The sequence below is a fragment of the Salvelinus namaycush genome, unplaced genomic scaffold (assembly GCF_016432855.1).
Source record: "Salvelinus namaycush isolate Seneca unplaced genomic scaffold, SaNama_1.0 Scaffold713, whole genome shotgun sequence".
Classification (NCBI taxonomy): Eukaryota; Metazoa; Chordata; class Actinopteri; order Salmoniformes; family Salmonidae; genus Salvelinus; species Salvelinus namaycush.
In genome coordinates this window covers 59478-129869 of record NW_024061435.1, presented here as the reverse complement: position 1 = coordinate 129869, position 70392 = coordinate 59478, and the positions used below count along the sequence as shown (strand labels likewise).

Below are 70392 nucleotides of genomic sequence, written 5' to 3'. Positions count from 1 at the left end.
TCTGCAGCCCAAGGATCTGGTCCGTAGTTGTCTGCATATGGAAGCCAGAAGAGGCAACGAGGAGGCTGAGAGGTTGTTAAAGGAACACTTTGTCAATGAAATCAAAGTCACCACTGCTTACATCAAACCGGATGATGGAAAGGGACTGGTGGCTATGCACTCTATCTTAGAGGTTGCTGTAACGCTATGCAAGACCTACAGAACAAGGAAGAGCTATATCTTCCCTCACATGCCAAAATATTGCAGGATCTGTTGTATGGAGATATTCAACATCCCCTGTCCAACAAAAGGTTTTTTAAATAAATAAAAAAACAGCAGCAGACTCTAAACAGCTGTTCAAGTCCAAGAGTAGGGGAAGCAGCTTTGACACTGCAGTAGATGTAGTGTCAGATTGCGACTCTGAAAAACCTCTAAAAGAACAAACATTCAAAGTAAAGAGACCAGACGCCTGCCCTTCTGATGCTCCTAGTAGTAAAGAGACCAGACACCTGCCCTTCTGATGCTCCCAGTAGTAAAGAGACCAGACACCTGCCCTTCTGATGCTTCCAGTAGTAAAGAGACCAGACACCTGCCCTTCTGATGCTCCCAGTAGTAAAGAGACCAGACACCTGCCCTTCTGATGCTCCCAGTAGTAAAGAGACCAGACACCTGCCCTTCTGATGCTCCCAGTAGTAAAGAGACCAGACACCTGCCATCCTGATGCTCCCAGTAGTAAAGAGACCAAACACCTGCCCTTCTGATGCTCCCAGTAGTAAAGAGACCAGACACCTTCCCTTCTGATGCTCCCGCCCTTCTGATGCTCCCAGTATCATGTGTATTTTGTGTTGTTGAACATTTATTGGTCGACTGCCAACAGGTGAAGGTACAGCCACACAAATCCAATGTTGAGTTTCTAAGATCAAGAGGTCTTTGTTTTGGCTGTTTGATGAGAGAACACTTAACCAAAGAATCTAAAATAAGGATGTCCTGTCAGAGCTGTCAAAGAAAGCACCCCACTATCCTGCACATTGAAGGAAGAAAGAGAAGTAGATCTCTGAAGGAGGATATGAGTGTAGCAGTAAAGTGGGAGGAGACTGTCAGCAGTGCTCTTGTTTCACTGGAAGCTGGTGAAGATACCGAGGCCGGTACAGATGGTGCACTTGTGCCAGTTCAAGTAAAGCTGGTAAATAGAAGCCAGTCTGTGTTAATCTATGTGTTTCTTCATTCTTGAGAAGGTACCATAAGAACAGCTACTCAGAGAGAAAGGCAAGGTGTGGTACATACCACACCAAGGCGTTCACCATAAGAACAGCTCCTCAGAGAGAAAGGCAAGGTACGGTACATACCACATTAGGGCGTTCACCATAAGAACAGCTCCTCAGAGAGAAAGGCAAGGTATGGTACATACCACACCATGGCGTTCACCATAAGCGCAAAGGAACAAAACGAGTGGTGTTCGACTGCTCATCATATAAAGGCACATCTCTCAACAGTGAACTCCTTCAAGGCCCTGACCTGGCAAACACGCTCTTAGGAGTCTTGCTAAGATTTCTGCAAGAGCATATTGCCATGATGTCTGACATCGAAGGAATGTTCCATCAAGTACATGTCCATGAAGATGACTTAGACTTCCTGTGATTCCTGTGGAGGCCAGAATGACGGTATCTTTTCGGTGCTATATCTTCTCCAAGTTGCGCAAACTTAGCACTGCGAAAGACGGCAGAAGACAACTGTGAGAAGTACGAGGAAGAGGTGAATCAAACAGTCAAGTCAAACTTCTATGTTGATGACTGCCTCAAATCAGTGGCCACAGAAGAACAAGCCACAGCTCACAAAAAACCCTCAGATGTGTGCTCTCCAGGTGGGTTCAAGTTGATCAAGTGGGTCAGCAACAGCCGCGCTGAGCTGGTTTCTATCCCTGATGAACACACAGCCAAGCAGATAAAATAACTGGACCAGGACAGAGAAAAGCTGCCTGTTGAAAAAGCACTTGGAATCCGATTTGAACATTTGAAAGTGATGCGTTTACCTTCCGAGTCACTATCAAGAACAGACCCCTTACAAGAAGAGGTATTCTCTCAACTGTCAGCTCTGTTTATGATCCATTAGGTTTCCTCTCCCCATTCATATTAAAGGCAAAGCAAATTCTTCAAGAACTCTGCAGGCTAAAGTGTGGAAGGGCCGAAGTCATCCCCAAAGAACACTCTGTTTCATGGAAGAAATGGCACTGAGCTGGACCAGCTGTCCAGATTCCAGAGTGACAGGTGTATGATGCCTGAGAACTTTGGTCAAGTCAAGAGCTGCATCACTTCGGTGATGCAAGTGAACAAGGTTATGGCACGGCAAGTTACCTTAGGTTCACTAATGGTATGGAAAAGGTCCACATCCCATTCGTACTGGGGAAATCAAGAGTGACTCCACATCAAGCAGATGACGATCCCCAGACTGGAACTTGATGCAGCAACATTGGAGGTGCGAGTGGACAGGATGTTAAGGTTGGAGCTCCAGATAGAACATGAGGAGTCAACTTTCTGGACGGACAGCCAGTCTGTGCTAAAATAAACCCGCAACGATACCAAGAGATTCCATACCTTTGTGGCTAAAAGGGTTGCATCATTCAAACAGTTTTAGAAACTTCAGAGTGTTTTCTATCCAAATCTACTAATAATATGCATATATTAGCAACTGGGACTGAGTAGCAGGCAGTTTACTCTGGGCACGCTTTTCATCCAAACGTGAAAATGCTGTCCCCTATCCATAACAAGTTAATCAGAACAACAGTTTTCAGATGTGCTAACATAATTGCAAAAGGATTTTCTTATGATTAATTTGCCTTTTTAAAATTATAAACTTGGATTAGCTAACACAATGTGCGATTGGAACACAGGAATGATGGTTGCTGATAATGGGCCTCTGTACACCTATGTAGATATTCCATTAAAAAATCTGCCGTTTCCAGCTACAATAGTCATTTACAACATAAACAATGTCTACACTGTATTTCTGATCCATTTTATGTTATTTGAATGGCCCCAAAAAATAGCTTTTCTTTCAAAAACAAGGACATTTCTATGTGACCCCAAACTTTTGAACGGTGGTGTAGCTATGAACCGTAATAGTGCTCTGGTATAGAATGTTTTGGGATTTGGCTCTATTTTTGGAATATTAAGTAACTGTTATGTATTCAGTGCAGTTAACAATTAGGGGGCGGTATGTTAGATGTGGACATATTTATGCCATAGTTTGTACATCTCAATTGTCAGTAGAAACCACATTTGTTTAAGCAAGTCAGCCATATCAGCTATGTTTTTTTTAAAGGCAGTAAATGAGGCTGAATGAACTGTTTCACTGAATGGGGCTCAATGAGAAATAGTTCATGACAAATCACCAGTAACCTTCTCAGACGACATGGTAATATTGTCTAGATAGAGAACGGCAGATCAGCTGTTAACAAACATGGCTAATGGTAATTCAGGCAATTAACTTAAAAACAAACAGTTGAAATCAAATGCAACTTGTCGTGGTAATTTCCTGTATTACTCAATAAAGAGAGAGAGAGAGCCAACCACACACAAGTCAGAGTTAAATTATATATTCCATTTTTAATATATATACAAGCTTCACCAAAGCCCTTTTTTGACTCTCAGATCAATTCAGTGTCTATCAATGAATTCTCTGAGAGTGCTTACGAAACAATTCTTAGTTTCATTTATAGCCAAGATACACCCCTCTCAACTTACAAAGAATCCTTTACCCGAAAGAAGAGTATCCTATCGCTAGACAGCATCAGCTATAAATCATCGTTCAGTTTGATCTCCCAAGACCAGGTTTAAATCTCATGCTTGATACTTCACTGTCTACCAAAACATTACCTCATCCAATGGCATATATCAATTGTCATTTCTAGATACTCCCAAACCTGGACAAACTCAAAATCAGACAGTGAGCCCCTTAGGTCAAATACTAGGTCAAGATAAGGGCAACCTCAGAGGGGACATACAATGGTTCCAAACACTGCCAAACTCCTTCCCCCAATGAGAAAAGTAGGGAGTGACTGGCGTACAGACATTGTATGAGATAATTAACTGGTTTCCCAATTAATAACTCCCTCCCATGGTTTAGGAATAGTTACAAACAACGTTCCCATAAGAAACCAACGTTCCACTCTGTCCTCCTCCCCTTCTAATATTCTACTTAGCACCACATGGTTTAACAGATACATTGACATATGAAGACAAGCCTGACCTCTCCCCTCTCTGGCCCCAAGTTACCAATCCCTAGCTCAGAAGATTCTAATGACAAGTATCTCACAAGCATATGATGAAAATAACATCTTATCTATCTATGTTACTTAGCTAAATCTGATTCAGCCACGACAAACTTTAATTATCTACTTGTAAAACATAAGATCTAGCATCACTTGTATATTTTGGACTCAAAATAATAAACATGACAAAATAATCTCTATTTACATTGAATTCAGTGTCAGAAAAAGCCTCCTATTGTAGTGAATGGCTGCTATACTGCACATCTACAGCTGGGTCAGAACATACTGGTTTGGGTTTGAGGATGAACAGGGTAAAACATTGTTGCCAGGGGCTACCACATGACACAGCATTGTACAGAATGTCACAGTAGAAACTTGTTGAAAATTGTCATACTGAGACTAAATTTAAAGCTAATTGAACAAAAAAAGTATATGGTTTCCAGTGCCTTTTTTGAAAAGTAAAGTCTTGATTAGTGCTGACATGGATACTGTCTGTAAGTGCCCAGATTGTAATGGTTTTAAATAAGATACTGTGGATTTGATATACAGAGGGGTTGTCTTCCCTCTGGAAAGGAGACTGTGACTATTAAAGAAGCTAACATACTGACCAGACCGGACATGTCACGTGCGCGAGCGTCGCAAAATAAATGTAGAAATCCATGTTATTCAATTATGGCACCCACACTGCTCGCGCGCGCCAACGAGCGTCTGCGACACCAAGGGCTAAAATAGATGTCATTCCTATTTCTGACGCAGATCGCGCTGCAAGTCCTGCCTCTCCCATCTCCTCATTGGTTTATAGAAGCAGGTGCCCACGTGCCATCTCCTCATTGGTTATACCCACGTGGGTGATTGAAAGACAAACTTTGCTGCCGGTAGTCGTGGTAATACAATGAAAGTTTAGATGCCGATCACCATATAATTTAAACGATGAAAAAGCCTGGAAGGAGGAGAGATGACTAGAAACGATTCGGTTGTCCGTTTTATGTGTGGATTAATTGTCGGAGTAGAAGACCTTGTGCATTTCAGGTAAAAGAACAACTCAATGTTTATATCCCAGGACAAATTAGCTAGCAACAGCAAGCTAGATAAATAGGACAAATTAGCTAGCAAGTGCAAGCTAACTACCTAAATTGCCATACATGTTTAATGCTTTTCGACCTGTCCCCAAATTAATGTAATTGGTTCAGAGTTTGTTTTGATATTTTAACCTGCGTGTCGTGATCGCGTTTGGGGGGGCAAAATAAATGTATGCACGATGGCGCACGATGGCGCACGCGCGCAGCTGGTTTGGGTTCCGTGTAAGCAATACTGCCATCCAGAGGACTAGGGAGGAATTTGACAGTGAACCAGAAATAGCAAAGCCAAATCATAGACATTGGGTATAAAATACAATCTTTCATAGTGCATTTCAAAACAACCTAAACATTTTTACAATCAGTTAACTTCTCTGCGCTACGGATCCCTTTCATTTTCCTAAACAACCGCTGAATTGCAGGGCGCAAAATATGACAAAAAATATTTATAATCATGCAATCACAAGTGAAATATACCAAAACACAGCTTAGCTTGTTGTTAATCCACCTATCGTGTCAGATGTTGAAAATATGCTTTGCAGCAAAAGCAATCCAAGCTTTTGTGAGTGTATCAATCAATGCTACAACAGCTAGACCCAAATTAGCATGGTCACGAAAGTCAGAAAAGCAATGAAATGAATCGCTTACCTTTGATAATCTTCGGATGTTTGCACTCACGAGACTCCCAGTTACACAATAAATGTTATTTTTGTTCGATAAATATTACTTTTATAACAAAAAAAACGCCATTTGGGTTGCGCGTTATGTTCAGAAAACCAAAGCCTCGTTCCGTTCGACGAAAATTCCAAAAAGTATCCGTAATGTTCGTAGAAACATGTCAAATGTTTTTTATAATCAATCCTCAGGTTGTTTTTAACAAACATAATCAATAATATTTCAACCGGACCGTAACCTATTCAATAAAAGAGAGAAAGAAAATGGAGAGCTACCCCTCTCGCGTGCAGGAACTAATCAGAGGACACCTGACTAGTTTTGAAAAATCTCGCTCATTTTTCAAAAAAGCCTGAAACTATGGCTTAAGCCTGGTCACAGCCCGAGGAAGCCATTGGAAAAGGAATCTGGTTGATACCCCTTTAAATGGAAGAAAGACGGGCCAAGAAACACAGATAAAAAATAATAATAATCACTTCCGGGTTATATTTCCTCAGGTTTTCGCCTGCAGAATCAGTTTTGTTATACTCACAGACAATATCTTGACAGTTTTGGAAACTTTGGAGTGTTTTCTATCCTAATCTGTAAATTATATGCATATTCTACGATCTGGACCTGAGAAATAGTCCGTTTACCTTGGGAACGTTATTTTGAAAAACAAAAAAAAATCTGACCCCTAGCGTCAAGAGGTTTTTAACACTAGACTACATCTCTTACCAAAAATATACAACAACAAATTAAACCCCAAAAATATGTCTAAATGCTATTTTTTGAATGTCATGGGTTTGAGGGAGATCTTTAATCCCATTTTTAAAACAGTCCAAAACATTTTTTTTTTAAATCATCACAAAACATCGTTGTTAGAGCCGATGTGGACATATTTGTATAAAAGACAGAACATACAGAGCTCCATGTACGTGTGTGTAAATATATGAAATATGAATGTACAGTGGGGAGAACAAGTATTTGATACACTGCCAATTTTGCAGGTTTTCCTACTTACAAAGCATGTAGAGGTCTGTAATTCTTATCATAGGTACACTTCAACTGTGGAAGACGGAATCTAAAACAAAAATCCAGAAAATCACATTGTATGATTTTTAAGTAATTCATTTGCATTTTATTGCACGACATAAGTATTTGATCACCTACCAACCAGTAAGAATTCCGGCTCTCACAGACCTGTTAGTTTTTCTTTAAGAAGCCCTCCTGTTCTCCACTCATTACCTGTATTAACTGCACCTGTTTGAACTCGTTACCTGTATAAAAGACACCTGTCCACACACTCAATCAAACAGACTCCAACCTCTCCACAATGGCCAAGACCAGAGAGCTGTATAAGGACATCAGAGATAAAATTGTAGACCTGCACAAGGCTGGGATGGGCTACAGGACAATAGGCAAGCAGCTTGGTGAAAAGGCAACAACTGTTGGCGCAATTATTAGAAAATGGAAGAAGTTCAAGATGACGGTCAATCACCCTCGGTCTGGGGCTCCATGCAAGATCTCACCTCGTGGGGCATCAATGTTCATGAGGAAGGTGAGGGATCAGCCCAGAACTACACGGCAGGACCTGGTCAATGACCTGAAGAGAACTGGGACCACAGTCTCAAAGAAAACCATTAGTAACACACTACGCCGTCATGGATTAAAATCCTGCAGCGCACGCAAGGTACCCCTGCTCAAGCCAGCGCATGTCCAGGCCCGTCTGAAGTTTGCCAATGACCATCTGGATGATCCAGAGGAGGAATGGGAGAAGGTCATGTGGTCTGATGAGACAAAAATAGAGCTTTTTGGTCTAAACTCCACTTGCCGTGTTTGGAGGAAGAAGAAGGATGAGTACAACCCCAAGAACACCATCCCAACCGTGAAGCATGGAGGTGGAAACATCATTCTTTGGGGATGCTTTTCTGCAAAGGGGACAGGACGACTGCACCGTATTGAGGGGAGGATGGATGGGGCCATGTATCGCGAGATCTTGGCCAACAACCTCCTTCCCTCAGTAAGAGCATTGAAGATGGGTCGTGGATGGGTCTTCCAGCATGACAACGACCCGAAACACACAGCCAGGGCAACTAAGGAGTGGCTCCGTAAGAAGCATCTCAAGGTCCTGGAGTGGCCTAGCCAGTCTCCAGACCTGAACCCAATAGAAAATCTTTGGAGGGAGCTGAAAGTCCGTATTGCCCAGCGACAGCCCCGAAACCTGAAGGATCCGGAGAAGGTCTGTATGGAGGAGTGGGCCAAAATCCCTGTTGCAGTGTGTGCAAACCTGGTCAAGAACTACAGGAAACGTATGATCTCTGTAATTGCAAACAAAGGTTTCTGTGCCAAATTTTAAGTTCTGCTTTTCTGATGTATCAAATACTTATGTCATGCAATAAAATGCAAATTAATTACTTAAAAATCATACAATGAGATTTTCAGGATTTTTGTTTTAGATTCCGTCTCTCACAGTTGAAGTGTACCTATGATAAAAATGACAGACCTCTACATGCTTTGTAAGTAGGAAAACCTGCAAAATCGTCAGTGTATCAAATACTTGTTCTCCCCACTGTATATGATGAAATATCAGGTACATTTACATTTACATTTAAGTCATTTGGTACCTTGATGATTTATATTGACCTGATTGAGATGTATTCCTTTGTTATAAGTGTACCTTAGTTTTTAGCTCCTCCTCTTGACCATTCATTGTACTGTGGTCAGTGTGTTAGTGACAGGATAAAGGCAGGAAGTTGGGCCTTCGGGGGAGGGGGAGTCCAAGCTAGACTCGGGAGTGGGAACTTCAAATGTGGACTGTATGCGTCCGAAACAACCCCGCTTCAGGCTTGGACAGTGGTTCTGGTCAAGAGGAAAGGAAGCCACTACAATCATCATAAATATGGAAGAACTATTCAGATTGTTTTGGCTGGGAAGCATGCAGACGCCTTAACTCAGCCTCCCATAAACTCAGCCTTTACCCCCAGCCCTGTTTGTTATGCTGGTGAATGAGGACCCAAACGCGACTTAATAGAAACAGAGTCTTTATTCCAGTCTTTAACAAACAATGATACTCCTGGATATTATCCTAGGTAAATCCAAAACAGGAAACTGAAATCCTCTCGTCAGTAGAGAGGAACGACTGGAGACGCGACCACAGACTGTAGGTCGCTTCAGGAAGGCACGGGCCGTAGCTGACATAGACACCTGCTCACACGCAGCATCTGAAGAAGGCAAAAAACACGACAGGGCGGAACAAGGACACAGAACAGCAAACATCAAACAAGAATCCGACAAGGACAGAAGCGGAAAACAGAGGGAGAAATAGGGACTCTAATCAGAGGGCAAAATAGGGGACAGGTGTGAAAGAGTAAATGAGGTAGTTTAGGAGAATGAGAAACAGCTGGGAGCAGGAACGGAACGATAGAGAGAGAGAGCGAGAGAGGGAAAGAAAGAGGGAAAGAACCTAATAAGACCAGCAGAGGGAAGCACAGGGACAAGACATGATGATCAAAGACAAAACATGACACTGTTCCCTGTCCCCTGCACACCTTAACCCAAACTCAGCCTTTACCCCCAGCCCTGTCCCCTACACACCCTAACCCAAACTCGGCCGTTACCCCCAGCCCTGTCCCCTGCACACCCTAACCCAAACTCAGCCTTTACCCCCAGCCCTGTCCCCTGCACACCCTAACCCAAACTCAGCCTTTACCCCCAGCCCTGTCCCCTGCACACCCTAACCCAAACTCAGCCTTTACCCCCAGCCCTGTCCCCTGCACACCCTAACCCAAACTCAGCCTTTACCCCCAGCCCTGTCCCCTAAACACCCTAACCCAAACTCAGTCTTTACTCCCAGTCCCATATATGGTATGTCTGACTTTCTGATTTGTAAATTCACTGCAGTTTCCAACATTGCCCAGCAGGTGGCAATGATACTCTCTTCTCAGACAGTAAATGACCACCAGTCAGCTACATTTATTTTGTTAGGAGGGGATGGAAAAGCATTGAGACTTTTTGTCATGGAAGCAATTTCACTCATTTACTCATGTGAATGGGTCCAAAGAGATAAGAGAAGCTAATATTGATAGACACTGTTAAATCTTTACAGCTCAGGATAATATGACTATAATTAACGAACATCACTACCATCTGCTGGCTGGATCGGTCTTCTGATTTGAATTGAAACAGTTTTAAGAACTTTAGAGATGATTAACTAAAATATGATGATAGAAGACGGCACCATGCTGTATGATAGCATAAACCCTCTAATGTTGGGCACTAGTTAACAAAGTCACAAACCCTGCCCATTTTTACATTTTACCAGATTCTCTGTACTGAGTCCATTTTCTTACTTTTTTAGTAATTGAAACCACAGCTCAGGCATTGCAAGCGCTATGTTCTACCAACTGAGCTACAGTATTACAATCTGATTTTAACCCTAAACCACACTTCTAACGTTATGCCTAACCTTAAACTAAGATCAGAAATGTACATTTCTGTTTTAATGACATGTTACGATAGGCCTATAGACAATTTGGACTTTGTGACTGGGTTTTCTAATAACCAGAGAGGCTGGGGGGAGGAGTTTACTCCAAGAACCTGTGCACAGGTGAAGGTGAAAGTTGTGTCTCAGTATAGGCCTGAGGTGTAGATTGTTCTGTAAAAACGTGTAGATATGTACATATAGTGACTATTAGAGAGGTTGTGGATTTAAATCAACTATTTTGAATGTGAAGTGGAGGACGTGAAGACCAGTAAAGGTAAGAGGAGATGTCAGTATATTTAACTTTCCAAACTAGACACAACAGTCCTGTTTTAAAACAATGAGGACTGGAGAAAGAGGAAGTGATGTTTGTATCTGTGTGATTGAGCAAAAGAGAGAATTTGATGAATGGTAATGATGTAAATATGAACGTTTTCTCTTTTTATTGAGAAATGAAACAAACACCCGCCCTTCTTCCCGGCTGTATGTAATAACACACTAAAATGTCTGGGCTAACAATGTAAGAAATAACACTGCAAAGTTTCCTCGGGGCTAGAAGCACGGCTCTCTATCGGCGCCATTTTATATATTGGTGAATAAAACTGATTCTGACATGTTAACCTTGGTTTAGCTGGTTTATCATATGTCAGTTTACATTCTATTATTAGGGACTGGTTTAGAGCGACAGGTAGCCTAGTGGTTAGTGTTGGGCCCGTAGTTGAAAGGTTGACAGATTGAATCCCCAAGCTGACAAGGTGAAAATGTGTTGTTCTGCCCCTGAACAAGGCAGTTAGCCCACTGTTCCGAGACTCATTGTAAATAAGAATTTGTTCTTAAGCAAGTCAGCCATATCAGCTATGTTTTTTTAAAGGCAGTAAATGAGGCTGAATGAACTGTTTCACTGAATGGGGCTCAATGAGAAATAGTTAATGACAAATCACCAGTAACCTTCTAAGACGACGTGGTAATATTGTCTAGATAGAGAATGGCAGATCAGCTGTTAACAAACATGGCTAGTGGTAATTCAGGCAATTAACTTAAAAACAAACAGTTGAAATCAAATGCAACTTTAAATATCTACTTGTAAAACATAAGATCTAGCATCACTTGTATATTTTGTACTTAAATTAAAAAACATGACAAAATAAATCTATAATATTTACATTGAATTCAGTGGCAGAAAAGCCTCCTATTCTAGTGAATAGCTGCTATACTGCACATCTACAGCTGGGTCAGAACATACTGGTTTGGGTTTGAGGATGAACAGGGTAAAACACTGTTGCCAGGGACTACCACATGACACAGCATTGTGTAGAATGTCACAGTAGAAACTTGTTGAAAATTGTCATACTGAGACTAAATTTAAAGATAATTGACCCAAAAAAGTATATGGTTTCTGGTGCCTTTTTTGAAAAGTAAAGTCTTGATTAACTTAAGATGCTGCCATGGATACTGTCTGTAAGTGCCCAGATTGTAATGGTTTTAACCAAAACTCAGTCTTTACCCCCAGCCCTGTCCCCTGTCCCCTGCACACCCTAACCCAAACTCAGTCTTTACCCCCAGCCCTGTCCCCTGCACACCCTAACCCAAACTCAGCCTTTACCCCCAGCCCTGTCCCCTTCACACCCTAACCCAAACTCAGCCTTTACTCCCAGCCCTGTCCCCTTCACACCCTAACCCAAACTCAGCCTTTACCCCCAGCCCTGTCCCCTGTACACCCTAACCCAAACTCAGTCTTTACCCCCAGCCCTGTCCCCTACACACCCTAACCCAAACTCAGCCTTTACCCCCAGCCCTGTCCCCTGTAAACCCTAACCCAAACTCAGTCTTTATCCCCAGCCCTGTCCCCTACACACCCTAACCCAAACTCAGCCTTTACTCCCAGCCCTGTCCCCTACACACCCTAACCCAAACTCAGTCTTTACCCCCAGCCCTGTCCCCTGCACACCCTAACCCAAACTCAGCCTTTACTCCCAGTCCCATATATGGTATGTCTGACTTTCTGATTTGTAATTTCACCGCAGTTCCCAACATTGACCAGCAGGTGGCAATGATACTCTCTTCTCAGACAGTAAATGACCACCAGTCAGCTACATTTATTTTGTTAGGAGGGGATTGAAAAGCATTGAGACTATTTGTCATGGAAGCAATTTCACTCATTTACTCATGTGAATGAGTCAAAAGAGATAAGAGAAGCTTATATTGATAGGCACTGTTAAATCTTTACAGCTCAGGATAATATGACTATAATTAAAGAACATCACTACCATCTGCTGGCTGGATCGGTCTTCTGATTTGAACCCCATTCTACACACTGCTAACCTTATGCCTAACCTTAAACCTAAATTAAGATCAGAAATGTACATTTTTGTTTTCATGACATTTTACGATAGGCCTGTAGACAATTTAGACTTTGTGACTGGGTTTTCTAATAACCAGAGAGGCTAGGGGACTTTGTGACTGGGTTTTCTAATAACCAGAGAGGCTGGGGAGAGGAGTTTACTCCAAGTACCTGTGCACAGGTGAAAGTGAAAGTTGTGTCTCAGTATAGGCCCGAGGTGTAGATTGTTCTGTAAAACATGTAGAAATGCACATATAGTGACTATTAGAGTGGTTATGGATTTAAATCAACTATTTTGAATGTGAAGTGGAGGACGTGAAGACCAGTAAAGGTAAGAGGAGATGTCAGTATATTTCACTTTCCAAACTAGACACAACAGTCCTGTTTTAAAACAATGAGGACTGGAGAAAGAGGAAGTGATGTTTGTATCTGTGTGATTGAGCAAAAGAGAGAATTTGATGAATGGTAATGATGTAAATATGAATGTTTTCTCTTTTTATTGCAGTTAAAATGGCAGAGTCCAGACTTCATAGTAAGTCACCATTCTATAATTAATGAACTTTTCTTTCGTGTATCTGGGAGATCAGAACTAAACCAACTATTGAAAATGAAATGTGTTTGTGGTTCTATTTCTCTTCATGTGTAAATGTGTGTCTGGATGAAATGTGTTTGTAACATGAGGGGCGGCAGGTAGTCTAGTGGTTAGAGCGTTGGGCCAGTAACCGAGAGGTTGCTAGATTGAATCCCCATTTGACAAGGTAAAAGTATGTTGTTCTGCCCCTGAACAAGGCAGCAGGGTTGGGCTCCTGAGTGGAGCAGCGGTCTAAGGTACTGCATCTCAGTGCGAGAGGTGTCTCTACAGAATCTGGTTCAAATCCAGGCTGTATCACAACCGGCCATGAATTGGAGTCCCATAGGGCGGAGCACCATTGGTCCAGCGTCGTCTGGGGTTGGCTGTCATTGTAAATAACAATTTGTTCTGAACTGACTTGCCTCGTAAAATATGTATCCAGAGCAATTAGGATTAAGTGCCTTGCTCAAGGGCATATCAACAAATGTTTTCCTAGTTTCCTCAGGGATTCAAACCAGCGACGTTTCGGTTACTGGTCCAATGCTCTTAAGTGCCAGGCTACCTGCCAAACATGTCTGACTAATGGGAAAATACAGAGCCTCTAATTTATTCTATATATTTAGTCATAGCAGATCCTTTTCTTTCTTCAGTAGATTTAAGTTGAGTTCGGTTCAGGATTTACTTGTTCTAAATGATGTTACAGATGATTTTACCATTATCCATTACCTTTACTGATGTTTAAATCAGAGATTTTTACTGTAAAACATCATATGTTGTTATTTCAGGGGGAATTGGCCGTGTATAGACCCATAAAGTGAATTAGTATAATAATTGAAGTGATATTTAATGTTATTAGGTTTGTTTAGGTTCTCTTGCACAATGGTAGACCTGGTTAGTATGAATGTTGAGGCTCGGACACTGGGGTAGACCTGTTTTATATGAGTATGCCCATGGATTTCCCTGGTTTATAATGGGGTGTAGGGATACACAAGGTTCATACAGGTAATGGGGCTGGATGGACGTCTATTGCCCATTCAAATCCTTTCTGGCAACAACGTTTGTGGTAGAAACAAGAGATTGGGGCTGGGTCACATGTGTTATACCACTGTAATATTAGTTTATCTATGAAATGATTAGTGTATACAGGTCAGATGTTACAGGACTAAAAAATGCCGACCATCATTATGTTTGGAGAAAAAAGGGGAGGCTTGCAAGCCGAAGAAGACCATCCCAAATGTGAAGCATGGGGGTGGCAGCATCATGTTGTGGGGGTGCTTTGCTGCAGGAGAAACTGGTGCACTTCGCAAACTAGATGGCATCACGAGGAAGGAAAATGATGTGGATATATTAAAGCAACATCTCAAGACATCAGTCAGGAAGTTAAAGCTTGGTCGCAAATGGGTCTTCCAAATGGACAATGACCCCAAGCATACTTCCAAAGTTGTTTCAAAATGGCTTAAGGACAACAAAGTCAATCCTATAGAAAATGTGTGTGCAGAACTGAAAAAGCGTGTGCAAGCAAGGAGGCCTACAAACCTGAATCAGTTACACCAGCTCTGTCAGGAGGAATGGGCCAAAATTCACCCAACTTATTGTGGGAAGCTTGTGGAAGGCTACCCGAAATGTTTTACCCAAGTTAAACAAATTAAAGGCAATGCTACCAAATACTAATTGAGTGTATGTAAACTTCTGACCCACTGGGAATATGATGAAATAAATCAAAGCTGAAATAAATCATTCTCTTTCTCTATTATTCTGACCTTTCACATTCTTAAAATAAAGTGGTGATCATAACTGTCCTGAAACAGGGAATTTTTACTAGGATTAAATGTCAGGAATTGTGAAAAACGAAGTTAAAATTTATTTGGCCAAGGTGTACGTAAACGTCCGACTTCAACGGTATATACCATAAGGATCAACATTTCACACACCAAAATGAAAATAGAATCAGCTTGAATTTATCTTGATGTCTTATTATGAAGCATTCAGTCATTCTCAGACTGCTCACATAGTAGTGCTGCTTACATCCCTTTCCCTAGATGTACATTAGTAATGAATGTGATGAACAGTCATTCCAATATGATGTATGTTATTTCATTAAAATATGTAATGAGACAGAAATTCAATGAACAATAATAACTAATGCATTCTGTTTTACATGATCATTATTCATGACTCTCCATCTTGGATAATGGATGATCAGGATGGGGTGAGTAATTACTTATTTGTCTGTTTTGTTTATTGACAACCAATAACACAAGACAAAGAACAGACCAGAGTGTTAATCGGATACTATAAAAACGACAGGCCTTGTGAACAGCAGTGTGTCTTCTTCAAGGCTACAAATTAAATCAGTTTCTTTACATTTATCAATACTCTCCCCAAATGTTCTCAAGGTAGGTTGGATTAAGATGTATAGATGTTCTTCAAATTATCCAGAATTTTCATATCATAGTTCTCCCACAATATATCTTCCATAGAGGTCAACATTTTAGTGTGTTTGAGTTAAATGCGGAAGACACATTTCAGTTGAATTCGTTCGGTTGGACAACTGACTACGTTTCTCCCTTCCATTTCCTTTCCCTTTCACATAGTTCTCCCACAATATATCTGCCATAGAGGTCAACATTTCACATAGTCCTCCCACAATATATCTGCCATAGAGGTCAATATTTCAAATAGTCCTCCCACAATATATCTGCCATAGAGGTCAACATCTCACACTCCAAAATGAACATGGAATCATCTTGAATTCAGTTTGATGTCCTAGTATGAATCATTCTGTGATGTTTAGACTGTTCCAATAGTAGCACTGCTTACATCCCTTTCTCTAGATGTACATTAGTAATGAATGTGATGAACAGTCATTCCAATATGATGTATGGTATTTAATTGAATAATGTAATGTGATTGAAATTGGATTGAATGTAACTGTAATGACTCATACATTTTGTTATACATTATCAATATTCATTACTCTCCATCTTGGATAATGGATGATCAGGAGCATTACCATTAACCTCCCACAATATATCTGCCATTTAGCTCAACATTTCACACACCAAAATTAAAATAGAATCAGCTTGAATTTCGCTTGATGTCTTATTATGAAGCATTCAGTCATTCTCAGACTGCTCAAATAGTAGTGCTGCTTACATCCCTTTCCCTAGATGTACATTAGTAATGAATGTGATGAACAGTCATTCCAATATGATGTATGGTATTTCATTAAATGATGTAATGAGACAGAAATTCAATGAACAATAATAACTAATGCATTCTGTTTTACATGATCATTATTTATGACTCTCCATCTTGGATAATGGATGATCAGATTTCCGTGAGTAATTACTTATGTGTCTTCTTTTTTTATTGACAACCAAAAACACAAGACACAGAACAGACCAGAGTGTTAATCTGATACTATAAAAACTACAGGCCTTGTGAACAGCAGTGTGTCTTCAAGGCTACGAATTAAATCAGTTTCTTTACATTTATCAATACTCTCCCCAAATGTTCTCAAGGTAGGTTGGATTAAGATGTATAGATGTTCTTTAAAATTATCCAGAATTTTCATATCATAGATCTCCCACAATATATCTGCCATAGAGGTCAACATATCACATAGTCCTCCCACAATATATCTGCCATAGAGCTCAACATATCACTGTCACGATCGTCTGAAGAAGAAGTGGAGCAAAGCACAGCGTGATGACCGTACATTTCTTTTTATTATTGTAAATGTCGCCAACAAAACAAGAAACAAGGAAACGACCATGAAGCTTAACTTGGGCAATAATGCCACTAACAAAGTCAACTACCCACAAATGCGAAATGAAAAAAGGCTGCCTAAATATGATTCCCAATCAGAGACAACGATAGACAGCTGCCTCTGATTGAGAACCACACCCGGCCAAACACAAAAAAAATAGAAAACATAGAAATAAAGAAACTAGAATGCCCACTCTAGTCACACCCTGGCCTAACCAAAATAGAGAATAAAAACCTCTCTATGGCCAGGGCGTGACAATCACACTTCAAAATTAAAATAGAATCATCTTGAATTTAGCTTGATGTTTTATTATGAAGCATTCAGTCATTCTCAGACTGCTCACATAGGTGTGCTGCTTACATCCCTTTCCCTAGATGTACACTACCATTCAAAAGTGTCACGCCCTGGCCTTAGTATTCTTTGTTTTCTTTATTATTTTAGTTAGGTCAGGGTGTGACATGGGGAATGTTTGTGTTTTGTCATTTTGGGTGGTTATATGGTAAAGGGGGTGTTGGGTGTAGTGTATGAGTTTGTGTTGAGTGAATGTTTCTAGGTATGTCTATGGTTGAGTGAATGTGTCTAGGTATGTCTATGGTTGCCTGAGTGGTTCTCAATCAGAGACAGATGTCTTTCATTTGTCTCTGATTGGGAGCCATATTTAAGGCAGCCATGGGCATCATGCATTTGTGGGTAATTGTCTATGTGTAGTGTTTGGGTCAGCACTATTTATATGTATAGCTTCACGGTCGTCAGTTTGTTATTTTGTTAGTTTATGTATAGTGTTCGTGTCGTTTTCGTCTTCTTTCTTTAATAAAGAAGATGTACTTTCCACACGCTGCATTTTGGTCCTCACTCTCTTCGCAAGACGATCGTGACAGAATTACCCACCTTTGCGGGATCAAGCAGCGTGATAAGCGGCAACAGGAGCAGCGCAAGGAGGAATGGCAATGGGAGCGTAATCTGGACTACACTACGTGGGAGGAGATCGACAGGTGGGCGATCGACCCAGGGCGAGTGCCGGAGCCCGCCTGGGATTCTCTGGCGCAGTGCGAGGAGGGATACCGGCGAATGGAGGCAGCACGAAGACGCGGTAGGAAGCCTGTGAGTCAGCCCCAAAAAATTATTGGGGGGAGGCTTAGAGGTAGTGGGCCGAGGGCAGGTAGGAGACCTGCGCCCACTTCCCAGGCTAACCGTGGAGAGCGGGAGTACGGGCGAACACCGTGTTACGCAGTAGAGCGCACGGTGTCTCCTGTACGTGTTCATAGCCCGGTGCGGGTTATTCCACCTCCCCGCACTGGTAGGGCTAGATTGGGCATTGAGCCAGGTGCCATGAAGCCGGCTCAACGCGTCTGGTCTCCAGTGCATCTCCTCGGGCCGGCATACATGGCACCAGCCTTACGCATGGTGTCCCCGGTTCGCCTACATAGCCCGGTGCGGGTTATTCCACCTCCCCGCACTGGTCGGGCGATGGGGAGCATTCAACCAGGTAAGGTTGGGCAGGCTCGGTGCTCAAGGGAGCCAGTAAGCCTGCACGGTCCGGTATTTCCGGTGCCACCTTCCCGCCCCAGTCCAGTTCCACCAGTGCCTACACCACGCAACAGGCTTCCAGTGTGTCTCCAGAGCCTTGTTCCTCCTCCACGCACTCGTCCTATGGTGCGTGTCTCCAGCACGGTACCACCAATTCCGGCACCACGCACCAAGCCTCCTGTGCGTCTCCAGAGTCCTGTGCATCCTGTTGCTGCTCCCCGCACTAGCCCTGAGATGCGTGTCCCCAGCCCGGTACCACCAGTTCCGGCACCACGCACTAGGCCTAATGTGCGTCCCCAGGGTCCAGTATGCCCTGTTCCTTCTCCCCGCACTAGCCTGAAGGTGCGTGTCCTTAGCCCGGTGCCTCCAGTTCCGGCACCACGCACCAGGCCTACAGTGCGCCTCATCCGGCCAGAGCCATCCGTCTGCCCAGTGCCATCTGAGCCATCCGTCTGCCCAGTGCCATCTGAGCCATCCGTCTCCCCAGCGCCATCTGAGCCATCCGTCTCCCCAGCGCCATCTGAGCCATCCGTCTCCCCAGCGCCATCTGAGCCATCCGTCTCCCCAGCGCCATCTGAGCCATCCGTCTCCCCAGCGCCATCTGAGCCATCCGTCTGTCCCGAGCCATTAGAGCCGCCCGTCTGTCCCGAGCCGTTAGAGCCGTTAGTCAGTCAGGAGCCGCTAGAGCCATTCGTCAGTCAGGATCTGCCAGAGCCGCCAACCAGACAGGATCTGCCAGAGCCGCCAACCAGACAGGATCTGCCAGAGCCGCCAACCAGACAGGATCTGCCAGAGCTGCCAACCAGACAGGATCTGCCAGAGCCGCCAACCAGACAGGATCTGCCAGAGCCGCCAACCAGACAGGATCTGCCAGAGCCGCCAACCAGACAGGATCTGCCAGAGCCGCCAACCAGACAGGATCGTCCAGAGCCGCCAACCAGACATGAGCGTCCAGAGCCGCCAGCCAGACATGAGCGTCCAGAGCCGCCAGCCAGACATGAGCGTCCAGAGCCGCCAGCCAGACATGAACGTCCAGAGCCGCCAGCCAGCCATGAGCAGCCAGATCCGTCAGCCAGCCATGAGCAGCCAGATCCGTCAGCCAGCCATGAGCAGCCAGATCCGTCAGCCAGCCATGAGCAGCCAGATCCGTCAGCCAGCCATGAGCAGCCAGATCCGTCAACCAGCCATGAGCAGCCAGATCCGTCAGCCAGCCATGAGCAGCCAGATCCGTCAGCCAGCCATGAGCCGTCCAGCCAGGATCCGCCAGAGCCGTCCAGCCAGGATCCGCCAGAGCCGTCATCCAGCCAGGATCCGTCCCTCAGTCCGGAGCTGCCGTCCCTCAGTCCGGAGCTGCCGTCCCTCAGTCCGGAGCTGCCGTCCCTCAGTCCGGAGCTGCCCCTTATCCTGGTGCTGCCCCTTATCCCGGTGCTGCCCCTTATCCCGGTGCTGCCCCTTATCCCGGTGCTGCCCCTTATCCCGGTGCTGCCCCTTATCCCGGTGCTGCCCCTTATCCCGGTGCTGCCCCTTAGTCCGGTGCTGCCCCTTAGTCCGGTGCTGCCCCTTAGTCCGGTGCTGCCCCTTAGTCTGGTGCTGCCCCTTAATCCAGTGGGGTTAATGTGGAGGGTGGTCATTTGGAGGAGGCTACGAAAGCGGGTAGTGACTATGGTGGGGTGGGGACCACGTCCAGTGCCAGAGCCGCCACTGTGGACAGACGCCCACCCAGACCCTCCCCTAGACTTTATGCTGGTGCGCCCGGAGTTTGCACCTTAAGGGGGGGGGTTATGTCATGTCCTGGCCTTAGTATTCTTTGTTTTCTTTATTATTTTAGTTAGGTCAGGGTGTGACATGGGGAATGTTTGTGTTTTGTCATTTTGGGTGGTTATATGGTAAAGGGGGTGTTGGGTGTAGTGTATGAGTTTGTGTTGAGTGAATGTTTCTAGGTATGTCTATGGTTGAGTGAATGTGTCTAGGTATGTCTATGGTTGCCTGAGTGGTTCTCAATCAGAGACAGATGTCTTTCATTTGTCTCTGATTGGGAGCCATATTTAAGGCAGCCATGGGCATCATGCATTTGTGGGTAATTGTCTATGTGTAGTGTTTGTGTCAGCACTATTTATATGTATAGCTTCACGGTCGTCAGTTTGTTATTTTGTTAGTTTATGTATAGTGTTCGTGTCGTTTTCGTCTTCTTTCTTTAATAAAGAAGATGTACTTTCCACACGCTGCATTTTGGTCCTCACTCTCTTCGCAAGACGATCGTGACAAAAAGTTTGGGGTCACTTAGAAATGTCCTTGTTTTTGACAGAAAAGCAAATTTTTTGTCCATTAAAATAACATCAAATTGATCATAAATACAGCGTAGACATTGTTAATGTTGTAAATGACTATTGTAGCTGCAAACGGCTGATTTTTAATGGAATATTTACAGTTGAGGCCGGAAGTTTACATACACCTTAGCCAAAAGACATTTAAACTCAGTGTTTCACAATTCCTTACATTTAATCCCCGTAAAAATTCCATGTCTTAGGTCAGTTAGGATCACCACTTTTTTTCAAGAATGTGAAATGTCAGAATAATAGTAAATTTATTTCAGCTTTAATTTCTTTCATCACATTCCCAGTGGGTCAGAAGTTTACATACACTCAATTAGTATTTGAGTGTATGTAAAAAAAAAAAAACTGTCTCAACGTCAATAGTGAAGATGCTGACCTTCTAGGCAGAGTTCCTCTGTCCAGTGTGTGTTCTTTTGCCCATCTTAAACTTTTATTTTTATTGGCGAGTCTGAGATATTGCTTTTTCTTTGCAACTCTGCCTAGAAAGCCAGCATCCCGGAGTTGCCTCTTCACTGTTGAGACAGTGTTTTGCGGCTTGTGAGGCGTCCGTTTCTCAAACTAGACACTCTAATGTATTTGTCCTCTTGCTCAGTTGTGCACCGGGGCCTCCCACTCCTCTTTCTATTCTGGTTAGAGACAGTTTGTGCTGTTCTGTGAAGGGAGTAGTACACAGCGTTGTACGAGATCTTCAGTTTCTTGGCAATTTCTCGCATGGAAGCCGTCATTTCTCAGAACAAGAATAGACTGACGAGTTTCAGAAGAAAGGTCTTTGTTTCTGGCCATTTTGAGCCTGTAATCGAACCCACAAATGCTGATGCTCCAGATACTCAACTAGTCTAAAGAAGGGCAGTTTTGTTGCTTCTTTAATCAGAACAACAGTTTTCAGCTGTGCTAACATAATTGCATAAGGGTTTTCGAATGATCAATTAGCCTTTTAAAATTATAAACTTGTATTAGCTAACACAACGTGCCATTGGAACACAGGAGTGATGGTTGCTGATAATGGGCCTCTATACGCCCATGTAGATATTCCATTAAAAATCAGCCGTTTCCAGCTACAATAGTCATTTACAACATTAACAATGTCTGCACAGTATTTCTGATCATTTTGATGTTATTTTAACCTTTTGGGCTAGGCATCTCGCTTGCGATTTACAGACTACTCCCGATTTACAGTAGCTATTACAGCGAAAACATGCCTTGGCGATTGTTTGAGAATGGCACCCCACATCAAAATATCTTTCCACCGGCACAGGTTTCATAAATTCACAAATAGCGATTAAATATTCACTTACTTTTTGAAAATCTTCCTCTGATTTGTCATCCAAAGGGTCCCAGCTATAACATGTAGTGTCATTTTGTTAGATAAAATCCTTCTTTATATCCCAAAAAGTCAGTTTAGTTGGCGCCATCGATTTGAGTAATTCACTCGTTCAACATGCAGAGAAAGGAATCTGAAAATCTACCCCTAAACTTTGTTTCAACAAGTCAAAATACGTTTCTATTTACTCCTCAGAAACCCTAAACTGTAATCAAACTATAATATTTCTTAAGGAAAGAAGTATGTTCAATAGGAAACCGATTTTAGCAGGTGCATTGTCTTCATGGCGCGCGCAAACACGAATTTCCAAGACTGTGTCCCTGTCCTAAATGTGATATTTCTTATTTGTTTTTGAAGTTACATGCCTGATACCTTGAACATAGACTGCTGACACCCTGTGGAAGCCATAGGAAATGTCTAATTTCTAGTATGCCCCATTACTTTCCATTGTAACAGCATGGTCTCTCAAAAATTGGGATTTTCTCCTACCATATCTATTGTGTTATATTCTCCTACATTATTTTAACATTTCTACAAACTTCAAGGTGAAATAAAATAAAATAAAAATCTGATACTATAATGAAGTACAGGTCTTGTGAACAGCAGTGTGTCTCCTTCAAGGCTACAAATTAAATCAGTTTCTTTACATTTATCAATTCTCTCCACAATATATCTGTTATAGAGGTCAATATTTCACATAGTCCTCCCACAATATATCTGGCATAGAGGTCACCATTTCACATAGTCCTCCCACAATATATCTGGCATAGAAGTCTACATTTCACATAGTCCTCCCACTATATATCTGCTGTAGAGCTGAACATTTCACATAGTCCTCCCACAAAATACATCTGTCATAGTGGTCGATATTGTATATTGCCCTCAACATTTCAGTTGAATACATTCAGTTGGACAACTGACTAGGTATCCCCCCTTTTCTTTCCCTTTCACATTGTCCTCCCACAAAATACATCTGCCATGGTGGTCAATATTGTACATTGCCCTCCCACAATATATCTGCCATAGAGGTCAACATTTCACATAGTGTAACGGCAGCCTTCCTCCTCTTCGTCTGAAGAGGAGGTGTAACAGGGATCGGACCAAGACGCAGCGTAGTTTGTGCTCAACATATTTAATTACGAAAATACTGTGAACACTAAACAAATAAAAAAATAACAAATGTGGCAAACCGATACCGTCCTAGCTGGTGCAGAGAAAACACAGAGACAGGAAACAACCACCCACAATCCCCAACACAAAACATCTGCCTCTGATTGAGAACCATATTAGGCTGGACATAGAAACGGACAAACAAGACACACAACATAGAATGCCCACCCAGCTCACGTCCTGACCAACACTAAAACAAGCACAACACATAAGAACTCTGGTCAGGACGTTACACATAGCCCTTCCACAATATATCTGCCATAGAGGTCAACATTTCACACTCCAAAATTAACATGGAATCATCTTGAATTCAGTTTGATGTCCTAGTATGAATCAATCTGTGATGTTTAGACTGTTCCAATAGTAGCACTGCTTACATCCCTTTCCCTAGATGTACATTAGTAATGGATGTGATGAACAGTCCTATCAATATGATGTATGGTATTTGATTGAATAATGTAATGTGACTGAAATTGGATTGAATGTAACTGTAATAACTCATACATTTTGTTATACATTATCAATATTCATTCCTCTCCATCTTGGATAATGGATGATCAGGAGCATTACCATAAACCTCCCACAATATATCTGCCATAGAGCTCAACATTTCACACACCATAATTAAAATAGAATCAGCTTGAATTTATCTTGATGTCTTCTTATGAAGCATTCAGTCATTCTCAGACTACTCACATAGTAGCGCTGCTTACATCCCTTTCCCTAGATGTACATTAGTAATGAATGTGATGAACAGTCATTCCAATATTATGTATGGTATTTCATTAAATTATGTCATGAGACAGAAATTCAATGAACAATAATAACTAATGTATTCTGTTTTACATGATCATTATTCATGACTCTCCATCTTGGATAATGGATGATCAGGACCACGTGAGTAATTATTTATTTGTCTGTTTTGTTTATTGACAACCAATAACACAAGACAAAGAACAGACCAGAGTGTTAATCTGATACTATAAAAACTACAGGCCATGTGAACAGCAGTGTGTCTTCTTCAAGGCTACAAATTAAATCACTTTCTTTACATTTATCAATACTCTCCCCAAATGTTCTCAAGGAAAATTGGATTAAGATGTATGGACGTTCTTCAAATTATCCAGAATTTACATACCATAGTCCTCCCACAATATATCTATTATAGAGGTCAACATTTCAGAGGGGTTGAGTTAAATGCGGAAGACACATTTCAGTTGAATACATTCAGTTGGACAACTGACTAGGTATCCCCCTTTCCTTTCCCTTTCACATAGTCCTCCCACAATATATCTGCCATAGAGATCAATATTTCACATAGTCCTCCCACAATATATCAGCTGTAGAGATCAACATTTCACATATATCACCCACAATATATCTGCTATAGAGATCAACATTTCACATAGTCCTCTGTTAGGGTTTGTTCCTTACGTCCTTCTTTGTCAATCATTGGTTCATTGGTGAAATTAGCATTATGACAATATCTTTAATTAAATCATTCAATAACCTTTATTAATGCAATTGCAGACAGAAGTTGACAAACAGGAACATAGCACGCATGTTTCTGAGTAAGTTCTTCCTCAAACAAACGGTCTCAAGTTGTTTTATTAAACCGAAGTCCCGCCTTAGTGATGTCACTAACTAGTCATTACCTTTTTACTCCTGAGACCAAAACCCTATATAAACAATGGCTTTTTGTGTTATCTTAAACTTAGCAGTAAACGTCCACTCCCCAAAGCTGATTTATTGTGGAATGTTTGACTAGCCTTATCTCCTCCACTCCCCTGCAGAGCTCCTTCTTCACAGTCACACATTACTCAGAGGGGCCTCTTCATAATGAAATAGAGAGAGAACTAAAAACAATTGTGGAATACTAAACCTCTACAATGAATTTGTATTGTTAATCTGTAGTCTATGACCCTATAAATGTAAGGAGGGAGGGGTCTTATAACCCCTCCCCTTCAATTAATATAACATAAGCATAATTAATTATTCTAATACACCAAACATTTGTACAGCCCCAATCATGACCCCTAGGTAAATCCTGACACCTCCCACAATATATCTGCCATAGAGGTCAACATTTCAAACTCCAAAATGAACATGGATTCAGCTTGAATTCAGTTTGATGTCCTAGTATGAGGCATTCTGTGATGTTTAGACTGTTCACATAGTAGCACTGCTTACATCCCTTTCCCTAGATGTACATTACTAATGAATGTGATGAACAGTCATTCCAATATGATGTATGGTATTTAATTTAATTATGTAATGAGACAGAAATTCAATGAAGAATAATAACTAATGCATTCTGTTTTACATGATCATTATTCATGACTCTCCATCTTGGATAATGGATGATCAGGACCACGTGAGTAATTACTTATTTGTCTGTTATGTTTATTGACAACCAATAACACAAGACAAAGAACAGACCAGAGTGTTAATCTGATACTATAAAAACTACAGGCCTTGTGAACAGCAGTGTGTCTTCTTCAAGGCTACAAATTAAATCAGTTTCTTTACATTTATCAATACTCTCCCCAAATGTTCTCAAGGTAGGTTGGATTATGATGTATAGCTATTCTTCAAATTATCCAGCATTTTCATATCATAGATCTCCCACAATATATCTGCCATAGAGGTCAATATTTCACATAGTTCTCCCACAATACATCTGCCATAGAGGTCAATATTTCACCTGGTTCTCCCACAATATGTCTGCTCTAGAGCTCAACATCTCACACTTCAAAATTAACATAGAATCTGCTTGAATTCAGTTTGATGTCCTAGTATGAAGCATTCTGTGATGTTTAGACTGTTCCAATAGTAGTGCTGCTTACATCCCTTTCCCTAGATGTACATTAGTAATGAATGTGATGAACAGTCATATCAATATGATGTATGGTATTTGATTGAATAATGTAATGTGACTGAAATTTTGATTGAATGTAGCTGTAATAACTCATACATTTTGTTTTACATTATCAATAATCCTTCCTCTCCATCTTGGATAATGGATTATCAGGAGCATTACCATAAACCTCCCCTATTGAGGTCAACATTTCAGAGGGGTTGAGTTAAATGCAGAAGTCAGGACCAAGAGGCATGGAGAGGCAGCCTTTAGTTATTATGCCCCCAGCCTCTGGAATAGCCTGCAGAGAACCTGAGGAGGTCTGAAGCTGTGGACATATTTAAAAGGGATCTTAAAACACACCTTTTCAGCTTTGCTTTTCCTTGGCGTGCTTTTTTAGTCTTTTAGTTTAAAATTGTTATTCTTTTGTTTCTTGTGTAAATATTTAAGTTTTTATTTTCAGGCAATTGATTTGTTTTTAACTTGAGGTATGACATAAGGTATAAAGTATGAAATTAAGTATAAAATAATGGAATGTTAATCTCAAATCAAATCAAATTTTATTTGTCACATACACATGGTTAGCAGATGTTAATGCGAGTTTAGCGAAATGCTTGTGCTTCTAGTTCCAACCATGCAGTAATTACCAATGAGTAATCTAATCTAACAATTCCACAACTACTACCTTATACACACAAGTGTAAAGGGATAACGAATATGTACATAAAGATATATGAATGAGTGATGGTATAGAACGGCATAGGCAAGATGCAGTAGATGGTATAGAGTACGGTATATACATATGAGATGAGTAATGTAGAGTATGTAAACATAAAAGTGCATAGTTTAAAGTGGCTAGTGATACATGTATTACATAAAGATGGCAAGGTGCAGTAGATAATATAGAGTACAGTATATACATATACATTATATGAAGTGGCATTGTTTAAAGTGGCTAGTGATACATTTTTGATCAATTTCCATTATTAAAGTGAGCTGGAGTTGAGTCAGTATGTTGGCAGCAGCCACTCGATGTTAATGGTGGCTGTTTAACAGTCTGATGGCCTTGAGATAGAAGCTGTTTTTCAGTCTCTCGGTCCCTGCTTGATGCACCTGTACTGACCTCACCTTCTAATCTTTGGGATATGCCTCGACAACATCCGGTGAAATTGCAGAGCGCGAAATTCAAAATTACAGAAATAGAAATAGTATTTAACATTCATGAAAATACTGTATCCGATTTCAAAAAGGCTTTACGGCGAAAGCACACCATGCTAATATCTGAGGACAGCGCCCCGCATACAAAAGCATGAAAAACATATTTCAACCAGGTAGGTGCGCCATGAAAGTCAGAAATAGCGATCTAATAAATGCCTTACCTTTGAAGATCTTCTTCTGTTGGCTCTCCAAAAGGTCCCAGTTACATCACAAATGGTCCTTTTGTTCGATAAAGTCCTTCTTTATATCCCCCAAAACTCAGTTTAGTTGGCGCGCTTCAGTCAATAATCCACCCAGTTTCCCTCAGATCTCTGGCCCTCTCCCCGATATCCCTGGTGCAGGGAGCTGGCTGGATGTACTGGTGCCCCCTGGTGGCCGTGGGCGGAGGTAGGCACCGCTCTCCGGGGGTTGTGCCCCCCCTCCCTGGTTTAGCCTCAGCCCTCTCCGGCCCCTCCCCCCATATCCCTAGGGAAGTGAGCTGGCTGGATTGGCCCTTGTGCCCAGGGGCCGGTCCACCCAGTCTCTGGAGCGAGACAGAGTCTGAGTTAGAGCATTAATATCCCCTGTAAAGGCACACTGGACAGGTGTAATGAAGGCATGTAAAAATGACCATAACAAGCATTCTAATCACCTGTAAATGCACACTGAACAGGTGTAACAGGGAAAATACACGGCTGTGACTATAACCGAAGATAATTCTCTTGGGAGGTAATACGGTCGGCATTTGATTGTGAGGTATTTATTCTAAGTAGGGTGAACAAAAGGACATGAGTTCCTTTATGTTAAACACAATCTCACCATGTGTAGTTAATCATGAAACATACACCCCCACCCTTCTTCTTCCCGGCTGTATGTAATAACACACTAAAATGTCTGGGCTAACAATGTAAGAAATAACACTGCAAAGTTGCCTCGGGGCTAGAAGCACGGCTGCCCTCTCTATCGGCGCCATTTTATATATTGACTACGTCCGTCCTAGCTCGCTCATTAATGTCTTAATCTAAATTACGGATTGCCTCTTATCTGCTTGTCGTCCCCTTATGCCATAGTTTGTACATCTCCATTGTCAGTAGAAACCACATTTGTTTAAGCAAGTCAGCCATATCAGCTATGTTTTTTAAAGGCAGTAAATGAGGCTGAATGAACTGTTTCACTGAATGGGGCTCAATGAGAAATAGTTCATGACAAATCACCAGTAACCTTCTAAGACGACATGGTAATATTGTCTAGATAGAGAACGGCAGATCAGCTGTTAACAAACATGGCTAGTGGTAATTCAGGCAATTAACTTAAAAACAAACAGTTGAAATCAAATGCAACTTTAAATATCTACTTGTAAAACATAAGATCTAGCATCACTTGTATATTTTGTACTTAAATAAAAAAACATGACAAAATAAATCTATAATATTTACATTGAATTCAGTGGCAGAAAAGCCTCCTATTCTAGTGAATAGCTGCTATACTGCACATCTACAGCTGGGTCAGAACATACTGGTTTGGGTTTGAGGATGAACAGGGTAAAACACTGTTGCCAGGGACTACCACATGACACAGCATTGGGCAGAATGTCACAGTAGAAACTTGCTGAAAATAGTCAAACTCAGACTAAATTTAAAGATAATTGACCAAAAAAGTATATGGTTTCTGGTGCCTTTTTTGAAAAGTAAAGTCTTGATTAACTTAAGGTGCTGACATGGATACTGTCTATAAGTGCCCAGATTGTAATGGTTTTAACCCAAACTCAGCCTTTACCCCCAGCCCTGTCCCCTGCACACCCTAACCCAAACTCAGCCTTTACCCCCAGCCCTGTCCCCTACACACCCTAACTTAAACTCAGTCTTTACCCCCAGCCCTGTCCCCTGCACACCCTAACCCAAACTCAGCCTTTACCCCCAGCCTTGTCCCCTGCACACCCTAACCCAAACTCAGTCTTTACCCCCAGCCCTGTCCCCTACACACCCTAACCCAAACTCAGTCTTTAGCCCCAGCCCTGTCCCCTGCACACCCTAACCCAAACTCAGTCTTTACCCCCAGCCCTGTCCCCTACACACACTAACCCAAACTCAGCCTTTACCCCCAGCCCTGTCCCCTGTCCACCCTAACCCAAACTCAGTCTTTACCCCCAGCCCTGTCCCCTGTCCACCCTAACCCAAACTCAGTCTTTACCCCCAGCCCTGTCCCCTGCACACCCTAACCCAAACTCAGCCTTTACCCCCAGCCCTGTCCCCTGCACACAACAACAGCCCCCTATATGGTATATCTGACTTTCTGATTTGTAAATTCACCGCAGTTCCCAACATTGACCAGCAGGCGGCAACGATACTCTCTTCTCAGACAGTAAATGACCACCAGTCAGCTACATTTATTTTGTTAGGAGGGGATGGAAAAGCATTGAGACTATTTGTCATGGAAGCAATTTCACTCATTTACTCATGTGAATGGGTCCAAAGAGATAAGAGAAGCTAATATTGATAGGCACTGTTAAATCTTTACATCTCAGGATAATATGACTATAATTAAAGAACATCACTACCATCTGCTGGCTGGATCGGTCTTCTGATTTGAATTGAAACAGTTTTCAGAACTTTAGAGATGATTAACTAAAAGATGATGATAGAAGACAGCACCATGCTGTATGATAGCATAAACCCTCTAATGTTGCTCACTAAAAAAAGTATGAAAATGAATGGACTCACTACAGAGCGTCTGGTAAAATGTAAAAATGGGCAGGGTTTGTGACTTTGTTAACTAGTAATTGTGGTTGTATTTGTCTTCATGTGTAAGTGTGTGTCTGGATGAAGTGTGTTTGTAACATGAGGAGTTGTAGCTGAGTTTGTGTCTGTGAGAAACAGCTCTACTGCTCCACAGTGACCTCTCCCTCCAAACATCTCTTTATTATAGAACCCATTTAATCCAGTCGGACACAATACGGAAGAAAATAAAACTTTTGTACTTTACTGGCTCTAGAGAAGTTAAAGTTGTACATATCAACAAATAAGTTGGGCTCCCGAGTGGAGCAGCGGTCTAAGGTACTGCATCTCAGTGAGAGAGGTGTCTCTACAGACTCTGGTTCAATTCCAGGCTGTATCACAACCGCCCATGGTTGGGAGTCCCATAGGGCAGAGCACAATTGGTCCAGCGTCGTCCGGGGTAGGCTGTCATTGTATATAAGAATATGTTCTGAACTGACTTACCTAGTTAAATATATAAAATATGTATCCAGAGCAATTAGGATGAAGTACCTTGCTCAAGTGCATATCAACAAATGTTTTCCTAGTTGCCTCAAGGATTCAAACCAGCGACGTTTCGGTTACTGGCCCAATGCTCTTAAGTGCTAGGCTACCTGCCAAACATGTCTGACTAATGGGAAAATACAGTGCCTCTAATTTATTCTATATATTTAGTCATAGCAGATCTTTTTCTTTCTTCAGTAGATTTAAGTTGAGTTGAGTTCAGGATTTACTTGTTCAAAATGATGTTACAGATGATTTTACCATTATCCATTACCTTTACTGATGTTTAAATCAGAGATTTTTACTGTAAAACATCATATGTTGTTATTTCAGGGGGAATATGCAGTGTATAGACCCATAAAATGAATTAGTATAATAATTGAAGTGATATTTAATGTTATTAGGTTTGTGTAGTGTCTCTTGCACAATGGTAGACCTGGTTAGTATGAATGTTGAGGCTTGGACACTGGGGTAGACCTGTTTTATATGAGTATGCCCATGGATTTCCCTGGTTTATAATGTGGTGTAGGGATACACAAGGTTCATACAGGTAATGGGGCTGGATGGACATTTATTGCCCAATCAAATCCTTTCTGGCAACAACGTTTGTGGTAGAAACAAGAGATTGGGGCTGGATCACATGTGTTATACCAGTGTAATTTTAGTTTATCTATGAAATGATTAGTGTATACAGGTCAGAGGTCACAGGACTAAAACATGCTGATAACAGGGTTGGGGTGTGCAGCGAATAGCTGGATATAGGTTACTGTTGGTGACTTGGGGAATACAGGCCTAAGGAAAGTGGGTAACAGGACTGAGATAGGAAAGTAACAGGGATGAGGTGTTTTGGCAAAGGAACTGGGGTCTTGAGTAACACACAGGTCATTTAGGGTCAGGATATGCCTGTATCTGTACTTGATTGTATAGATTTGAGGGTATTGTCATGGGTGTTAGGGTTAGGGCATGGGGGTAACAGGGGTGGGGTGTGTGGGTCATTGAGTTTAGGTGTGTGGGTAAGTGGGCTGAGGTATATAGATATTGAGGTTGAGTAATAGGGGTAAATACCTGTTCATGTTATTATAGGCAGAGCACTCTGTCACAATTGTGACCAAGAATAAAACATACTTTTAAATAAATAAATAAATAATCAAAATGGATGACATGTTAGGCTTACTAGTGGCATAAGATTAGCATAGTGGCATGTCTGGGAAAGATGTGGGAACAAATGGGATAATATCATTCTAGATTGTAGCATCATATTCTTCTATGACATATATACTTTCCTTCAAATGAATCTGTCTGTCTGGGATTGTGGGTGTTGTATTTTAGAATTGACATGGTCCTGGTTGTTGTATGTCTATTGTAGTTTTTAATTCAGCTGTGTTTATAAATGTACTGAGAGGATTTGTGTTTCTGACACAGATGATGTCATTAACATTTACATTTACATTTAAATCATTTAGCAGACGCTCTTATCCAGAGCGACTTACAAATTGGTGCATTCACCTTATGATATCCAGTGGAACAACCACTTTACAATAGTGCATCTAACTCTTTTAAGGGGGGGGGGGTTAGAAGGATTACTTTATCCTATCCTAGGTATTCCTTAAAGAGGTGGGGTTTCAGGTGTCTCCGGAAGGTGGTGATTGACTCCGCTGACCTGGCGTCGTGAGGGAGTTTGTTCCACCATTGGGGTGCCAGAGCAGCGAACAGTTTTGACTGGGCTGAGCGGGAACTGTACTTCCTCAGAGGTAGGGAGGCGAGCAGGCCAGAGGTGGATGAACGCAGTGCCCTTGTTTGGGTGTAGGGCCTGATCAGAGCCTGAAGGTACGGAGGTGCCGTTCCCCTCACAGCTCCGTAGGCAAGCACCATGGTCTTGTAGCGGATGCGAGCTTCAACTGGAAGCCAGTGGAGAGAGCGGAGGAGCGGGGTGACGTGAGAGAACTTGGGAAAGTTGAACACCAGACGTGCTGCGGCGTTCTGGATGAGTTGTAGGGGTTTAATGGCACAGGCAGGGAGCCCAGCCAACAGCGAGTTGCAGTAATCCAGACGGGAGATGACAAGTGCCTGGATTAGGACCTGCGCCGCTTCCTGCGTGAGGCAGGGTCGTACTCTGCGAATGTTGTAGAGCATGAACCTACAGGAACGGGTCACCGCCTTGATGTTAGTTGAGAACGACAGGGTGTTGTCCAGGATCACGCCAAGGTTCTTAGCACTCTGGGAGGAGGACACAATGGAGTTGTCAACCGTGATGGCGAGATCATGGAACGGGCAGTCCTTCCCCGGGAGGAAGAGCAGCTCCGTCTTGCCGAGGTTCAGCTTGAGGTGGTGATCCGTCATCCACACTGATATGTCTGCCAGACATGCAGAGATGCGATTCACCACCTGGTTATCAGAGGGGGGAAACAATTAAACATGAAATGTTCTCTCTTTCTGAACAGATCAGTTTAAACTCACCTCAGAAGACTATGTGTGGTCTGATGTTGGTGAAGAGGTCACCCTCCCCTGTCACCTCTCACCTGACACCAGTGCTGTTGCCACGACGATCAGGTGGTTTAAAGGGACAGAGTGTATTTACCTGTATAAGAATGGCCAGGTGACAGAGAGGAGTGGCTATGAGGGCAGAGTGAGTCTGATCACCCAGGAGCTGGAGAGAGGCAACGTGTCTCTGAGGCTGAGAGACATCAGGAGGTCAGATAGAGGAGTCTACATATGTCAGGTCATCCATGGAGAACAGAAGAAGGAGGCTGCAGTGGGTTTAAAGGTCATAGAAGGTAAGTGTTCGATAACTCCAGTAATGTTTCTAAACACCTAAACAACAACAATAACAACCAGTCTCTTTCCCTGTACAGAACACCTGTACTTTCTCATGTAGGTAGGAGTTCATAGTAGGAGTTACAGATGAATAGACTAGATTCATTCTGAATATCAACTAGTTACAATGCATATTACCATCACTCTGAGCTTTGAGCTGGTCCTAAAGCATTAGAACCATTCCAACATTACTGTCACGTCCCTTGATTGTCATTAGTAATGAATGTGATGAACACTCATACCCCTCTGATGTATATCACATCACTATGGTATTTGAGAGGATAATGTGACAGATGGTGATTTGAAGGTAATGATAATAACTAATGCCTTCTGTTTTACATGATCATTATTCATGACTCTCCATCTTGGATAATGGATGATCAGACGACGGTGAGTAATTACTTATTTGTCTGTTTTGTTTATTGACAACCAAAAACACAAGACAAAGAACAGACCAGAGTGTTAATCTGATACTATAAAAACTACAGGCCTTGTGAACAGCAGTGTGTCTTCTTCAAGGCTACAAATTAAATCAGTTTCTTTACATTTATCAATACTCTCCCCAAATGATCTCAAGGTAGGTTGGATTAAGATGTATAGATGTTCTTCAAATTATCCAGAATTTTCATATCATAGATCTCCCACAATATATCTGCCATAGAGGTCAATATTTCACATAGTCCTCCCACAATATATCTGCTATAGAGGTCAATATTTCACATAGTCCTCCCACAATATATCTGCTATAGAGGTCACCATTTCACATAGTCCTCCCACAATATATCTGCCATAGAGGTCAATATTTCACATATTCCTCCCACAATATATCTGCTATAGAGGTCACCATTTCACATAGCCTTCCCACAATATTTCTGCCATAGAGCTCAACATATCACACTCCAAAATGAACATGGAATCAGCTTGAATTGTCACGCCCTGACCTTAGAGAGCCTTTTTATTTCTCTATTTGGTTAGGTCAGGGTATGATTTGGGTGGGCATTCTAGTTTTTCTATGTCTTTGTTGGCCGGGTATGGTTCTTGTTTTTGGTTAGTTGCTGTGTTAGCGCTACAAAACTTTACGTGTCGTTTATTCTTTCTTGTTTTTGGTGTTGATTTAATAATAAATTGATGATGTACGCCTACCACGCTGCACCTTGGTCCAATCCATCTTTCAACGAACGTGACATGAATTCAGTTTGATGTCCTAGTATGAATCATTCTGTGATGTTAAGACTGTTCCAATAGTAGTGCTGCTTACATCCCTTTCCCTAGATGTACATTAGTAATGAATGTGATGAACAGTCATATCAATATGATGTATGGTATTTGATTGAATAATGTAATGTGACTGAAATTGGATTGAATGTAACTGTAATAACTCATACATTTTGTTATACATTATCAATATTCATTTCTCTCCATCTTGGATAATGGATGATCAGGAGCATTACCATAAACCTCCCACAATATATCTGCCATATAGCTCAACATTTCACACACCAAAATTAAAATAGAATCATCTTGAATTCAGCTTGATGTCTTATTATGAAGCATTCAGTCATTCTCAGACTGCTCACATAGTAGTGCTGCTTACATCCCTTTCCCTAGATGTACATTAGTAATGAATGTGATGAACAGTCATTCCAATATGATGTATGGTATTTCATTAAATTATGTAATGAGACAGAAATTCAATGAACAATAATAACTAATGTATTCTGTTTTACATGATCATTATTCATGACTCTCCATCTTGGATAATGGATGATCAGACGACGGTGAGTAATTACTTATTTGTCTGTTTTGTTTATTGACAACCAAAAACACAAGACAAAGAACAGACCAGAGTGTTAATCTGATACTATAAAAACTACAGGCCTTGTGAACAGCAGTGTGTCTTCTTCAAGGCTACAAATTAAATCAGTTTCTTTACATTTATCAATACTCTCCCCAAATGATCTCAAGGTAGGTTGGATTAAGATGTATAGATGTTCTTCAAATTATCCAGAATTTTCATATCATAGATCTCCCACAATATATCTGCCATAGAGGTCAATATTTCACATAGTCCTCCAAAAATATATCTGCCATAGAGGTCAATATTTCACATAGTCCTCCCACAATATATCTGCCATAGAGGTCAATATTTCACATTGCCCTCCCACAATATATCTGCTATAGAGGTCAACATTTCACATAGCCCTCCCACAATATTTCTTCCATAGAGCTCAACATATCACACTCCAAAATGAACATGGAATCAGCTTGAATTGTCACGTCCTGACCTTAGAGAGCCTTTTTATTTCTCTATTTGATTAGGTCAGGGTATGATTTGGGTGGGCATTCTAGTTTTTCTATTTCTTTGTTGGCCGGGTATGGTTCTTGTTTTTGGTTAGTTGCTGTGTTAGCGCTACAAAACTTTACGTGTCGTTTATTCTTTCTTGTTTTTGGTGTTGAATTAATAAATTGATGATGTACGCCTACCACGCTGCACCTTGGTCCAATCCATCTTTCAACGAACGTGACATGAATTCAGTTTGATGTCCTAGTATGAAGCATTCTGTGATGTTTAGACTGTTCCAATAGTAGCACTGCTTACATCCCTTTCCCTAGATGTACATTAGTAATGAATGTGATGAACAGTCATATCAATATGATGTATGGTATTTGATTGAATAATGTAATGTGACTGAAATTCGATTGAATGTAACTGTAATAACTCATACATTTTGTTATACATTATCAATATTCATTCCTCTCCATCTTGGATAATGGATGATCAGGAGCATTACCATAAACCTCCCACAATATATCTGTTATAGAGGTCAACATTTCACACACCAAAATTAAAGTAGAATCAGCTTGAATTTATCTTGATGTCTTATTATGAAGCATTCAGTCATTCTCAGACTGCTCACATAGTAGCACTGCTTACATCCCTTTCCCTAGATGTACATTAGTAATGAATGTGATGAACAGTCATTCCAATATGATGTATGGTATTTCATTAAATTATGTAATGAGACTGAAATTCAATGAACAATAATAACTAATGCATTCTGTTTTACATGATCATTATTCATGACTCTCCATCTTGGATAATGGATGATCAGGACGGGGTGAGTAATTACTTATTTGTCTGTTTCATTTATTAACAACCAATAACACAAGACAAAGAACAGACCAGAGTGTTAATCTGATACTATAAAAACTACAGGCCTTGTGAACAGCAGTGTGTCTTCTTCAAGGCTACAAATTAAATCAGTTTCTTTACATTTATCAAAACTCTCCCCAAATGTTCTCAAGGTAGGTTGGATTAAGATGTATAGATGTTCTTCAAATTATCCAGAATTTTCATATCATAGATCTCCCACAATATATCTGCTATAGAGGTCACCATTTCACATAGCCTTCCCACAATATTTCTTCCAAAGAGCTCAACATATCACACTCCAAAATGAACATGGAATCAGCTTGAATTGTCACGCCCTGACCTTAGAGAGCCTTTTTATTTCTCTATTTGGTTAGGTCAGGGTATGATTTGGGTGGGCATTCTAGTTTGTCTGTTTCTATGTTGGCCGGGTATGGTTCTTTGTCTTTTGTTAGTTGCTGTGTTAGCGCTACAAAACTTTACGTGTCGTTTATTCTTTCTTGTTTTTGGTGTTGATTTAATAAATTGATGATGTATGCCTACCACGCTGCACCTTGGTCCAATCCATCTTTCAACGAACGTGACATGAATTCAGTTTGATGTCCTAGTATGAATCATTCTGTGATGTTTAGACTGTTCCAGTAGTAGCACTGCTTACATCCCTTTCCCTAGATGTACATTAGTAATGAATGTGATGAACAGTCCTATCAATATGATGTATGGTATTTGATTGAATAATGTAACGAGACTGAAATTGGATTGAATGTAACAGTAATAACTCATACATTTTGTTATCCATTATCAATATTCATTCCTCTCCATCTTGGATAATGGATGATCAGGAGCAATACCATAAACCTCCCACAATATATCTGCCATAGAGGTCAACATTTCACACAACAAAATTAAAATAGAATCAGCTTGAATTTATCTTGATGTCTTATTATGAAGCATTCAGTCATTCTCAGACTGCTCACATAGTAGTGCTGCTTACATCCCTTTCCCTAGATGTACATTAGTAATGAATGTGATGAACAGTCATTCCCATATGATGTATGGTATTTCATTAAATTATGTCATGAGACAGAAATTCAATGAACAATAATAACTGATGTATTCTGTTTTACATGATCATTATTTATGACTCTCCATCTTGGATAATGGATGATCAGAATTGGGTGAGTAATTACTTATTTGTCTGTTTTGTTTATTGACAACCAATAACACAAGACAAAGAACAGACCAGAGTGTTAATCTGATTCTATAAAAACTACAGGCCTTGTGAACAGCAGTGTGTCTTCTTCAAGGCTACAAATTAAATCAGTTTCTTTACATTTATCAATACTCTCCCCAAATGTTCTCAAGGTAGGTTGGATAAAGATGTATAGATGTTCTTCAAATTATCCAGAATTTTCATATCATAGATCTCCCACAATATATCTGCCATAGAGGTCACCATTTCACATAGTCCTCCCACAATATATCTGCCATAGAGGTCAATATTTCACATAGTCCTCCCACAATATATCTGCCATAGAGGTCAATATTTCACATAGTCCTCCCACAATATATCTGCTATAGAGGTCACCATTTCACATAGCCTTCCCACAATATTTCTGCCATAGAGCTCAACATATCACACTCCAAAATGAACATGGAATCATCTTGAATTGTCACGCCCTGACCTTAAAGAGCATTTTTATTTCTCTATTTGGTTCGGTCAGGGTATGATTTGGGTGGGTATTCTAGTTTTTCTATTTCTTTGTTGGCCGGGTATGGTTCTTGTTTTTGGTTAGTTGCTGTGTTAGCGCTACAAAACTTTACGTGTCGTTTATTCTTTCTTGTTTTTGGTGTTGATTTAATAAATTGATGATGTATGCCTACCACGCTGCACCTTGGTCCAATCCATCTTTCAACAAACGTGACATGAATTCAGTTTGATGTCCTAGTATGAAGCATTCTGTGATGTTTAGACTGTTCCAATAGTAGCACTGCTTACATCCCTTTCCCTAGATGTACATTAGTAATGAATGTGATGAACAGTCATATCAATATGATGTATGGTATTTGATTGAATAATGTCATGTGACTGAAATTGGATTGAATGTAACTGTAATAACTAATGCATTCTGTTTTACATGATCATTATTCATGACTCTCCATCTTGGATAATGGATGATCAGAGTGGGGTGAGTAATTACTTATTTGTCTGTTTTGTTTATTGACAACCAATAACACAAGACAAAGAACAGACCAGAGTGTTAATCTGATACTATAAAAACTACAGGCCTTGTGAACAGCAGTGTGTCTTCTTCAAGGCTACAAATTAAATCAGTTTCTTTACATTTATCAATACTCTCCCCAAATGTTCTCAAGGTAGGTTGGATTAAGATGTATAGATGTTCTTCAAATTATCCAGAATTTTCATATCATAGATCTCCCACAATATATCTGCTATAGAGGTCACCATTTCACATAGCCTTCCCACAATATTTCTTCCAAAAAGCTCAACATATCACACTCCAAAATGAACATGGAATCAGCTTGAATTGTCATGCCCTGACCTTAGAGAGACTTTTTATTTCTCTATTTGTTTATGTCAGGGTATGATTTGGGTGGGCATTCTAGTTTGTCTGTTTCTATGTTGGCCGGGTATGGTTCTTGTCTTTGGTTAGTTGCTGTGTTAGCGCTACAAAACTTTACGTGTCGTTTATTCTTTCTTGTTTTTGGTGTTGATTTAATAAATTGATGATGTACGCCTACCACGTTGCACCTTGGTCCAATCCATCTTTCAACGAACGTGACATGAATTCAGGTTGATGTCCTAGTATGAAGCATTCTGTGATGTTTAGACTGTTCCAGTAGCAGCACTGCTTACGTCCCTTTCCCTAGATGTACATTAGTAATGAATGTGATGAACAGTCATATCAATATGATGTATGGTATTTGATTGAATAATGTAATGTGACTGAAATTGGATTGAATGTAACTGTAATTATTCATACATTTTGTTATGCATTATCAATATTCATTCCTCTCCATCTTGGATAATGGATGATCAGGAGCAAAACCATAAACCTCCCACAATATATCTGCCATATAGCTCAACATTTCACACACCAAAATTAAAATAGAATCATTTTGAATTTATCTTGATGTCTTATTATGAAGCATTCAGTCATTCTCAGACTGCTCACATAGTAGTGCTGCTTACATCCCTTTCCCTAGATGTACATTAGTAATGAATGTGATGAACAGTCATTCCAATATGATGTATGGTATTTCATTAAGTTATTCAATGAGACAGAAATTCAATGAACAATAATAACTAATGTATTCTGTTTTACATGATCATTATTCATGACTCTCCATCTTGGATAATGGATGATCAGAATTGGGTGAGTAATTACTTATTTGTCTGTTTTGTTTATTGACAACCAATAACACAAGACAAAGAACAGACCAGAGTGTTAATCTGATACTATAAAAACTACAGGCCTTGTGAACAGCAGTGTGTCTTCCTCAAGGCTACAAATTAAATCAGTTTCTTTACATTTATCAATACTCTCCCCAAATGTTCTCAAGGTATGTTGGATTAAAATGTATAGATGTTCTTCAAATTATCCAGAATTTTCATATCATAGATCTCCCACAATATATCTGCTATAGAGGTCACCATTTCACATAGTCCTCCCACAATATATCTGCCATAGAGGTCAATATTTCACATAGTCCTCCCACAATATATCTGCTATAGAGGTCACCATTTCACATAGTCCTCCCACAATATATCTGCTATAGAGGTCACCATTTCACATAGTCCTGCCACAATATATCTGCCATAGAGGTCAATATTTCACATAGTCCTCCCACAATATATCTGCCATAGAGGTCAATATTTCACATAGTCCTCCCACAATATATCTGCTATAGAGGTCACCATTTCACATAGCCTTACCACAATATTTCTGCCATAGAGTTCAACATATCACACTCCAAAATGAACATGGAATCAGCTTGAATTGTCACGCCCTGACCTTAGAGAGCCTTTTTATTTCTCTATTTGGTTCGGTCAGGGTATGATTTGGGTGGGCATTCTAGTTTTTCTATTTCTTTGTTGGCCGCGTATGGTTCTTGTTTTTGGTTAGTTGCTGTGTTAGCGCTACAAAACTTTACGTGTCGTTTATTCTTTCTTGTTTTTGGTGTTGATTTAATAAATTGATGATGTACGCCTACCACGCTGCACCTTGGTCCAATCCATCTTTCAACGAACGTGACATGAATTCAGTTTGATGTCCTAGTATGAATCATTCTGTGATGTTTAGACTGTTCCAATAGTAGCACTGCTTACATCCCTTTCCCTAGATGTACATTAGTAATGAATGTGATGAACAGTCATATCAATATGATGTATGGTATTTGATTGAATAATGTCATGTGACTGAAATTGGATTGAATGTAACTGTATTAACTCATACATTTTGTTATGCATTATCAATATTAAATCCTCTCCATCTTGGATAATGGATGATCAGGAGCATTACCATAAACCTCCCACAATATATCTGCCATAGAGCTCAACATTTCACACACCAAAATTAAAATAGAATCATCTTGAATTTAGCTTGATGTCTTATTATGAAGCATTCAGTCATTCTCAGACTGCTCACATAGTAGTGCTGCTTACATCCCTTTCCCTAGATGTACATTAGTAATGAATGTGATGAACAGTCATTCCAATATGATGTATGGTATTTCATTAAATTATGTAATGAGACAGAAATTCAATGAACAATAATAACTAATGCATTCTGTTTTACATGATCATTATTCATGACTCTCCATCTTGGATAATGGATGATCAGACGACGGTGAGCAATTACTTATTTGTCTGTTTTGTTTATTGACAACCAATAACACAAGACAAAGAACAGACCAGAGTGTTAATCTGATACTATAAAAACTACAGGCCTTGTGAACAGCAGTGTGTCTTCTTCAAGGCTACAAATTAAATCAGTTTCTTTACATTTATCAATACTCTCCCCAAATGTCCTCAAGGTAGGTTGGATTAAGATGTATAGATGTTCTTCAATTTATCCAGAATTTTCATATCATAGATCCCCCACAATATATCTGCCATAGAGGTCAATATTTCACATAGTCCTCCCACAATATATCTGCTATAGAGGTCACCATTTCACATAGTCCTCCCACAATATATCTGCCATAAAGGTCAATATTTCACATAGTCCTCCCACAATATATCTGCCATAGAGGTCAATATTTCATATAGTCCTCCCACAATACATCTGCTATAGAGGTCACCATTTCACATAGCCTTCCCACAATATTTCTGCCATAGAGCTCAACATATCACACTCCAAAATGAACATGGAATCAGCTTGAATTGTCACGCCCTGACCTTAAAGAGCATTTTTATTTCTCTATTTGGTTAGGTCAGGGTATGATTTGGGTGGGCATTCTAGTTTTTCTATTTCTTTGTTGGCCGGGTATGGTTCTTGTTTTTGGTTAGTTGCTGTGTTAGCTCTACAAAACTTTACGTGTCATTTATTCTTTCTTGTTTTTGGTGTTGATTTAATAAATTGATATTGCACGCCTACCACGCTGCACCTTGGTCCAATCCATCTTTCAACAAACGTGACATGAATTCAGTTTGATGTCCTAGTATGAATCATTCTGTGATGTTAAGACTGTTCCAATAGTAGCACTGCTTACATCCCTTTCCCTAGATGTACATTAGTAATGAATGTGATGAACAGTCATATCAATATGATTTATGGTATTTGATTGAATAATGTTATGTGGCTGAAATTGGATTGAATGTAACAGTAATAACTCATACATTTTGTAATACATTATCAATATTCATTCCTCTCCATCTTGGATAATGGTTGATCAGGAGCATTACCATAAACCTCCCACAATATATCTGCCATATAGCTCAACATTTCACACACCAAAATGAAAATTGCATCAGCTTGAATTTAGCTTGATGTCTTATTATGAAGCATTCAGTCATTCTCAGACTGCTCACATAGTAGTGCTGCTTACATCCCTTTCCCTAGATGTACATTAGTAATGAATGTGATGAACAGTCATTCCAATATGATGTATGGTATTTCATTAAATTATGTAATGAGACAGAAATTCAATGAACAATAATAACTAATGCATTCTGTTTTATATGATCATTATTCATGACTCTCCATCTTGGATAATGGATGATCAGGACCGGGTGAGTAATTACTTATTTGTCTGTTTCATTTATTAACAACCAATAACACAAGACAAAGAACAGACCAGAGTGTTAATCTGATACTATAAAAACTCCAGGCCTTATGAACAGCAGTGTGTCTTCTTCAAGACTACAAATTAAATCAGTTTCTTTACATTTATCAAAACTCTCCCCAAATGTTCTCAAGGTAGGTTGGATTAAGATGTAGAGATGTTCTTCAAATTATCCAGAATTTTCATATCATAGATCTCCCACAATATATCTGCTATAGAGGTCACCATTTCACATAGCCTTCCCACAATATTTCTGCCATAGAGCTCAACATATCACACTCCAAAATGAACATGGAATCAGCTTGAATTGTCACGCCCTGACCTTAGAGAGCCTTTTTATTTCTCTATTTGGTTAGGTCAGGTTATGATTTGGGTGGGCATTCTAGTTTTTCTATTTCTTTGTTGGCCGGGTATGGTTCTTGTTGTTGGTTAGTTGCTGTGTTAGCGCTACAAAACTTTACGTGTCGTTTATTTTTCTTGTTTTTGGTGTTGATTTAATAAATTGATGATGTACGCCTACCACGTTGCACCTTGGTCCAATCCATCTTTCAACGAACGTGACATGAATTCAGTTTAAAGTCCTAGTATGAAGCATTCTGTGATGTTTAGACTGTTCCAATAGTAGCACTGCTTACATCCCTTTCCCTAGATGTACATTAGTAATGAATGTGATGAACAGTCATATCAATATGATGTATGGTATTTGATTGAATAATGTCATGTGACTGAAATTTGATTGAATGTAACTGTAATAACTCATTCATTTTGTTATACATTATAAATATTAATTCCTCTCCATCTTGGATAATGGATGATCAAGAGCATTACCATAGTCCTCCCACAATATATCTGCCATAGAGCTCAACATTTCACACACCAAAATTAAAATAGAATTAGCTTGAATTTAGCTTGATGTCTTATTATGAAGCATTCAGTCATTCTCAGACTGCTCACATAGTAGTGCTGCTTACATCCCTTTCCCTAGATGTACATTAGTAATGAATGTGATGAACAGTCATTCCAATATGATGTATGGTATTTCATTAAATTATGTAATGAGACAGAAATTCAATGAACAATAATAACTAATGTATTCTGTTTTACATGATCATTATTCATGACTCTCCTTCTTGGATAATGGATGATCAGTACAAGGTGAGTAATTACTTATTTGTCTGTTTTGTTTATTGACAACCAATAACACAAGACAAAGAACAGACCAGAGTGTTAATCTGATACTATACAAATTACAGGCCTGGTGAACAGCAGTGTGTCTTCTTCAAGGCTACAAATTAAATCAGTTTCTTTACATTTATCAATACTCTCCCCAAATGTTCTCAAGGTAGGTTGGATTATGATGTATAGATGTTCTTCAAATTATATAGAATTTTCATATCATAGATCTCCCACAATATATCTGCTATAGAGGTCACCATTTCACATAGCCTTCCCACAATATTTCTTCCATAGAGCTCAACATATCACACTCCAAAATGAACATGGAATCAGCTTGAATTGTCACGCCCTGACCTTAGAGAGCCTTTTTATTTCTCTATTTGGTTAGGTCAGGGTATGATTTGGGTGGGCATTCTAGTTTGTCTGTTTCTATGTTGGCCGGGTATGGTTCTTGTCTTTGGTTAGTTGCTGTGTTAGCGCTACAAAACTTTACGTGTCGTTTATTCTTTCTTGTTTTTGGTGTTGATTTAATAAATTGATGATGTACGCCTACCACGCTGCACCTTGGTCCAATCCATCTTTCAACGAACGTGACATGAATTCAGTTTGATGTCCTAGTATGAAGCATTCTGTGATGTTTAAACTGTTCCAGTAGTAGCACTGCTTACATCCCTTTCCCTAGATGTACATTAGTAATGAATGTGATGAACAGTCATATCAATATGATGTATGGTATTTGATTGAATAATGTCATGTGACTGAAATTGGATTGAATGTAACTGTAATAACTCATACATTTTGTAATACATTATCAATATTCATTCCTCTCCATCTTGGATAATGGATGATCAGGAGCAATACCATAAACCTCCCACAATATATCTGCCATATAGCTCAACATTTCACACACCAAAATGAAAATAGAATCAGCTTGAATTTATCTTGATGTCTTATTATGAAGCATTCAGTCATTCTCAGACTGCTCACATAGTAGTGCTGCTTACATCCCTTTCCCTAGATGTACATTAGTAATGAATGTGATGAACAGTCATTCCAATATGATGTATGGTATTTCATTAAATTATGTAATGAGACAGAAATTCAATGAACAATAATAACTAATATATTCTGTTTTCCATGATCATTATTCATGACTCTCCATCTTGGATAATGGATGATCAGACGACGGTGAGTAATTACTTATTTGTCTGTTTTGTTTATTGACAACCAATAATACAAGACAAGGAACAGACCAGAGTGTTCATCTGATACTATACAGACTACAGGCCTTGTGAACAGCAGTGTGTCTTCTTCAAGGCTACAAATTAAATCAGTTTCTTTACATTTATCAATACTCTCCCCAAATGTTCTCAAGGTAGGTTGGATTAAGATGTATAGATGTTCTTCAAATTATCCAGAATTTTCATATCATAGATCTCCCACAATATATCTGCCATATAGCTCAACATTTCACACACAAACATTAAAATTGAATCATCTTGAATTTAGCTTGATGTCTTATTATGAAGCATTCAGTCATTCTCAGACTGCTCACATAGTAGTGCTGCTTACATCCCTTTCCCTAGATGTACATTAGTAATGAATGTGATGAACAGTCATTCCAATATGATGTATGGTATTTCATTAAATTATGTAATGAGACAGAAATTCAATGAACAATAATAACTAATACATTATGTTTTACATACATTTACATTTACATTTAAGTCATTTAGCAGACGCTCTTATCCAGAGCGACATACAAATTGGTGCATTCACCTTATGATATCCAGTGGAACAACCACTTTACAATAGTGCATCTAACTCTTTTAAGGGGGGGGGGGGGGGGTTAGAAGGATTACTTTATCCTATCCTAGGTATTCCTTAAAGAGGTGGGGTTTCAGGTGTCTCTGGAAGGTGGTGATTGACTCCGCTGACCTGGCGTCGTGAGGGAGTTTGTTCCACCATTGGGGTGCCAGAGCAGCGAACAGTTTTGACTGGGCTGAGCGGGAACTGTACTTCCTCAGAGGTAGGGAGGCGAGCAGGCCAGAGGTGGATGAACGCAGTGCCCTTGTTTGGGTGTAGGGCCTGATCAGAGCCTGAAGGTACGGAGGTGCCGTTCCCCTCACAGCTCCGTAGGCAAGCACCATGGTCTTGTAGCGGATGCGAGCTTCAACTGGAAGCCAGTGGAGAGAGCGGAGGAGCGGGGTGACGTGAGAGAACTTGGGAAGGTTGAACACCAGACGGGCTGCGGCGTTCTGGATGAGTTGTAGGGGTTTAATGGCACAGGCAGGGAGCCCAGCCAACAGCGAGTTGCAGTAATCCAGACGGGAGATGACAAGTGCCTGGATTAGGACCTGCGCCGCTTCCTGTGTGAGGCAGGGTTGTACTCTGCGAATGTTGTAGAGCATGAACCTACAGGAACGGGTCACCGCCTTGATGTTAGTTGAGAACGACAGGGTGTTGTCCAGGATCACGCCAAGGTTCTTAGCGCTCTGGGAGGAGGACACAATGGAGTTGTCAACCGTGATGGCGAGATCATAGAACGGGCAGTCCTTCCCCGGGAGGAAGAGCAGCTCCGTCTTGCCGAGGTTCAGCTTGAGGTGGTGATCCGTCATCCACACTGATATGTCTGCCAGACATGCAGAGATGCGATTCGCCACCTGGTTATCAGAAGGGGGAAAGGAGAAGATTAATTGTGTGTCGTCTACATAGCAATGATAGGAGAGACCATGTGAGGATATGACAGAGCCAAGTGACTTGGTGTATAGCGAGAATAGGAGAGGGCCTAGAACAGAGCCCTGGGGGACACCAGTGGTGAGAGCACGTGGTGCGGAGACAGATTCTCGCCATGCCACCTGGTAGGAGCGACCTGTCAGGTAGGACGCAATCCAAGCGTGGGCCGCGCCGGAGATGCCCAACTCGGAGAGGGTGGAGAGGAGGATCTGATGGTTCACAGTATCAAAGGCAGCCGATAGGTCTAGAAGGATGAGAGCAGAGGAGAGAGAGTTAGCTTTAGCAGTGCGGAGCGCCTCCGTGACACAGAGAAGAGCAGTCTCAGTTGAATGACTAGTCTTGAAACCTGACTGATTTGGATCAAGAAGGTCATTCTGAGAGAGATAGCAGGAGAGCTGGCCAAGGACGGCACGTTCAAGAGTTTTGGAGAGAAAAGAAAGAAGGGATACTGGTCTGTAGTTGTTGACATCGGAGGGATCGAGTGTAGTTTTTTTCAGAAGGGGTGCAACTCTCGCTCTCTTCAAGACGTAAGGGACGTAGCCAGCGGTCAAGGATGAGTTGATGAGCGAGGTGAGGTAAGGGAGAAGGTCTCCGGAAATGGTCTGGAGAAGAGAGGAGGGGATAGGGTCAAGCGGGCAGGTTGTTGGGCGGCCGGCCGTCACAAGACGCGAGATTTCATCTGGAGAGAGAGGGGAGAAAGAGGTCAAAGCACAGGGTAGGGCAGTGTGAGCAGAACCAGCGGTGTCGTTTGACTTAGCAAACGAGGATCGGATGTCGTCGACCTTCTTTTCAAAATGGTTGACGAAGTCATCCGCAGAGAGGGAGGAGGGGGGAGGAGGGGGAGGAGGATTCAGGAGGGAGGAGAAGGTGGCAAAGAGCTTCCTAGGGTTAGAGGCAGATGCTTGGAATTTAGAGTGGTAGAAAGTGGCTTTAGCAGCAGAGACAGAAGAGGAAAATATAGAGAGGAGGGAGTGAAAGGATGCCAGGTCCGCAGGGAGGCGAGTTTTCCTCCATTTCCGCTCGGCTGCCCGGAGCCCTGTTCTGTGAGCTCGCAATGAGTCGTCGAGCCACGGAGCAGGAGGGGAGGACCGAGCCGGCCTGGAGGATAGGGGACATAGAGAGTCAAAGGATGCAGAAAGGGAGGAGAGGAGGGTTGAGGAGGCAGAATCAGGAGATAGGTTGGAGAAGGTTGGAGCAGAGGGAAGAGATGATAGGATGGAAGAGGAGAGAGTAGCGGGGGAGAGAGAGCGAAGGTTGGGACGGAGCGATACCATCCGAGTAGGGGCAGTGTGGGAACTGTTGGATGAGAGCGAGAGGGAAAAGGATACAAGGTAGTGGTCGGAGACTTGGAGGGGAGTTGCAATGAGATTAGTGGAAGAACAGCATCTAGTAAAGATGAGGTCAAGCGTATTGCCTGCCTTGTGAGTAGGGGGGGAAGGTGAGAGGGTGAGGTCAAAAGAGGAGAGGAGTGGAAAGAAGGAGGCAGAGAGGAATGAGTCAAAGGTAGACGTGGGGAGGTTAAAGTCACCCAGAACTGTGAGAGGTGAGCCATCCTCAGGAAAGGAACGTATCAAGGCGTCAAGCTCATTGATGAACTCTCCAAGGGAACCTGGAGGGCGATAAATGATAAGGATGTTAAGCTTGAAAGGGCTGGTAACTGTGACAGCATGGAATTCAAAGGAGGCGATAGACAGATGGGTCAGGGGAGAAAGAGAGAATGTCCACTTGGGAGAGATGAGGATCCCAGTGCCACCACCCCGCTGACCAGAAGCTCTCGGGGTGTGCGAGAACACGTGGGCAGACGAGGAGAGAGCAGTAGGAGTAGCAGTGTTATCTGTGGTAATCCATGTTTCCGTCAGTGCCAAGAAGTCGAGGGACTGGAGGGAAGCATAGGCTGAGATGAACTCTGCCTTGTTGGCCGCAGATCGGCAGTTCCAGAGGCTGCCGGAGACCTGGAACTCCACGTGGGTCGTGCGCGCTGGGACCACCAGGTTAGAGTGGCGGCGGCCACGCGGTGTGAAGCGTTTGTATGGTCTGTGCAGAGAGGAGAGAAGAGGGATAGACAGACACATAGTTGACAGGCTACAGAAGAGGCTACGCTAATGCAAAGGAGATTGGAATGACAAGTGGACTACACGTCTCGAATGTTCAGAAAGTTAAGCTTACGTTGCAAAGTTAAGCTTACGTTGATCATTATTCATGACTCTCCATCTTGGATAATGGATGATCAGCAAGAAGTGAGTATTTACTTATTTGTGTGTTTTGTTTATTGACAACCAATAACACAAGACAAAGAACAGACCAGAGTGTTAATCTGATACTATAAAAACTACAGGCCTTGTGAACAGCAGTGTGTCTTCTTCAAGGCTACGGATTAAATCAGTTTCTTTACATTTATCAAAACTCTCCCCAAATGTTCTCAAGGTAGGTTGGATTATGATGTCAGATGTTCTTCAGATTCTACTGAATGTATATTCCATAGAACCCTGCCTCCTGACACAATATCCTGTATCTGCCATAGAGCCCAATGCTGGTTATCACTAACAATGAACATAATCATTTGATCGGAGATAGGACAATAACAAAACAACATTATTTATGAAGTTAACCAGATCTCATTAGTGCCCACAGTCCCTACATGAGGGAGGCTTGAGTGACAGGAGAAATCTGATTGGTCCTGTTTGTTCTGTATGTAGTGATGTAGTCTACCACACAGAACTCACCTCTGTTTTACACCATTGGATCAGGATCAGAGTATTTACAACATGAGACCCAGGAGGACAAGCTGAAGAGGGAGGCATCAGCTGGTGAGCTTGGTAAGTATGAGAGAGTCTGGAGGAGAGAGGATTGAATCAGGGAACATGAGTGATGTCATTCAGTTTTTCAGACTAATTCATTTGTAATGTATCAAATAGTCAATAGACCAGTTGATGATTGGTTCAGCTCAGATAACTGTTGACTGGAGGAAATATTTACTAATAATTGTACCACCTCCATCAAATGATAATGTCTTTACAGGCATACTATTGAATGAATTAATACATTACTTATTCAAACAACCCATTAAATATGTTAATTACTCTCACTCAGAGTTGAAGATGTTTAAAGAGATGATGAAACAACTGAAAGAGAAAGACACACAACTGGATGATATGACCCAGGAAGTGAGAGAGAAAGAGAGACTCCTGGAGGAGAAGAACCAGATAATGGGACAGAGGGAGAAACTATTAGAAGAGAAAGAAAACCAACTGGAAGAGAAAGACAAGCAACTAAAGGATAGAGACATTCAACTAGAGGCACTGAGAAAGAACCTGCAGGACAAGAACAGCCAAGTAGAGAACTTCAGAGTCCTACTGCAGGAAAAAGACCTTCAACTAGAGGACAGCAACCACAGACTGGGAGAGAAGGACAGACAACTGGAAGAGAGAGACAAACGACTGGAAGAGAGAGACAAACGACTGGAAGAGAGAGACAAACGACTGGAAGAGAGAGACAAACGACTGGAAGAGAGAGACAAACTACTGGAAGAGAGAGACAAACGACTGGAAGAGAGAGACAAACGACTGGAAGAGAGAGACAAACGACTGGAAGAGAGAGACAAACGACTGGAAGAGAGAGACAAACGACTGGAAGAGAGAGACAAACGACTGGAAGAGAGAGACAAACTACTGGAAGAGAGAGACAAACGACTGGAAGAGAGAGACAAACGACTGAAGGGAAAAGCAAATGAACTAAAAGAGATGAGGCAGGAAGTAGAAGAGAAAGATAACCTACTAGAGGAGAGAGAGAAGCAGTTCAAGGAAAGAGACAAACAGGTGGAGGATGTCAACAATGAAAATGCTGAACTGGGTAAGATTATTCACACCATTAATACATTTAGTCTTCTGTACTTTCCTCAATTCTCAGGTTATTGTCGACTCTCCACTGAGTTGTGAATATTGTTGTCCATCACTTCATACTTTCCCTCTGCATCATATTTCTGTCTAAAGTCTTTAACACAGAATTCAGATCCTAGTCCTCCTTTGTTATTTCAGCTCAACAGATATGTGATGTGAAGACTGAGGTAGAGAGACTGAGAAGAGAGATCTCAGCCCAGATGACTGGTGAGTGAGATATGTGATACTTAACATTTCAATAGAAACCCAGAACTCCCTTTCAGTAGGTCTATGTGCCTTCATGTGTCACTGAGGTAAATGTTCCCATTCTAAATGGTTCTTCTATTATTTTAGAACCTGGAGAGACGTCAGATACAGGTTCCATACTCCCAGTCAGGAGGAGACACAGCATGGAGGATCCTTCATACAGTGAGTTATCAATATTGTCCTGTCGTCTCCTACTGTTTCTAGTCTATAGTGAACCATCCTTCACTTAGTGAGTTATCAATATTGTCCTGTTGTCTCCTACTGTTTCTAGTCTATAGTGGACCATCCTTCACTTAGTGAGTTATCAATATTGTCCTGTTGTCTCCTACTGTTTCTAGTCTATAGTGGACCATCCTTCACTTAGTGAGTTATCACTATTGTCCTGTTGTCTCCTACTGTTTCTAGTCTATAGTGGACCATCCTTCACTTAGTGAGTTATACATGTTGTCCTGTTGTCTCCTACTGTTTCTAGTCTATAGTGGACCATCCTTCACTTAGTGAGTTATACATGTTGTCCTGTTGTCTCCTACTGTTTCTAGTCTATAGTGGACCATCCTTCACTTAGTGAGTTATCAGTATTGTCCTGTTGTCTCCTACTGTTTCTAGTCTATAGTGGACCATCCTTCACTTAGTGAGTTATCACTATTGTCCTGTTGTCTCCTACTGTTTCTAGTCTATAGTGGACCATCCTTCACTTAGTGAGTTATACATGTTGTCTCGAACTGTCATCAGTCTTGATATTCTCTATTTTCTCCAATAATCTATATTTCACTATGATGTGTAATGTATTTGTAGTTTGTTTATAGTATGTTTTAAATGTGTCTCTGATGAGTCAGTATGTTGACCAGTTCTCTATGTTGTGTTACAGTGGGAGGAGAGACCTCAGATACAGACCCCACACTTCCACTGAGGAGGAGAAACAGCATGGAGTTAAATCCTCCAGATAGTGAGTTATGGATGTAGATTATATTATATTTGACTCTGTTGTACATCCTCCAGATAGTGAGTTATGGATGTAGATTATATTATATTTGACTCTGTTGTACATCCTCCAGAGAGTCAGTGTGTTGATCAGTGCTGTGTGTTGTGTTGCAGTGGGAGGAGAGAGCAGCAGTCCAGACTCCCCAGTGTCTCCCAGTGTGTCTGAGCTGAGACTGGTGCTGCTGGGGAGGACTGGGGCTGGGAGGAGTGCAGCAGGAAACACCATCCTGGGCAGAGAGGAGTTTGGGGCCCAGGCCAGCCCCTCTGCAGTGACCCAGAGGAGTAAGAGGAGAGAGGGGGACGTGTGTGGGAGACGGCTGGTGCTGGTGGACACTCCAGACTGGTTCTGTCCTGGACTCTCTCTGGAGGAGATGAGACAGGATGAGGGGCTCTGTGTCCGTCTGTCTGCCCCGGGACCCCACGCCTTCCTCCTGGTCATACCAGTGGAGCCCTCTAAGGGGGAGGAGAGAGGGGTGCTGGAGAGAATAGAGGAGGTGTTTGGGGAGAGTTGTTGGGAACACACTGTGATTCTATTCACCCATGAGGATGGCCTGAAAGAGCAGAGCATTAAGGAGTTTCTCCAAGCAGGAAGTCAGGACCTCCAGCAGCTTGTAGAGAAAAGTGGGAGCAGGTACCACGTCCTCAACATTAAGGACAGGGCCCATGGCACTCAGGTATCAGAGCTGCTGGATCAGGTAGAGGAGATGGTGGCAGGAAACAGAGAGAGCTTCTACAGCAGTCAGACCTACCAGGAGGCAGAGGACCAGGTTAGAGAGATAGAGGGAAATATCCAGAGAGAGAGAGTAGAGAGGAAACAGAGGGAGGAGAGAGACTTGAGAGAGAGGCTTCGGAAGGAGTTCCAGGACTCTCTGATAAAGATAGAGGGAGTGATCCAGGAACATGAGGGAGATATCAGAACACTCAGTGAAAGAACCAGTGAACTGGAGAGACAGGTGAAAGAAGAGAGGGATGAGGAGAAGAAAAGACAGCTGGAGAGGGAGCTGAAGAGGGAGTCTGATAGGAGGGAGGAGATGGAGAGAAAGATGGAGATATTTAGAGATAAGACAGAGAATGAGAGGAGGGAGATGGAGGAGAGACACAGACAGGAGATAGAGATGATGGAGAACTATGAAGGAGAGGCCAGAGTTGAAGCAGAGAGAAACCTGATGAAGATAGTCCTACCTGAGTTACAGAGGAACATCATGATCTCACAGACAAAGATGCAGAGGGAGTTCAGCAGACAGATGGAGGAGAAGGATAGACAGATGAAGGAGAAGAATAGACAGATGGAGGAGAAGAATAGACAGATGAACGAGAAGGATAAACATATGGAGGAGAAGGATAGACATATGGAGGAGAAGGATAGACATATGGAGGAGAAGGATGGAGAAATGGAGAGACTAAGACAGAATTTGAAAGAAGTCAGGGAAGCTCACTCAGTGTTGCAGAAGAGACTGGAACGAGAGGGCAGAGGTCAGAGGGCACTGATAGGGTTGATGGGCTGGGTCAGGAGAAACTCATCAAGTTGGCTTCTCCACAATCTGACATGATTCACCATCACCGTCTATGTGTAGAACCAGACCAGGTCTACTGTCCACTGTACCGTGGTGAGTGACCATGGATCATGGTGATCATGGGGAAAACAGGTCAGAATAATGTCTGGTCCAGTCTACAGTGTCTAGAGAAGGAGGGGAGGGAGGTCTGTAAAGATCTTGATGAGACGTTTAGAATGGAGAGGGTTGTGGGGGGTCAGGAGGTCAGCGGGCGGAGTCAGAGACTGAGAACTCTAAAGATCTGAGTGAGACTTTTACTCAGTGTTTGAGGAGGTCTACTATTGAACAGAGAGAACCATGCTGTATCTGAGTGAGACTTTTACTCAGTGTTTGAGGAGGTCTACTATTGAACAGAGAGAACCATGCTGTATCTGAGTGAGACTTTTACTCAGTGTTTGAGGAGGTCTACTATTGAACAGAGAGAACCATGCTGTATTTACCATACACTACTTCCTGTTATTAATCAATCAAATTGTTTCATGTTGAAACTTTAAATATACACTGAGTGGACAAAACATTAAGAACATCTTCCTAATATTGAGTTACAATCCATCCCAATTGAACTCTGATACCACATGACACTGATATTGTTGAAATAAAGAAATGGAACTTTGTAAGACATCAGTGTTTGGACATTGTTTGTCTTGGATGATTCTCTATAGTACAGAGCTGAGCTGTCAACACTGAGCTGTCAACACATCTGTCACCACTGAGCTGTCAACACTGAGCTGTCAACACTGAGCTGTCAACACTGAGCTGTCACCACTGAGCTGTCAACACTGAGCTCTCAACACTGAGCTGTCAACACTGAGCTGTCACCACTGAGCTGGTCTCTCTCTTTACCTGATACTAACTACTACTACTACCACTACTACCGCTACTACTACCGCTACTACTACTACTACCGCTACTACTACTGCTACTGCTGCTACTACTACTACTGCTACTACTACTACTACCGCTACTACTACTACTACCGCTACTACTACTACTACCGCTACTATTACTACTACTACTACCGCTACTATTACTACTACTACTACCGCTACTACTACTACTGCTACTACTACTACTACCGCTACTACTACTACTACTACTACTACTGCTGCTACTAGTACTACTACTACTACTACTACTACTACTACTACTACTACTACTACTACTACTACTACTGCTACTACTAGTACTAAAACTTCTGGACAGCAGTTTGAGAAGACCAGATGAAGTGATGGAGCATCAGTCTGAAGGCAGATGTCCATATGACTGATAGGTGAGTAATTAAATAGACATGCAGTAACCTTCTCTGACCACCAGATGTCTCTGTTACACCACCAGAGGATCAGGAGGAACCACGAGGACTATAGGAGTAGCAGTTGTCCATTCAACAGCTGACTCCAATACTTGATTCCAACTCTTTTGATTTGATATCCAAACAGACACACAGATAAATATCAGTATTATGTTGCTTGTTTTACTATATAGAAAGTGTTTTGTTGCTTTGTATCACACATAGTATATGTTACTTCAACAATATTGTATTAAATCAGTATCATTAAATACCATATCAGTGGTTATGTTGTACAGTAGTAAGAACACTTTGGATTACATTTTCTGTCCCCCAAAAATACCTTGATACTCACAATATAGTGTGAATAATGTAACTTTTCATTTACGATGTATGTAAGATGTCCCCTTTTAAATGTTCTGGTTATTTAGTGGAGCTTTGTCCTTTGAGAGGGCTGTTTTTACATCAGAAACTGTATTTATTTAAGACACATATTGACGTCATAAGTCAATGGTGCCACCTGCCAATGATTTTAACCTTTTCTCAATAGGGGGTGCTGTTTTCACTTTGTAAAAATTTCGTTCCCAAATTAAACTGCCTTGTACTCTTGCTCGTACAATATGCATATTATTATTACTATTGGATAGAAAACACTCTCTAGTTTCTAAAACCGTTTGAATTATATCTGTGAGTAAAACAGAACTCAAGTTGGAGCAAACTTCCTGTGAGGAAGTGAGAAATCTGAAATCATGCAGGCTGTTCTGGGGTCAGTTTATTAATTTGCATGTCTTCTATTGGTCGAGATGCACTGCATACGCCTTCCCCTAGATGTCAGTAAATAGTGAGAATTGGAATGGAGTTGCTAGGCAGATCTGAGGCCATATAAATGGTCTTGGAACGTGGGGTGCAGTCTTTTCAACATTCGCCATGACGCAAGACAGACCTCAGGATGGCGTTCTGGAAAGCTCCCGTTATAGGCCTTAGATATATCAGGCTCTGATTTTATTCGATATAGGTGTTAAAGACATCATAATGTTGTTATTTTAAACCGAGTTATATCAGTTTATATCAGTATATTGCGATTTTCGGATATTTCTTAGTGCTGCGTTATAGTGAGTTGGACACGTCTTCGCCACATGGCTAATGTTTACTGCTAATTCCAAAGTTGAAGGCGACAATCTACAACCGAGCAACGATTCCTCTGGACAAAGGACAACTTGCCCAAGATTCTGATGGGAGCTCATCAAAAAGTAAGAAGTATATATGATGTTAATTCGTTGTTCTGTTGAAAAATATTGACCTACTATTCCGCCATTAATTTCGGTGCGGTCTCGCTTTAACGCACGCTGTATGTCGTAGTAGCGTTAATTTAAAAAATCTAACACAGCGGTTGCATTAAGAACTAATGTATCTTTCATTTGCTGTCCAACCTGTATTTTTTTGTCAAGTTTATGATTAGTTACTGATTAGATTAGGTGCTTCTCCCAAGATTTCTCCCGACATTTTGTTGGCAGCAATGGTGCCACCTGACAAGGCAGGATAATGATGATTTAAATAGTTTACCTTTCCACATCTGTCTACACTTGTAAGATATCCAGACACAATGTATGTCTGACTACCTGCGGAGGTGTTCAGGAAAATCACAATCGCATCATAATGTGTCTTTTAATCATCTAGCCCAGTGGTTCCCAAACTTTGTATCATCCCGTACCCCTTCAAACATTAAACCTCCAGCTGTGTACCACCTCTAGCACCAGGGTAAAATGATAAATGTATTAAACACAAGAATGAGTGTGAGTGTCTGTCACAAACCGGTTCGTGGGAAGTGACAAAGAGCTCTTATAGGACCAGGGCACAAATCAATAATTTAATAATTGTGCTCTTTATTTATCCATCTTACATATAAAACCTTATTTGTTCATCGAAAATGGTGAATAACTCACCACGGGTTAATGAGAAGGGTGTGCTTGAAAGGATGCACATAACTCTGCAATGTTGGGTTGTATTGGAGAGAGTCTCAGTCTTAAATCATTTCCCACACACATTCTGTGCCTGTATGTAGTTTTCATGCTAGTGAGGGCCGAGAATCCACTATCACATAGGTTACGTGGTTGAAAACGGCATCAAATCAATCAAATCAAATGTTATGGTTCAGACCTTTAGGAGACATGGTGGACAAATGGTCTGATATCAAACTCCTGGATCAGACCTTCAGGAGACATGGTGGACAAATGGTCTGATATCAAACTCCTGGATCAGACCTTCAGGAGACATGGTGGACAAATGGTCTGATATCAAACTCCTGGATCAGACCTTTAGGAGACATGGTGGACAAATGGTCTGGTATCAAACTCCTGGATCAGACCTTTAGGAGACATGGTGGACAAATGGTCTGGTATCAAACTCCTGGATCAGACCATTAGGAGACATGGTGTACAAATGGTCTGATATCAAACACCTGCATCAGACCTTTAGGAGACATGCTGGACAAATGGTGAATCCAATACAATTCTCTTCTCAGTAATAGATGATCAGTATCTCCACCTCTCCATGGAGTCTTAACATGTTCCATACCAATGTATCTCAAAGAGCTAATGTTGTGACCAGCCTCCATGAAATGTGCAGCCACAGGGTTTCTCTGGTCAAGGGTCCTGATATCAAATCAAATTGGTCACATACACATGGTTAGCAGATGTTACTGCGAGTGTAGCGAAATGCTTGTTCTTCTAGGTCCAACAGTGCAGTAATATCTAACAAGTAATCTAACCTAACAATTCACCAAAACTACCTAACACACACATGCTGTATGTGTTTATGTGTGTTTCTTCTAAAGGGGTGAATGAGAATATGTACATATAAGGATATGGATGAGCGATGGCCGAGCAGCATAGGCAAGGTGCAGTGGATGGCATAAAATACAGTATATACGTATGATATGAGTAATGTAAGATATGTAAACATTATTTAAAGTGGCATTGTTTAAAGTGACTAGTGATCCAATCATTCAGGTGTCCAGTGATTGGGTCTCAATGTAGACAGCAGCCTCTCTGAGTTAATTATTGCTGTTTAGGAGTCTCACGGCCTTGAGATAGAAGCTGTTTCTCAATCTCTCAATCCCAGCTTTGATGCACCTGTACTGACCTCGCCTTCTGGATGATAGCGGGGCGAACAGGCAGTGGCTTTGGTGGTTGTTGTCCTTTATGATCTTTTTGGCCTTCCTGTGACATCAGGTGTTGTAGGTGTCATGGAGGTGTCATGGAGGGCCCCCGGTGGTGTAGTTTCCCCCCGGTGATGCGTTGTGCAGACCGCACCACCCTCTGGAGAGCCTTGCTGTTGAGGGCGGTACAGTTGCCGTACCAGGCTGTGATACAGCCCAACAGGATGCTCTCGATTGTGCATCTGTAAAATGTTGTCAGGGTTTTGGGTGACAAGCCAAATTTCTTCAGGCTCAGCTCCTGAGTGTGTTTAACCTACAGGAGGACTCCAACCACCTCCAGCCAAAACACTGGAGAGTCCCTCAAGGACAGACAGGGGACAGTAAAACTAAATAGGAACAGTACAAGTGATGCAACAATCCCCTCCTACTAAGATCCATCTCATTACAACCTGATGAGTGTGATTGGTACTAGTTTATAATGCTGGTGATCTATGGAGAGTTGAGATGCTATTTGACGTGACACCAGACTGCATGGTTCTCTTAGTATGTTCTATCACTACACTCAACAACACACGGTTAATGAATCAACACACAAATATTTCATATAAATGACTTTAATTGATTCAGTAATGTGTTTTCCCAATGAGAGGGAGAGGAAATGAGAGAGAGAGACAGCTGAGTGACAGAGAGACAGATGAGAGAGTCAGCTGAGAGACAGAGAGGAGAGAGAGAGACAGCTGAGTGACAGAGAGGAGAGAGAGCAGTGTAAAATATGTTTCTGAATACATATACAGTATAGTATCACAAACATTCTTTAAAAGTGGTTGGTTGCCCCCAAATATTGATATATTATTCATGCTGAGCCTCTGTGTCTTGTTTAATATATTTAGTCTTGACAAATCAGATGTACGGTGGTCTAAAAGAGAAAGATGGGATTTACTACCATCTATAAGATCTTATAGTCCGTATCGTCTCTCACAGAAGTCCTGGAAAGCCTAGCTGGGTTCTCACTAAGACAACATGCGCTCTCATTGGTTACAGTGTAGCAGTATCAGGTATGACCCCTGACCTCTGACCTGTCAGTCAGATAAGAAGGGTCCTGGGATAAACAGATGTGAGAGGAGCTGAGAACTTAATGGATGGAGACACTGGTTCTGTTAAAGTTCATGGACCTTTGAAGTGACTGTTACCAGAACACACACATCCAGTGTCTCCAATTCACACCATTAGTGTTTAATGGACAAGTCACAGTCTCTGACCTTTGTCCAGACATTCACTAACTGTCATTCACTGTCTTGTGAAAGGTTACCAACTGTCTGGTCTTCAGGATTGGGTGGATTTATTTAACGGGTTACAAGAAAACTCCAAGGGCTGGTTTCCCGGACACAGATGAAGAATCTCCATTGAAAGTGATTTGTAGTCAAGGACTCGGCTGATTCCCTAAGAGCTTTAAATGGCTCCTTGTGGTCCGGTGAATCAAGCTGGTGTAATAAGTCACCATATCTCAGACCTGAAGACTTGTGTAATCTAACACAGTCTTGTGGTCCGGTGAACCAAGCTGGTGTAATAAGTCACCATATCTCAGACCTAAAGACTTGTGTAATCTAACACAGTCTTGTGGTCCACATGAGACTTTGGTTCCAACCCAATCTGTCCGTAAGAGTTGTTTAATGTTGAGGAGAGTGAGAGAGTCTACAGACCAGACTCCACATGGTTTCTGACCCCAGACTCTGAAGTGATTGTACAGACATGTGGAATATAAATGAGGTCATTGAGACAGACTAAAAGTCAACATGGCCACTACTTTTGGTGATGTTATTACTTGGAGTGGTTGGGATATTTGTCTGTTGTGTTGTTGACCAGGATTAGCATGGGTCAAGACACTGGAATTCCTGAAACCATAAATAATATATAATAATGGTTTGTGAAGTTACTTCTGATGAAAGTTATAAATGTTCATTTAAAGTCAGTTGTCTTCAGAACATCAGTGAATCATATTCTTGATTTCCTGTCTGACTCCCTGTCACACACACACACACAGTCTATTCAGGACAGGGGGGGTTGTGTGTGTTGAATGCTGGGGTTTGTGTGATGACATTATACACAGGCATGTCTAAGTCTAACACTGGCTCTCAGACAGGAAGTGGCAGCCACGCCTTAACAATAATACATGCTTTTTATACAGAGCTTTTCACTGAGGCTCAATGCACTTTACATGGAATGATAACCTACTACATTCAACATCAACTAACCACTCTCTCTGGTCCTGAGAGCTCTCTCCATCTCCACCAGGACTCTGAAAAGAGACATTCTGTACTGACGGCATTGGATTTCAATAGTGTCCCCATAGTGCCAGAATGATGTTTCTATGTACTGTAGTTGAATGTTAGCTTGGGTACCTGACTTTCTGCTTTCAGTAATACTTTATAGATGTAGTTTTTCAACAACAATCTGTCTAAAAGCCCATCTTCTGGCTCACAGGTTTGGTTCAGACAGTCATGTTTTCAGCTCTCTGTAACGTTCTGATCTGTCAAGCAGAGTTTGTGCAAAGCAAAGTTTCAGCTCTGAATTCAGCCACCAAGCGGAGCATCTTGTAAAATTCCTGTAATGTGTTTATTCTAACCAATCAGAATCAGACCTTACAGAGGAAACACAGAGAGCTGTCTGAGACCTGGGGTCTGCTCTGCTATGCTCTCTACTACACCATGCCCCCTACCCTGCACACACACACACACACACACACACACACACACACACACACACACACACACACACACACACACACGAGAGGGAGCAGAGTTCATAGTGCCCACCAATACTCCAAACACACACACCACTAAAACACAACTCCTGAATACTCCAAACACACACACCACTAAAACACAACTCCTGAATACTCCAAAACACACACACCACTAAAACGTAAGTGATGGAGATGAGGGAGGTGAAGGTGAGGGAGAAAATGAGTTAGAAGGTGAGGGGTAGAAAGAAGAAAAGAGTGAAGACGTTCAGGGTGAGGGGTGATGAGAAGGAAAGGTTGCTGATGAAGGAGGTGAGTGGAGAGGAGAGGAGGCTGGCGAGAGGTGAGGAGAGGGTAGAGGCGAGAGGTGAGGAGAGGGGGCTGGTGAGAGGTGAGGAGAGGGGATATGTGAGAGGTGAGGAGAGGGGACAGGTGAGAGGTGAGGAAAGGGGACAGGCGATAGGTGAGGAAAGGGGACAGGCGATAGGTGAGGAGAGGGGACAGGCGAGAGGTGAGGAGAGGGGACAGGTGAGAAGTGTTGAGAGGGGGCAGGCGAGAGATGTTGAGATGGGGCAGGCGAGAGGTGAGGAGAGGGGACAGGTGAGAAGTGTTGAGAGGGGGCAGGTGAGAAGTGTTGAGAGGGGGCAGGCGAGAGGTGTTGAGAGGGGGCAGGCGAGAGATGTTGAGAGGGGACAGCTGAGAGGAGGCAGGTGAGAGATGAAGAGGGGACAGGTGAGAAGTGTTGAGAGGGGACAGGTGAGAGGTGAGGAGAGGAGACAGGTGAGAGGTGAGGAGAGGGGACAGCTGAGAGGTGAGGAGAGGGGGCAGGCGAGAGGTGTTGAGAGGGGACAGGCGAGAGGTGAGGAGAGGGGACAGGTGAGAAGTGTTGAGAGGGGACAGGTGAGAGGTGAGGAGAGGAGACAGGTGAGAGGTGAGGAGAGGGGACAGCTGAGAGGAGGCAGGTGAGAGATGAGGCGATAGGATTGCCTGTAAATGAACAGAAACATCCACACACAAAGGTTATAACTATCAAGTAGTTCAAATGTAGTCCGATACAAACATCAAATATATTATTATTAAGTATTGTCATGCTAGTGACCTGTACATCCTCCACAGACAACCACAACACATACAGTGTTGTGGACTCCCTAATGTCATGGTCCTCCAATGACCCATTAATGGTGCTCTTCAGGGTTGTGAAGCCCGCTGCTGCATGGAGGGTAAAAACCTCACTCCAGGCATCATCCTCCCCCACAAACTCAAACAACATCTATATAACAAAAGACCAACATTAACAAGTGTAATTCAGCCTGAAATGTACATTAATAGTAGTGAGTTTATCAACAAGTAAATTAATGATTTACCTGAATGGATTCAGGGAGCAGGAATCTCCTAATCCACTCCCTCCCATCCTGGTATTTGATCTTAAAGGGCCCTCCATCAGGCTGCTCTGGGTGAGAGACCACCCTCTGTCTTCTCTCCTCTATTGACTACAATATGCATTACTGTCAGTGTTAAGTTATAAATATATTTATACCACAGCATTGTTGAATTCTAGAATGGGAATTAAAACCAGTTCAGAAAGAAAACAGCACGTAGAAATACATTTAACCATTTATTTAGTAATGAATAATGCACGCATTGGTGATATAGGCTCTGCTCATTCAGGGTAGCTCACTGCCCAAGCAAAGTGAAGGGGTTAAACCAAGGCCTTATACCTTTTAAAGGGTTAATAAATGGTGTTATGATGAACTGTAAGGTCTCCTCTTCTAGGAGACCTCTGTGTGTGTATTAACACCTGTTCTGAGTGTTGTGCCCTTCAGACACTATCAGAAGGTAGAAACCAGTCTACGTTCATACTCCTCCTGTCTGGGCCCCACCTGGCTATCTGAGGTTCTGACAATACCACTGGTTGTCTGAGAACACAAGGCTGCCGCAGGCCTGGTGATAAACAGCCACCTGTCAGAAGATGCTTGGACTCGTTCACCTTGTTATCACCCGGTACTGGTGATGAAAGGTCAAGTTTCAGTCAAACCCACTTCTGAGCTTTTAATTGCTGATAAGATGGTTGCTGCTGTCAAGGGGAGGTTAGTTTTATTAAAATGTTGTTGCTAGGGAAACTCACACAAGGAGGACTGGGGAGGCTATATCAGTTACAGGATGTCTTAGACATTTTGCAGAACCTGGGGAGAGCGATCATATACTGTCCTCTGTACCAACTTCTGCCTACAATTGTATTACTAAAGGAGAATTGTAAAACTTAAACAAAGAGAATGTGTTTCCTTTCCATTACTAATGTATGTTTGATAATTATAAAGACCTGATCATCTGTTGAAGAAATTGACCAACAAAAGCGTCAATATAAAATAGCCTACAGCAGTGAGTGTGGTAAGCTATACCAAAACCCCCAGCAGGAACACAGAACCTAACAGGTGGAGTCTGGGGTGGTGCTGGGAGCAAGAAGACAGTGCATAGTAGCAGTAGCAGCAGCAGCAGCAGGATTTCTGCAGATAAATGTGTGCTTTAGTATTATTTTCTTTGGTAACTGTAGTATTAGCAGGATAAACGCCTCCTTTCTGTACATTACCTTGGTAAAATGAACTCCGCAAAGGGACTCGGCTCCGCCTTGTCCCGCTGCGTCGTCCATTATCTCCAAGGTAATGTACAGAACGTCTGCGTTTATCTCTTACATAATATACAGATGATATCAACTTGGTGAAATCCCTTACCTTCCTCCACCTGCTCTCCCACTCCTCAAAACGACAACGTTTCATCTCCTGTGGCAAAAAATAAGTATTTAATTAATCTGTTTTGTGTATGAAAAAGTAAGTGTTTCCTGTTGGAATGCCGTTGATGTGATCTGAACAGATTTACTCAGCTATATTATATACATACTTTCTCCTGGTCTGCAGCCAGAGAGAGATGGTAGCCTCGTCTTGGAGACGTCGTATCTCCTGCATTTCCACTAGAGACTGAAATCAATACAGGTACAGTAATAAATAAAGCCATTCTGATTGTTAAGTTACAATGAGAATCCTAGAACTAATATTATACTTTATCATTTGATGCTAAAAGTGGAAAAGGGCATTTAACGTTCCAAACCTCTAGTGTCATTGAAGTTTGTGGTGAGGCAACAGGGAGGCCTGTCTCCATAGGTGGAGTCTCTGTCTCCATAGGTGGAGTCTCTGTCTCCATAGGTGGAGTCTCTGTCTCCATAGGTGGAGTCTCTGTCTCCGAGGTTCTGTCCTCCCTTACAGTTTCCTTTAACATGAAAATACAAGAAATCACCAGTAGCTCAATTACTTTATAACGTTTGTATACATAGGGACATCCAGTTAATTTTCAAATTAATTCATTCCAGTTTCTTTTCAAATGAATTCATTACCTCTGGCATTTATCACGTGACATAATACATCTCAATCTACCTCCCCCTTCCTAACACATAAACTATCAAACACCTTCAATCTTAAGTACAGGGCAGACCTCCATAGTCCAGCTGATTTGATTGCTGCTGGACACATGCTGTCCAGCTGTAGGAGAACGAGCCTCCACCTCCTGTCTGTCTTAAAGGCCTCTACATTTGGATTCATCTGGGGGAATGTTTCCCCCAAAACCTTCAAGATGCTGCTCTCCTCCTGACCATAGTGCAACTTGATCTGCCTCACAGGAGACTCTAAAGATACTGAGATTAGAAAACATTATTTCAATCTAATAACAAGTATTCTAATATAAAACAGGGAAACAGTCCTTGACCTTTAAATCAGTAAAATAACCTTCAATAAGTCTATGTTAAATCACAAGATAGATTCACACCTAGCTTACTTACAAAGCAAGCACTGTGGACCGCACTGTGTACTCATGTACTGCAGGGATAAAGGGAAAATGTACCTCTCCTGTTCAGCTACTGGATGTTAGGCTCAGCGATCAGACAAACCCTCATAGTTATCAGCCTGCTTCTCCCGGGTTGACGCCTTTTGCACTGCAGCCAGGTCCTTTCCTTCACTGCAGCCAGGTCCTTTCCTCCAGGCTTTGTGGCTTGGAAAGGGTAGTGACTATTCATACGTTCATCTAATAATCAAACAGAGGGGGTTTTGGAAAAGTAGGTACTTTAGTAAAAACCCCCCCATCTAGTGGATGTATAGTGTCATTAGAATGAGTAGGAAATCAATATTCAAGACAAAGGCTGGAGGAACATATTGTTACTATAAAGTAATGAAGACACAATGGAGGGGATTTGTTTTCACATGGATTTATAGCTTGTTACTTCAGAAGCAAAACTGTTGATATTCAGAAAATAGAAATGAATGTATTATCAGGGAACAATCTTTGCAAAATAAGGCAATAGATATGTTTATAACTTGAGGTATGAAATAAGGTATAAGGTATGAAATTAAGTATAAAATAATTGGAATGTTAATGACATCTCCATGGGTCCACCTTGGGGGTCAGAGGTCATACCTGTAGGCATTGTGGGGTATATTGATGAGACAGAATGGGCAGCATTGGGATGTGTTTTATTATCACATCGTACCATAGATGATAACTACAACAAACTCCCTACAGAACAAGGAGAGCCATTGGAAAAGTTTCATAGAGTCATCATGGATTCAGTGTAAAATGACTCACAGCAGCCTATTTTCAAGTTGGCCGCTGTTCATTTCAATGTGGAGGAACTGAATAGATTTTTTCAGGGCATAAATTAATGAATAATTGGTTTAATAATACTAATAAAGACTGAAAAGGTGTATTACTGTGAGGAAAGTGTTAAAAGATGTCCCAGTATATGTATTTAGTAAAATATTACCAGAACGTCTGCTAAATTACTAAAATGTAAATGTAAATATGGTAAAAATATGACAAAACACCAAAAATAATGTCTGAAGTTAAGACGGACTGAGGAGATCTGATAGGTTTCCTTCTATGAGATAATATCAGTCATTTAACATGACCTTCATCAATTATGAAGCCTTTATGTGCTTTATGTGCAGAAATTATTAAAGAAATCACAAAATGTGACGTTAGCTGATGAAGATTATCTCATAGAACAAAGTGGATAACATTTCCTCAGCCTGTATTTACCAAATAAGTCATTTTCGGCGATAATAAAAAAAAAACTACAAAAACGCCATTCATTACCCCATAGGCTGTCAAACGAATCATGGCGGAGTTAGTGCCTACAGAAATATGCCGTTACTATTTCTCTGTATAGCTGGAAGGAACATGGAGCTGTCGGGCCCAGCCCTCCCTGGGTGAATTTAGTAGCACCCCCTGGTTGCCACGGGCAAGGGCCGGGCCCTCTCTCTGGTGGTCGGCCCCCCTCCCTGGGTTTGTCCATCCCTCTCTGGCCATCTCCCCCCTCTCTTCCTGGTGAAGAGAGCAGGGTGGATGTAGTGGCGCCGCCTAGGGGGTCGAGGGCAGGGGGTCGGCCCTCCTTTCCATGGGTAAGCCCCATCCCTCTCTGGCCCTCCTTTCCATGGGTAAGCCCCATCCCTCTCTGGCCCTCTATAGGGAGCTAGGTGGATGTAATGGCACCCTCTGGTGACCCAGGGTGGGGGTCTACCTCTGGGTCAGCCTCAGATCTCTGGCCCGCTCCCCCCATATCCCGGGGGAAGGGACCTGGATGGATATATTGGCGCCCCCTGGTTGCTGTGGTTTGGAGCCCTTCTCTGGGGGACGGCCCCCCCTCACTTGGTCGACCTCAGACTTGAGTTCCTTTATGTTATCACAATCACACCATGTGTAGTTAATCATGAAACATACACCCCCGCCCTTCTTCTTCCCAGCTGTATGTAATAACACAGTAAAATGTCTGGGCTAACAATGTAAGAAATAACACTGCAAAGTTTCCTCGGGGCTAGAAGCACGGCTCTCTATCGGCGCCATTTTATATATTGACTACGTCCGTCCTAGCTCGCTCATTTTTGTCTTCATCGAAATTACGGATTGCCTCTTGTCCGCTTGTCGTCCCCTTATGCCATAGTTTGATCAAGTATATTATGGAAGCGCAAATGTGCTTATAATTGGAATGTTTGATAAACTTGGGAATGGAATTCAAAACACAGCGCTGTGAAAACAATGATGAAGTTTGAGTTTGGGAAACACTGAGATCCTCTGCAACAATGTAGCCAAGTCAGATGTCTATTATTAGAGATAATGTGGAAATACAATGCAACAATGTAGCCAAGTCAGAAATATATTATTAGAGATAATGTGGAAATACAATGCAACAATGTAGCCTAGTCTTATGTCTATTATTAGTTATAATGTGGAAATACAATGCAACAATGTTGTCACGCCGTGACCTTAGTGAGCCTTTTAATGTCTCTATTTGGTTTGGTCAGGGTGTGATTTGGGGTGGGCATTCTAGGTTTCGTTTTCTATGATTTTGTGTTTCTATGTTCTGGCCGGGTATGGTTCTCAATCAGGGACAGCTGTCTATCGTTGTCTCTGATAGGGAACCATACTTAGGTAGCCCTTTTCCCTCCTTTCTGTGTGGGAAGTTGTCTTTGTTTGTTGGCAATATAGCCTTAAGCTTGTTTTTGTATTGTTTATTGTTTTTGTCGGCGTCATCCAAAATAAAAAGGAATATGTACGCTCACCACGCTGCACCTTGGTCCAGTTCTTTCAACAGCCGTGACAAATGTAGCCTAGTCATGTCTATTATTAGGTATAATGTGGAAATACAATGCAACAATGTAACACAACTAAAGGATCTAAAGATACTGTGTGTTTAAAATGCCGAACTTCCACATGTTCAATGCTAAATGGGTCAATATGCTGAAATGGATGACTGTGTCTTTAAAGCATTAATGGAGGTCTAAAGGGCCATTGCGTTTAACAATCAAATCTTCAACTGTGTCCTCGTAAATTAAAAGTGAATGATGGAAGATGAAATCCCAAATAAGACCCCACTGGAGAGGACAGAGGAGCATTTGAAATTCACCCTACCCAGCCAGGAAAGGCCAACTTGGAGAGTGTACACACACAATTAATTAAATAAAAGTCCTTCTAGTTGATGGAGGAAATATTGAAGCTGTGAATGAGGGTCTTGAAGCTTTCGATGCTGAACATTTCAGAATGCTCATGAATCTGTACTAGAGCTAGTCACAGAGGAGGAACAGGAAAATTACTTTCAGAATGTTCACGAATCTGTCCTAGAGCTAGTCACAGAGGAGGAACATGAACATGAGAGCATTAACTATTATCAACCAAGAATGAGGACTAATGAACATCTCCTGAAAGAGGTGGAAATATGGAAAAATGCTGAAGTTGAGCCACAAACGCTCATTCAACCACATGACAGCATTTCCAATGTGTCAAAAATATCAAGAAAACAAAGTATTCTAAGGCTGCATCATCCTCAGTGTCCTCTGCACGCCTAAAAGCTGAGGCAGAACGAGCAGCTCTACTCGCTCGCCAAGCATCCTTACAGCATGCATTGGAACTGGAGAAAGCTCAACTGAATGTTAGAATGGAAAAAATGGAACTGGAAACGGACATAGCAGCATATAATACCAGACTGAAGGTCCTGGAGAGTGTTGAGTCAACTTCTCAATCCCATGCCGTGGCATCCCACTTACTAAGCCAACAAGATGGAATGAAGTCCTGTTTTGAGAACCAGGAACCTGAGGTCTATGAGGAACCTGAACCATCACCTGTTGAGTTTGCCTATTCAGAAAACAGTCATAAACCACACCCCTCAGCAGTCAACAGCAAGGTCTAGCAATCAACACAGAATCAACACTGTGGGTATCAGCCACAATACCAGCCATGATAACCTCTCTACTGTCATGCAGAGGCAGAATGAAATTACTGACCTCCTTGTACTACAGCACAAACAGGCCACACTCCCTGTTAGGGAGATAACTATGTATGACGGTGATCCTCTAAACTTCAGGTCATTCATGCGTGCATTTGAGCATGGCATAGAAGAGAAGACCAGCAGCCACCAGGATAGGCTCTATTACCTGGAATAGTACACCTCTGGTCAGCAGTCACCAGGATAGGCTCTATTACCTGGAACAGTACACCTCTGGTCAGCAGTCACCAGGATAGGCTCTATTACCTGGAACAGTACACCTCTGGTCAGTAGTCACCAGGATAGGCTCTATCACCTGGAACAGTACACCTCTGGTCAGCAGTCACCAGGATAGGCTCTATTACCTGGAACAGTACACCTCTGGTCAGCAGTATCCAGGATAGGCTCTATTACCTGGAACAGTACACCTCTGGTCAGCAGTCACCAGGATAGGCTCTATTACCTGGAACAGTACACCTCTGGTCAGCAGCCACCAGGATAGGCTCTATTACCTGGAACAGTACACCTCTGGTCAGCAGTCACCAGGATAGGCTCTATTACCTGGAACAGTACACCTCTGGTCAGCAGTCACCAGGATAGGCTCTATTACCTGGAACAGTACACCTCTGGTCAGCAGTCACCAGGATAGGCTCTATTACCTGGAACAGTACACCTCTGGACAGCAGTCACCAGGATAGGCTCTATTACCTGGAACAGTACACCTCTGGTCAGCAGTCACCAGGATAGGCTCTATTACCTGGAACAGTACACCTCTGGTCAGCAGTCACCAGGATAGGCTCTATTACCTGGAACAGTACACCTCTGGTCAGCAGTCACCAGGATAGGCTCTATTACCTGGAACAGTACGCCTCTGGTCAGCAGTCACCAGGATAGACTCTATTACCTGGAACAGTACACCTCTGGTCAGCAGTCACCAGGATAGGCTCTATTACCTGGAACAGTACACCTCTGCTCAGCAGTCACCAGGATAGGCTCTATTACCTGGAACAGTACACCTCTGGTCAGGATAGGCTCTATTACCTGGAACAGTACACCTCTGGTCAGCAGTCACCAGGATAGGCTCTATTACCTGGAACAGTACACCTCTGGTCAGCAGCCACCAGGATAGGCTCTATTACCTGGAACAGTACACCTCTGGTCAGCAGTCACCAGGATAGGCTCTATTACCTGGAACAGTACACCTCTGGTCAGCAGTCACCAGGATAGGCTCTATTACCTGGAACAGTACACCTCTGGTCAGCAGTCACCAGGATAGGCTCTGTTACCTGGAACAGTACACCTCTGGTCAGCAGTCACCAGGATAGGCTCTATTACCTGGAACAGTACACCTCTGGTCAGCAGCCACCAGGATAGGCTCTATTACCTGGAACAGTACACCTCTGGTCAGCAGTCACCAGGATAGGCTCTATTACCTGGAACAGTACACCTCTGGACAGCAGCCACCAGGATAGGCTCTATTACCTGGAACAGTACACCTCTGGTCAGCAGTCACCAGGATAGGCTCTATTACCTGGAACAGTACACCTTTGGTCAGCCCAAGGATCTGGTCCGTAGTTGTCTGCATATGGAAGCCAGAAGAGGCAACGCGGAGGCTAAGAGGTTGTTAAAGGAACACTTTGTCAATGAAATCAAAGTCACCACTGCATACATCAAACCGGATGATGGAAAGGGACTGGTGGCTATGCACTCTATCTTCGAGGTTGCTGTAACGCTATGCAAGACCTACA

General features: G+C 41.9%; 1 protein-coding gene across 1 annotated transcript; it reads left to right on the top strand.

Moving 5' to 3' along the window:
- Window positions 1-13043: 13043 nt before the first annotated feature.
- Window positions 13044-53835, top strand: LOC120042569 (trichohyalin-like). The gene is made up of 10 exons (XM_038987394.1): window positions 13044-13128; window positions 13303-13329; window positions 33244-33576; window positions 49736-49804; window positions 50079-50320; window positions 50579-50837; window positions 51023-51091; window positions 51218-51292; window positions 51999-52076; window positions 52226-53835. Exons 2-10 carry the CDS (start codon window positions 13308-13310, stop codon window positions 53659-53661), a joined length of 2583 nt encoding a protein of 860 aa, XP_038843322.1. The 5' UTR covers window positions 13044-13128; window positions 13303-13307; the 3' UTR covers window positions 53662-53835.
- Window positions 53836-70392: the final 16557 nt, after the last annotated feature.

Coding starts and splice junctions, on each gene's coding strand:
- LOC120042569 (XM_038987394.1), top strand. CDS start 13,308: ATGGCAGAGTCCAGACTTCATA. Junction 50,838..51,022: donor CAATGAAAATGCTGAACTGG/GTAAGATTATTC, acceptor TTGTTATTTCAG/CTCAACAGATATGTGATGTG. Junction 52,077..52,225: donor GGAGTTAAATCCTCCAGATA/GTGAGTTATGGA, acceptor GTTGTGTTGCAG/TGGGAGGAGAGAGCAGCAGT.